Here is a 56097-nt window from a genome sequence, read left to right as displayed (position 1 = left end):
GACCTCTGATTTTTGACCTATGAACTCTTGAAATTAAAAGTAGGCACTAATGCGTGTTTTCAGTGATGGAGCCTCTTTTATAATCTTGAGCAGTTTCTTGCATTACAAAAGTTTGTATTACACTTTATATTATTGATATACAAGCTTTAATTTTAAGCTATTAGGAGCATTCAAAGTGAAGGCAGTTTCCATGGCAACGGCCCGCACACTTTCATCCCAGCACACTCTCATCCCGTACGCATTCGCCCTCTAAATAACAAGCTATTCTATGTTCAAAATGGGAAGAATGGGCCGGTCGGTCCAGTCGATTTTTTTTAAACCTTCAGCTTTTAAAAATCCTAACAAGTATTAAATACTGGTTCATCCATTAGGGAAATTGTCAATTTTTACTACTGGATACTTGTTAGATAATCAATTAAGACTAGTCTTTCAACAAAATTTAAATTAAAAAAAAACCATTTAGTTTCTAAATCTGTACAAATTTTTTTTAAAAATCCTCACTCGATTTTTTTTCTTTCTTCGATAAATGTTGGAGGTCAAGACAAAATGCGAAAAAATCCGGATAAAAGAACTTTTTCGACAGTGTCGGAGCCAAAACGCATAACGTAACAATTAGACCCTCTCCACTTTTTTCTTTCTTCGATAGGTATTAACATGATTAACCGTAAGTCAGGTCAACTCCATTTATGTAATTAGCATTTCAGGGACTTCGTGGGGATTCATTTAAATTCTGGACTTGGGTGGTTTTTTAATCATATACAAAGACAATAATGTTGGAATGAGATTGCGCTATCATAAAATACCAAAGCGCATTACAATAGACTTAACTACAATGAACAAAAATCCGGATTGAAGAACTTTTCTGAGAGTGTCGGAGTCAAAACGTATAACGTAACAAAACAATTAGACCCCCTTGAATTTTTTTCTTTCTTCGATAAATATTAACCGGAGGTGAGGTCAAGCGAAAAATTCCGGATAAAAGAACTTTTTCGACAGTGTAACTTCCAAAACGCATAACGTAACAAAAATTAGATCCACTCGATTTTTGTTCTTTCTTCGATAAATATTAACTGGAGGTCAGGCCATGTCCATATATGCGAAAAAATCCGGATAAAAGGGCTTTTCCAACAGTGTAACCTCTAAAACGCATAAAAAAATGTATACAGCCCAATACGTAACAAAAAATTAGAACCACTCGAATTTTTTTCTTTCTTCAATAAATATTAACCGGAGGTCAAGTCATGTCCATATGTGCGAAAAAATCCGGATAAAAGAGCTTTTCCGACAGTGTAACCTCCAAAACGCATAACGTAACAAAAATTAGACCCACTCGAATTTTATCTTTCTTCGATAAATATTAACTGGAGGTCAGGTCCTGTCCATATATGCGAAAAAATCCGGATAAAAGAGCTTTTCCGACAGTGTTACCTCAAAAACGCATAAAAATATATAGAGCCCAATATTAGAGTCCGGAATAATAAAAATATAGAGTCCGGAATATTTCCGGACACTTTGGTTGGGGATGTTCGAGGAGCTAGTTTGCACCGCAAAAAAAGCACTCATGGCGCAAAATCCCAGAGGGGTGTAAACTAAGCCATGTTTCTTTGTCCAACAGCACCGGGTGAAGTGAGCTTCAATTTGTACTAATGTCAAGACTTGGACGATTTATCACACAAAGTATGGGGATGTATTGCACATTGATAGATGCCGGTGCGCCTGTTATAGGCATGATTTGATTAACCTGGTGCGACGTGTGCTATTAAAGGGCATTGCTCGGACAACATCATATCATTGGCAACCTAATATTATGATGACAATGAAAATGACTTCTTTTTTGAGAAAATACGACGTTTAAAATTGATATTCCGCAAAAACCAACTGTAAGCGGTGAGTTCCTTCGAACGAGACAGATTTGACCTAGAAAAAGTGTGACGTCATGAAATGAAATGTGCCTGCTTTGAGAGAATGGACTGTAAACACTCTCAATGCGCAGACCCAGCAAACACAAAACGTTTTCGACATCATTCGCAAAAGGTTATAAAAGGTTGTCAGGAAACGTTTAAATGTCGGGTTATATAAAGGGTATATTAAGAGTATAAAACGTTTTCATAACCTTTAAAATTCTATTCTATTCATTCTATTCATTCTATCTTTATTCTGGTAAGCTCTTTCAATACATAAGTACTGATCTCCCAAGAGGTCCAGATCAGACAATAATTACAAAATAAAAATGCAAAGAATACTATAATACAAAAATGAGGATATAAAAATAATACAGCAATGAAATAGCCAAAAATGCGATTTACCTAGCGAGATACAAGAGCATTATTTTGCCCAACGACAAGTTTCAATGAGGTGAAAAACAACAGGACAAATTATGGCTATTGCATCTCTGTATGGTTATCAAAGATGCCAAGAATATGTACAGTTTTAAATAAATTAGTGCAAAATATTTTCTTAAATTAAACTGCATACATTATACAAGCATGAGAATAAGATTATAATAAGATGAATCAATTTACCATTATAATATCATATTAAACAGAATTACAAAATGCATCATTTTTTGATAATCTACTGCTCAGCAAACAAAAATGTTTTACAGAAAACGTTTAAATGCTGGGTTATATAAAGGGTATAAAAACGTTTTAATAACATTCCAAAAACATTCTTGAAAACTTGATACAAAACATTTTAAACAGAATGTTATTTTGAGGTTGAAAAAATATTTTACGAAAAATGTTTGCCCAAAATATTTTCAATAACGTTTTAAAAACGTTTTCATGACCTTTATATAACCCGACATTTAAATGGTTTTAAAAGGTTTTGAAAAACAAAACTTTTTAAGAACATTTCTGTGTTTTTGCTGGGTTCAAATATTTTAACATAATATTATTTAAGTATTGACACAATATTTGGCAAAAATTTTTGCAAAAATAGTTTACAATAACATTTTTTGAAAATATTTAAAAATATTGTTGTAGTGTGTTTTCATACAAAACGTTTTAAAACGTTATCATAACCTTTATATAACCCGACATTTTAATGTTATTAAAACGTTTTTACCTAAACCAAAAGCCAAAATATAACTTATTTAAAATGTTTTTAAAACGTTTTTGTGTTTGCTGGAGAATGTATACGGTACTGTTGTTGTTATCAGAAAAAAAAACCTGAATCAAGTATTACAAATTTAATGGTTTTTAAACATATGGATAAAATCAGGCCGCTTCTTTATTATATATAAGTAAATTGTGATATTACAAATATTTGGACTAAAAAATAATATTTTGAGCTTAGAATTTGAGCGTGATCAATATTGTATTTATTATGTAAATAAACAATTTCAATGGGCCGGGAGCTAACATTTTGTTGACCAATGAAGGTCGCGCATTTATACATGGACGAACATGAAAAGAGCTCAAGGCTCATGTGTTATGTACTACTCGTGAACATAGGGAAACGGCGGGTAATTCCGAACGTGGGGTAATCCCGAACGGTGCTGTTGTAGCTAACCTGAGAAAGGTGACGCTCTCACACTACTCTGCAGCAAAAGCTACAACAAAGTTACATTCACAGAATGCACATTAAGGGTCAAGAGGTTAGCGGCTCTTCTCACAAAATATTAAAAACGAAATTAGACACTTTTGACTTTTGATCATCGGTTTTCGGATGCGTAGGGAATATTGTAGTGATGAACATGAAGAGGGGTGGATTGTACAATTGATATGACAATATGAAAATATGACGTGTCCATATCGTGTTGATATTAATAGCTTATCAGTACAAGTAATAAAAAGTAATACACGAGTGGTGGGGTAATCCCGAACGGCTATAGAAAACTGGAGAAATCTTCATTTTCTTATTTTGAACAGATCAATCAGGTCATAGACCCAACATTTGCGTGTGAAACTGGTTACCAAAAGAACCTCTCAGGAAATAACCCATATACGACTTTGGTATCGGTGACTAAATTACCAACCACTACCGCCAATTCATCCGGACTATTAACCTACTTATGTGCGTCAACAATATATTACTATATTATTTGTCTAGCCCAAAGAAGTGTGTGTTATTTTACTTACTTATTTACTTACCGAGCAAACCCTAAAGGTTTTACAGAAAACGTTTAATTGTCGGGTTTAACAAAGGTTATATAAAGTTGCTGAGTGAGGGGGAGCGAGTTGGCGTAGCGGTAGTTCCCTCGCCTTGCACCACTGAGGTCCCAGGTTCAAGCCCCGGCCGTGCCCAAGATCTGTATGTGCACTTGTTTTATCCTGGTCCATGCTCGCTCTCGCAGGTTTTCTCAGGGATCTCCGGTTTCCTCCTGCTTTAAAAATCGGTGATTAGTTGTTTGGTTATCACCCAATGGAATTTGGAGAGCTGCAGAAAATGGGTGGATGTTACAATCTAAATGCGGATAGGTTTGCGTCAGGTTCGGCTGCAACCAGCCTAGTTGATGCGATCTGATTGTGATGATTCACCACGCTGCGAAATTTTAGCGCTTTAAATCCTCCGGAAAAATGCGCTATATAAATTCCGAAATTTATTTATTATAAATTTATTTTATTTATTTATAAAGGAAGAGTACAAAACATTCAAACACATTTTTTGAAACTTGCTGCCCCGGGCGCCACAACCCCATAGCTACGCCACTGTTTATAAACGCTAAAATAAACCATTGAAGTGGACTATACCAGTTGAAATCCACACACCTCATATGCCCTTTATCTCACACGCAGGGGGTGTGTATTTCAAATGGAGATACTCATTCAGGTAACCTTATTTGAAATTCACATTCTCTGTCTGGAATATGGATAATTAACGGCGTGTACGTCGTGTTTTTCCGTCAACGATACTTACAATCATCATAAACATAATAAGCTAAAATCTTTCCTCTGAGCTAAATACAAAGTCCGAACCATTTAACATTTTTGGGCGGCAGATTCGTTTCGTATTTATTTATCTTCAACCAAGATATAATTTAGTTGTTTTATAAATAAAGTGGTTTGAGGTAGTATAGCCACGAATCCTGTCAACGGATGAAGTAATACTGGATATTCAAGATATTGTTTCCGAACCCTTGAACCTATACACTGTTGAGGAAGCAATGCGGTATTGGGGTATTCCAGTTGAAATCCATACACCCCTGTGTCTATGGAGTCACCCATTCAGGAAACCCCATTTGAAATTCACACTCCCTGTGTAGAAGACTAAGGTTATGTCTTACATATGGGGTGTACGGATTTCAACTGGAATAACATATTACAAAGTGAAACCCAACAGGTATCACCTAAAAACCCAAGCTAGTTTTAATTGTAAAGCTTCATATATTATGCCCCGTGTCATTTTGCACATTTTGCGGAGAGATTTACTTTTAAACAACAAAGCAATATGAGAAGTTGTACTTGATGCGATATTTATGTTCGGCTGAGAAACTAAAAATGGTGGAGAAGAAATGTCACTAATAATATGTGACTTTACGGGCAGTGACGGATCTAGACTTGTCGGGGGGGCAATTTCCGAAAAAAATATAAAACGTTACATTTGAGAACATTTCGTAGGTCGCAATACAAAGTGGCGTATGATGATATTGGTCATTTTTTATAAACTTGGCACAACGGTTTTAATTATCAAGTTCGTCAAATACACCAAGTGAGAAAGCTGATACATAATAAATAATCGTACCCCACCCCCAGCGGGCCACAAAGGGCTACAGCACAAAACAACTGCAAGCACAAGCATCCACGTGATCCGATTGCGCAATCATTCGAGCATATATATACATACGAAAACGCTGGCTGGGCAGCGTAAACGCCACGGCTTGCTATTCCCGGTCTTGTCCTTGTGTTTCAACCTGGAAGCGAACAAAACAACTTTTTTCTTCATCTTCTTCTTTCTTTCCTTCTTTCTGGCAAGAAAGCAGAAAAGGCGTTAGGATTAATAACGTGATTAATTATACAATTTATGAGCTAGTTGAAGCATTTCATGAATGTGACGTCACACTAAGGATGTTGGTACTGGTATAGAGTACCGAAGTGTGACGTCATAAAATTTTTTTTTGTATTTCAGCATTTTCATGACCATATTTCAGTAGAACATGATGAAAAACATCCACAGTCCAAATTTGGTGGGAATCGGATCATGAGGGCCCGAGATATGGCCGCATGAATACCTAATTAGCCCCATTGAAATCAGTGTAAATTGGCCCGGTTCATAACTGTTTGGAACCAGGCCAATTTACACTGATCTCAATGAGGCTAATAAGGTATTCATGCGGCCATATCTCGGGCCCTCATGATCCGATTCCCACCAAATTTGGACTGTGGATGTTTTTCATCATGCTCCACCGACACATGGTATTCAAACCGCTGAAATGCAAAAAAGTTTTCTGTGACGTCATCACTTCGGTACTCTATTGATCTAACGCCTGTTATTTTTATCAGGAATAATAGATTATAGGATATGTTATAGATCATTAATTGATCTCGTACTCTGATATGTAATGTGTTGTTTGTACTGTTTACCCCGCATGACTGCTCATATCCATAAGTACCAGACCTGAGCCCTGTTTATCAGGGACAGTCTGTGTAGCTCAGTGGTAAGAGCGCTCGCCCGACAAGCGAGAGGTCTGGGGTTCGAGTCCCCGCACAGGCAGGTATGTCCGGAGTTTTTACTCTGGTATATCTGCCTATGCATGTAATGTTTCCATTTATAAATTCATGTTTAATTGTGCTAGTGTGCGATGCGTAATTCTTCTTTCTCCTATATTGATATATTAAGAATGCGGTTAAGCATCATTAATTTGATCTCGTGCGCTAGTTTGTAATGTTTGAATATTTCCATGTTCCAGTGTATGATGCGTAGGCCTCTTCCCTTGTTTGCATATTTATATTAGGCCGGCTGGTAAGCATCATTAATTGATCTCGTACACTGGTATGTAATGTGTTGTTTGTACTGTTTACCCCACATGACTGCTCATATCCATAAGTACCAGACTTGAGCCCTGTTTATCAGGGACAGTCTGTGTAGCTCAGTGGTAAGAGCGCTCGCCCGACAAGCGAGAGGTCTGGGGTTCGAGTCCCCGCACAGGCAGGTATGTCCGGAGTTTTTACTCTGGTATATCTGCCTATGCATGTAATGTTTCCATTTGTAAATTCATGTTTAATTGTGCTAGTGTGCGATGCGTAATTCTTCTTTCTCCTGTATATTGATATATTAAGAATATGGTTAAGCATCATTAATTTGATCTCGTGCGCTAGTTTGTAATGTTTGAATGTTTCCATGTTCCAGTGTATGATGCGTAGGCCTCTTCCCTTGTTTTCTATTGTGGTTAACGCTAGGATGTTACATGGAAATCATGACGACACTATCCTATACGTTGAGGAAGTACAGTACAACTCTGAGACCATATTAGGTATTGTGATCTCAGGTACAACTATTACCTCTCTCCGCGTTAGAGTCGACTGCGGACGACAAGTTCACAACTTTTTTTTTAATTCAAAAATTTCAGAATTGTTCATTTTCATGTCCAAAATATTTGGATTCAGCATGTAAATGCTTTAATATGAGTACAAACAAGCCTAGTATTTGTTTTGTGGTTCTTAAGAAAGCTCTTAATATTTTGAGTTTTCAGCTTTTTGATATTTCCACCTCGATTGACCATTATTATAGTATAACTATAATTTATATAATGGTCAATCGAGGTGGAAATATTTTTACATCTTACGATGTTAAAACTTCAGCTGAAAAGTGTAGAAAATTTTCAAATCCAGTTGTGGTTTACATACTTTGGCCCTATTTGAGAACATTTCGTAGGTCGCAATACAAAGTGGCGTATGATGATATTGGTCATTTTTTATAAACTTGGCTCAACGGTTTTAATTACCAAGTTCTTCAAATACACCAACTGAGAAAGCTGATATATACATAATAAATAATCGTACCCCCTTCCCCCAGCAGGCCACAAAGGGCTACAGCACAAAACAACTGCAAGCACAAGCATCCCAAGTGATCCGATTGCGCAATCATTCGAGCATATATATACATACGAAAACGCTGGCTGGGCAGCGTAAACACCATGGCTTGCTATTCCCGGTCTTGTCCTTGTGTTTCAACCTGGAAGCGAACAAAACAACTTTTTTCTTCATCTTCTTCTTTCTTTCCTTCTTTCTGGCAAGAAAGCAGAAAAGGCGTTAGGATTAATAACGTGATTAATTATACAATTTATGAGCTAGTTGAAGCATTTCATGAATGTGACGTCACACTAAGGATGTTGGTACTGGTATTGATCTAACGCCTGTTATTTTTATCAGGAATAATAGATTATATGATATGTTATATTTCTTTTATTTTCTATTGTGGTTAACGCTAGGATGTTACATGGAAATCATGACGACACTATCCTATACGTTGAGGAAGTACAGTACAACTCTGAGACCATATTAGGTATTGTGATCTCAGGTACAACTATTACCTCTCTCCGCGTTAGAGTCGTCTGAGACCATATTAGGTATTGTGATCTCAGGTACAACTATTACCTCTCTCCGCGTTAGAGTCGACTGCGACGACAAGTTCAAAACTTTTTTTTTTAATTCAAAAATTTCAGAATTGTTCATTTTCATGTCCAAAATATTTGGATTCAGCATGTAAATGCTTTAATATGAGTACAAACAAGCCTAGTATTTGTTTTGTGGTTCTTAAGAAAGCTCTTAATATTTTGAGTTTTCAGCTTTTTGATATTTCCACCTCGATTGACCATTATTATAGTATAACTATAATTTATATAATGGTCAATCGAGGTGGAAATATTTTTACATCTTACGATGTTAAAACTTCAGCTGAAAAGTGTAGAAAATGTTCAAATCCAGTTGTGGTTTACATACTTTGGCCCTATTTGAGAACATTTCGTAGGTCGCAATACAAAGTGGCGTATGATGATATTGGTCATTTTTAATAAACTTGGCTCAACGGTTTTAATTACCAAGTTCTTCAAATACACCAACTGAGAAAGCTGATATATACATAATAAATAATCGTACCCACTTCCCCCCCAGCATGCCACAAAGCTTCTGCTTCTGCTTCTGCTCTTATACTGGCTGGACTCGTTTAGAGTATGATGCCAGGCTTGTGCGGGGGGTGTGAGGATTACTGACTTAGTTGCTGCTTAAAAGTGTTCAATGATGTTGCGTTTACAACAGTGTTGTCAAGGGCATTCCACTCAACCACAGTTTTGGGGAAAAATGAGTATTTGTGGATGTCCAGGCTACCGCACAAAACAACTGCAAGCACAAGCATCCCACGTGATCCGATTGCGCAATCATTCGAGCTTATATATACATACGAAAACGCTGGCTGGGCAGCGTAAACACCATGGCTTGCTATTCCCGGTCTTGTCCTTGTGTTTCAAACATGGACCTTCTTTGTTTCCTTCTCCCTGGCAAAAAAGCAGGTGGCATTAGGATTAATAACTTATTATATAATGTATGCATGTCAAAGGGCATATCTAACTCCATTCGAAGAGAATAATTATTACATTCCAAGTTGACATTCGTTGCAATTTTTTTTATTCGTATTTCTCCTGAAAAAAGAGCAATTGTGTTGGTAAAATGCTGGCTCGTACGGCCCCCCCCCGTTCGAAGCGAAATTAATTTCCAATGCAGCGACAGTATGAAGAGGACACTATATGTTCCCGAGCAATACATAACACATGAGCCCTTGGAGAGCTCTTTTGATGTTCATTCATTCTCGACCTTCATCACGAGAAATTGGGAATGGACAACAAAAGGTTAGCTCTCGGGCTATTGAAATTGTTTACTTGCATAATAAATACAATATGTCACGCACAAATTCTAAGCTCGTACGGAACATTGATCTAAAATATTTTTTTTTATTTTTCAGTCCAAATATTTCTCATCAAGTTGATGTAGATATGAATTGTAATATCACAATTTACTTAGAAATAATAAAGAAGCGGCCTGATTTTATCCATATGTGTAAACAATATTAGAGTTGTTTTTCTGATAACAAAAAAGTATACGTTCTGTGCATTGAGAGTGTTGACAGTCTATTCTCTCGAAGCTGGCACACTTCATTTCATGACATCACAGCAGTTTGTAGGTCAAATCTGAAGGAACTCAACGCTTACAGTTTGTTTTTGCGGAATATCAATTTTAAACGACTTATTTTCTCAAAAAAGGAGTCATTTTCATTGTCCTTATAATATATATTAGCTTGCCAATGAGTACAACTACGGAACAAGACAAGGACGGGGCTCAATGAAATTTATAAACCATAGGTTAAATTTGTTTTAAGTGCTCAAAAGAGAAGAAAAAAAATATCAAACGTAAGTTGAAATTAGCTTTTGCTTAAAGGAAATCTGTACCATAAACTAATCAATGGCTATATAGTTGCAGTAATAATAAAAACGACAAACAGTAAAAGTCCCAAGCTTATATACGTCCAAATAAAGGAGAAATTCTTAATTCCTTACGACAATCAGCGATCAGTTTGTAATCCATGGTGGCGGCCATATTGATACCCGATGTATTTTATTACGCTGTAACGGTACCCCGATTTTGAAACCAGCGAAATCCGTGCCACGCGCCTCGTCCCTCGTGAACTTTGGTGACACGAAGCGAATACTACCAAAGTTCAGATTCAACATTCGTTCAAAAGAAAACGCGACAATTTTTACCCATAAAACTACAGAAGAACATAAAAAATTTATTTTAAGTTATATTTATGATCAACAATGTCTTTTGAGAACGAAAAGTAAAAACAGCACTAAAAACCAAAATTCGCTCGCCGCGGGTCTGTGTGAAAGGTTACACTTCCGCTTGTGGCAGAAAGGATTCGCAAGCAGCTATCATGGCGGCTTCCCACGGCCCTGCAAGGTGCTTTAAAAACATGAATGAGGTGTGTTACGAGTCGTACTTGACTCAAGGCCAAAATCACCTTTTACCCGAACTCACACGAATGCACAACACAAATACACTGTTCGTTTAAGCTAACAAAATCTAAGTCTTTAATTGAAAGCAAGTTTCGTTTGGTACAATATAATGACTACAAATGCACATATACATTAATCAAATATAATCACTCTTTATCTATTTTGTACTTAGCCAGCATTCTTCTTCTTGGTGATCATAAAGTTCTTGTAATGTTCTGGACGACTGATGTAATATATCCCTATTCACTTGTCCTGCGACAATCAGCGAAGTCCTTTGTACACTTGCATTGATAACTCCTTGCGTATAAAATCCTTACACGAAAATGGTGTTCTCCAAACACGTTTACAACTCCTTGCGCAATTCTCCTATACTAAACTCCTTGCGCCGTCCTCCTATGCTAAACTCCTTGCGCCGTTCTCCAATGCTAAACTCCTTGCGCCGTTCTCCTATGCTAAACTCCTTGCGCAGTTCTCCAAATTTAACTCCTTGCGCTGCTTTCTCCAAACTTGGTGCTATTTCCACCTTTCACACAATATCTTCAGGAAGCAGGACTGCGATGCAGTTGTCCCCACTTATTTTGACAGTTGCGTTGAATCAAAATACCAGACTTCAGCAAGTCGACAGAAGAATATATTTCCTTTCTTGGGAGAATAACGTTCTTTGACGTATTCTAGATCTTCTCCGACAACACTGGTAAATAGTAGTACTTTGACTACATAAAATATTTCTGGTTTGTAATTTCCTTTCTTTCAAGGAATTGGACTGTAAGCATAGCCCAGATCGACACTATCAACTGTGTCAATAATTGTGTTTACATTTTCTTATATATCAAGCTTGGGAAAAACCCCATTCTATTCTGGGCCATTTACTGCCTTCACATTATGCTCAATCTGGGGAATTCCAAAGTCTTAATTATAACATTAACCTTTCACATGACATCACTTCCTGAGGGAAATCCCATTACATCACTTCCTGAGGGGAATCCCATATATGATGTCATCTCTTTACAATCTGAAGGGGGTTTCCAAATATTCCAAATTAGATATGATTCAACTTGTTTTGCTCAATTTGAGAGGGAATTCCCTAAAATGTCATCACTCATGTAACTTTGTAAACAAAGATAAATCATCAAATTAAATTACTCAGGGCACATCACACCCTCCCCTTAAAAGAAGAAAGTTTGAATGTAATGAAAACTTTCTTAAATGTTTTCTTCTGTTACATCAACTTCAACATAATATTAACTTCGAGTGCTTAACTCAACATACACAGTGACTACTTGTCACACAAGTTCCTTCTTAAAGGAATTTTTGTTTGTCAATTTTTATGCAATTCTGGACAAGGCATCAGCCATTACATTGTCTTTTCCCTTAATATGTTTGATGTCCAGATTGTACTCTTGCAAGGTCAAACTCCACCTCACCAGTCTTTGGTTTTGTTCTTCATCCTGTTGATGAAGGTGAGGGATTGTGATCTGTGAAAACAAGCACAGGGTATACTGTGGTACCCAAATACACATCAAAATGTAGCAATGCTAATAGCAATGCTAGACACTCCTTCTCAATTGTGGAGTAATTTCTCTGGTGCTTGTTGAATTTCCTTGAAAAGTAACAAATGGGGTGATCTATTTGATCTTCACCCTCTTGCATCACAACACCTCCACAGCCTATGTCACTGGCATCAACAGTCAACTTGAACTGCTTCTGAAAATCAGGTGCAGTAAGTACTGGTGAACTCATGAGTATTGATTTGACTTTGTGAAAAGCATTTTCACACTGTTCTGACCAAATGAATTTTGCATCTTTCTTCAACAAATCAGTCAAAGGACTTGCTATCTCTGAAAAGTTTGGACAGAACTTTCTATAATAGCCAACCATTCCTAGAAATCTCATGAGTGCCTTCTTGTTTACAGGTGTGGGGTATTGCTCAATTGCTTCAACTTTGGCTTTGATAGGTTTCACCTGACCTTGACCTACAACATATCCCAAGTATGTGACTGTGGCATGGCAAAACTCACTTTTTACCAGATTGACTGTTAACTGTACTTCAGACAGCTTCTTAAACAATTGATGGAGTTGTTCCATGTGTTGTTCCCAAGTTTGACTGTAAACAATCAAATCATCTACATACGCTTCACATCCCTCTATGTCTGCCACAATTTGATTTACCATTCTCTGAAATGTTGCAGGTGCGTTTTTCAACCCGAATGGCATAACTTTGTATTGGTAAAGACCAAATGGTGTACAAAAGCAGAAATCTCTTTGGCACGGTCTGTGAGTGGAACCTGCCAGTACCCTTTCAAAAGATCAAATTTGCTAACAAATTTTGCATTCCCAATTTTGTCTATGCAATCATCAATTCTTGGAATTGGGTACGAGTCTGTCTTTGAATGAACATTTGCAGCTCTCATGTCTGCGACCAATCGGTATGAACCATCAGGCTTGGGAACAAGAATACATGGTGAACTCCATTCACTACTACTTGGTTCTATGATATCATTGTCTAGCATATAATTAATCTCATTTTTGAGATGTTCCATTTTCAATGGATTGACTCTGTAAGGATGCTGCTTGATTGGTTTTGTATCACCAACATCTACATCATGAAATGCAGCATTTGTTCTACTTGGCGTATCAGGAAATATATTGTCAAATTTGTGAATCAAATTTGCAATTTGACTTTGTTGATATTGAGAAAGATGACCTAACTTTGAGTCCAAATTAGTGAGCACATCAGAATTGTTCAATTTTACATTATACTCTTTGTGCTCCAGCTCTTTATCCTGGTCAAATGTGACATCAGAATTGTCATCTTTACTCTTGTCTACATTGGCGATTTTGTATACATCGGCATGTTTGTCTACATTATCAGTATGTTTTACTGTACACACAGGTTTTGGAATGCCACTGTCACTTCTTTCAACATACTCTTTGAGCATATTTATGTGGCATAACTGCCTGCTCTTGCGTCTACCAGGAGTCTTGATAATATAATCCACTTCACCCACTTTTGACTCTACCTCACATGGGCCATGATATCTGGCTTGTAATGGGTGTCCTGGAATTGGAAACAGTACTAGAACTTTGTCACCTGGTTTGAACACTCTCTCTTTGGCATGTTGATCATACCATTGTTTCATTTTGGCCTGACCCTGTTTCAAGTTTTCTTTGGCGATATCAGTTGCTCTGTTAAGCCTATGCTTAAAATTGGAGACATAATCCAATAAATTGATATCTGATTTCTCATTGAGCCACTTTTCTTTCAACAACTTTACGGGCCCGCGCACTGTGTGTCCAAACACTAACTCAAAAGGACTAAATCCTAAAGTTTCCTGAACAGCTTCCCTTGCAGCAAACAACAACAAGTGTACTCCCTCATCCCAGTCCCTCTGAAATTCCAAACAGTATGTCCTGATCATGTTTTTCAATGTTTGGTGGAACCTTTCTAGTGCACCTTGTGATTCTGGATGGTATGCACTTGAGGTATACTGTTCTATACCTAATTGATACATGACCTGCTGAAATACTCCAGAAGTAAAGTTTGATCCCTGGTCTGACTGTATGGACTTGGGGAGCCCCACAAATGTGAAGAACTTGGTTAAAGCTTTCACTATGGTCACTGCTTTAATATTTCTCAAGGGTATGGCTTCAGGAAAGCGTGTTGACGCGCACATAATTGTCAGAAGGTACTGATTACCTGACTTAGTCTTTGGTAAGGGGCCTACACAATCAATAATAACCCTACTAAATGGTTCATCAAAGGCTGGAATTGGCTTTAATGGAGCAGGAGGTATTTTCTGATTTGGCTTCCCTACTACTTGGCATATGTGACATGTTTTGCAATATTCAGAAACATCTTTTCTGAGAGTGGGCCACCAGAAATGTCTCAGAATTCTTTCATGAGTTTTCTTAACACCCAAATGCCCTGCCATGGGACTATCATGTGCTATGTTAATAACTTCAGTGTGGTAGACTTTTGGTACCACAATTTGGTGCACTACCTTCCACTCTTCGTCGGCAGGTGCATCAGGGGGCCGCCATTTTCTCATTAGCACATCATCTTGTTTGTAAAAACAGACAGAATTTTGTTCTGCTTCTTCTAGGGTCAATGCCCTTTGATTGATCTCTTTGAGTTCTGGGTCATTTTGTTGCTCCAGAATTAGCTTGTCATGACTTAATGGGTCTTTTATGGTTTCCCCAAGTTGTTCATGCTCAGAGGCTGTGTCATTTGTAGGGGTATTTTTATCCCCAGGAGAAGGAAGTTTATCTTCTTTCTCATTCAACTTTGACACAAATGTGTCTTCCAAATTGTAGCCTAAGTCATCAATTTGGTTGTCCTCAATTGTTTCTAATGAGGCCTTCTTACTCATTGCCCGTGTCACTGCACATGCAGGAAATATCTCCTTTTCCTCACTACTATCATCCTGTAAACAGGGCTTATCTGTGACTATTGGGTCAGGAAAAACCTTCCCCCCTGCCAAATCATTTCCTAGCAACATGGACACTCCCTTGACTGGCAATTCATGTCTAACTCCTATGGTTACAGGACCAGAAACCAAGTCAGATGTCAAGTTAATTTTGTGGAGAGGTACATTAAGTATTTCCATCCCAATACCCTGGATCAAAGCATTACCAGCTGAACTATCCTCATTAAAGGCAAAGTTCCTTCCAGAATCATAGACCGTGCACAACACGTATCTCGCACAATCTTAATGGGCTTTGGACTACCATTATCACCAAGTGATACTACTCCCTCTAACACAAATGGTTCAAATTCTTCACACACCTTGTCTGTTTCACCTCCCTTTTGTGGGAATTCTTGTTTTTTGATTTGACTGACTTGTTTCTTTGACTCAAGTGACACTGCACATCCTACAGTATTACTAGCAGTTTGCTGCTGTTTTTGTGCATCTTGTTTGGCTTTTAAGCTCCGACACATGGTCACTGTATGTCCTGGTTTCTTACAGAAATTGCAAACTAATTGGGATTTAAATTCAGTCCCACCTGTTGGTCTGGTACCTGAACTCCATGGGGTCCCTCTACCACCAGCACTATGCTGTGAATTAGACCAGGATCTGTGATTAGACTGAGATCTCCTTCTTGTGTACCACCCTGATTTGCTCTAGGTTGGTTATGGCTGAACCTGTTTGAATAACTTCTGTTATGACTACTCGCATTCAATTTGTGAGTTAAGCCATAGTCGTCTGCCATTGTCGCCGCGTCACTTAGCGTCTTAATTTTGCTAGCGCTTTCATCCAAGTGGGTTTTAATGTCAGCGTGGACACATTTTTGAACTCTTCTATAAGAACCAATTGCTTAAGTTGGCCGAAATCATCTTTGACTTCTTTTGAACCAAGCCACCTGTCAAACATGTGTTCTTTTACTCTAGCAAATTCTACATGGGTTTGATCTGCTTGCTTTCTTGAATCTCTGAACTTTTGTCTGTATGCTTCAGGCACCAGTTCATAGGCCTTAAGGACTGCCTGTTTGACTTCTTCATAATTGTTACACTTCTCTATTGGTAGAGCTGAGTAAGTTTCCCTGGCCTTCCCCACAAAACTACTTTGTAACAGTAGCTTTGTAGCTACCTTTTCAAAATGTTGGAAATACTCGTCAACATCTTTTTCTTTGAATTTAGGCACCAGCTTTACATACTTTGTAACATCAAACCCTGACTTTGAGGAGAAACTTGATGAGTATTTGTCACCTAGCTTTGCCAACTTCTCTTGTTCAAACTTGTACTTTTCTTCAATTTCTTTTTGTTTCAAATTTTCTTCCATTTCCAACTTTTGTTTTTCAAGTTCCAATTTTGCTACCTTTTCCTTTTCTTCTGTTTCTAATTTGTGGTGCTCAAGCGCCATCTTTTCTTGGCGTGCTTTTTCTTCCATTTCTAATTTCTTGTTTTCCATGTCTAATCTTTCTTGTTTTTCTTTCTTTATTTTGCATATCTAGCTTTTGCATGTCCAACTGCAATTGCATTTTCATTTTTCCATTTCCACCTGAACTTCTAGTTCTTTCAACTTAACTGCATCCCCGATTTCAGTTTTGACCTCTTTTCTCTTGTCCAAAACGGATTCCTCAAAATACTCTTCATCAACCAAAACTTCAATCAAGGCATTTTTGATTATTTGTTTTCTGTTGGCTTGCTTTACATCCAATTCATAGTATTTTGCAAATGCTAATAAATCAGGTTTCTTCAACTTATCAAACTTCTCCCAATCTATAGTTTCAAGAAACTCTTCTGCTTTGAACTCTTCCATACTGTACTTTCACTTTCAAGACTCAGTATATTAATGTCAACTTTTTTACAGTGTATTTCCCGGACGACGAGCCCCCAATTTTGTTACGAGTCGTACTTGACTCAAGGCCAAAATCACCTTTTACCCGAACTCACACGAATGCACAACACAAATACACTGTTCGTTTAAGCTAACAAAATCTAAGTCTTTAATTGAAAGCAAGTTTCGTTTGGTACAATATAATGACTACAAATGCACATTATATACATTAATCAAATATAATCACTCTTTATCTATTTTGTACTTAGCCAGCATTCTTCTTCTTGGTGATCATAAAGTTCTTGTAATGTTCTGGACGACTGATGTAATATATCCCTATTCACTTGTCCTGCGACAATCAGCGAAGTCCTTTGTACACTTGCATTGATAACTCCTTGCGTATAAAATCCTTACACGAAAATGGTGTTCTCCAAACACGTTTACAACTCCTTGCGCAATTCTCCTATACTAAACTCCTTGCGCCGTCCTCCTATGCTAAACTCCTTGCGCCGTTCTCCTATGCTAAACTCCTTGCGCCGTTCTCCTATGCTAAACTCCTTGCGCAGTTCTCCAAATTTAACTCCTTGTGCTGCTTTCTCCAAACTTGGTGCTATTTCCACCTTTCACACAATATCTTCAGGAAGCAGGACTGCGATGCAGTTGTTCCCACTTATTTTGACAGTTGCGTTGAATCAAAATACCAGACTTCAGCAAGTCGACAGAAGAATATATTTCCTTTCTTGGGAGAATAACGTTCTTTGACGTATTCTAGATCTTCTCCGACAACACTGGTAAATAGTAGTACTTTGACTACATAAAATATTTCTGGTTTGTAATTTCCTTTCTTTCAAGGAATTGGACTGTAAGCATAGCCCAGATCAACACTATCAACTGTGTCAATAATTGTGTTTACATTTTCTTATATATCAAGCTTGGGAAAAACCCCATTCTATTCTGGGCCATTTACTGCCTTCACATTATGCTCAATCTGGGGAATTCCAAAGTCTTAATTATAACATTAACCTTTCACATGACATCACTTCCTGAGTGGAAATCCCATTACATCACTTCCTGAGGGGAATCCCATATATGATGTCATCTCTTTACAATCTGAAGGGGGTTTCCAAATATTCCAAATTAGATATGATTCAACTTGTTTTGCTCAATTTGAGAGGGGAATTCCCCTAAAATGTCATCACTCATGTAACTTTGTAAACAAAGATAAATCATCAAATTAAATTACTCAGGGCACATCACAGGTGGTATACAGTAGAGAACATCCCAATTTACACAACTTGGAATTTTTATTAAGCATTTTGCATGTTCGGGCCAATAACTTTAATAAAAATTATTTTAAAACAAATCCGACCGAGCTAACCTACCCCTTGGAGGGGATCCATCACTAGAGGAGGGTTTGGATGAGAAAACGGACATTTTGTTGAGAAACGGCCAAAATGGAAAGAATTTAAATTTTCTCATTCTTTTTGGCTGTTGCTGCAGGGGCGGCAAAATTTACATTTTCTACATAGCCCCCGGAGTTGGAGCGGTCAGGATACGCTACTGGGAATGGTACCAACTTTGTTAGAGAAAAAAGTTCGCGACAACATTGGAGAAGATTGGAGAAGAAAAAAAAAACCCAATTTTGCATTTATTCTGCACGTACGCCACTATGTGTTGCGACCGACGAAGTTATCAATACATAAACATAACCTTCATCCTGTCATTTTTAAATGCAGTTCTTGTTAGCATTTTGTCATAGCATGGCATGATTTCAACGTAATTTCCTGTTGGAAAAGGGAAACATTTCTATACACTATATATAAAACGTTTCGCATTGAAAAGCTCATAATACACGTAGTAGGCACACATCAAACATGTTTGATCAGGATAATGAGGAAGGGTTTCAGAACTCTGAGCCCATGGAGCACAAGGAAAAAGGTGAGTTGGATTCTGAGTTGGACTCTAAGTATTATTCTTGAAAATTAGAAGAGGGTAATGTTTAGGCAATAGAGCCGACTCAGCCCCCAGTACAAACTACTTCGGTCTGCACCGTGAGAACAGAAAAAAACAGATTGCAAAGTGACAGTCGGTATAGCAAGTATCACAATCGATCCTGAATTTCGAGTGGATCTCGACGCAAGCGATGCTAGATTTCATGTGGATCTCGAGGGTTTTTAAGAAAAGCAATTCAAGACCAATGAAATATGTATCCGCCAGCAACCCGAAAATTGAAAACGAGAGTATAGTATTAGTAGTATAGCTTATGCAAGAAGAGGACATTCTTATTTACCTATTTTTGTTTGTCATTAAAGGTCCAACAGTGGAGCCAGGAATACCCCAGCAGAGACGTCAACACGAGACGCGTAATGCAGAGCATCAGACAGGTAAAGTGTTTTAAGTAATACAGTACTAAATCAATGATAGGGAGCTTCTGATTGGCAGAAAGTAAGGAACTTACTTCTTGCTCCACAGCCCCATTTCTTCCATCTATATATTATGGACATGTGTCGTATGGTTGTCCATAAAAAATAGTGCGGTTACAAAACTATATTACAATTGTCTAATTACGTGTGAACTTAAGTGTGCTCATTTTATAGCCTGATTATCTACTTAACAAATCTGTTTCCGATATAGGAATGAACATTAATTGATTAATAGTGAAAAATTCAAAAATGTTAATAAAGATAAATGTGAAGGATAAGCGGCATTGAGCGCAGATGGTGATGCATGTACAAATTAAATAAATAAACTGCGCACAAAAGGTATCCGAACACTTAAAACAAAAGCCATATCTTAAAGATACTAAATCTAAATTACAAAATAAAGTAGTCGATTGACACGATAGATGGCGAATTTGTTATGCGTATACCTTTATGTCGGCATGATTTATAGGTTAATGAACAAGGTCGAGGAATTAGACAAAATAATGCACTTGCGCTGATGTTGATGCGTCTAATGCACTCCCCCCTTCGGGGCTCGTGCATTAGACGCATCAACATCAGCGCGCGTGCCATATTTTGTCTAATTTCTCTCCCAACAAGTAATACGCGTTTATTAACCTATTTCATGCACGAGAAGAAAGAAAAATGTGTGATTTTTTTCTGTTTTTATAACGAATTATCACTAAACATGTTGGAAAATAGAAAAAAATATAAATGCATAACCCGCCCAAAAAATGAATCAATCCTACGCGACGCGAACGCGCGTGAAACACTGCGCGTAGTACGCGGAGTGCACAATATACACAATCAATGCATCGTATTTTTCTAACGCTTGCTCTGATTGGTTCTCGCTATCAAAGAGTGTATGAAGCGATTTTATTCCACTAAGCTATACCCATTTGAATTACTGACAAATGGTCGAGTTTCAAAAGTGTTAAATTTAGATCTACAAAAAAAAATTGACAACGTAAAGTAAGCAACAAGTTTAAAAAGCCTCCACCTCGGCTCACTTTTTGAAACTTGCTACTGATTCAAACTTTATCATATTATCAACTTATAACATTTCCAGAAGTGTTATGTATCTTTAATGTGCAGATGCTATATTAGTTTGTAAGCTTTTTGGAACAACCAGAAAGTTTATGATTATCTTTGTAGCATTGTAAGACAATATTTCGTAATATTAATTTCATGATTAATGATTGAATTAAACGAATAACAAGTAGGCATTTAATGGCAGTGATGCTATTGTTAAAACGTTATATCTTGTTGGAAACGCTGTATTTTGTTGAAATAAATTAAAAACACCGATTTGTTGTTGATGTTCAAAATGGGACCAAGTTTCAAAAAAAAGTGAGCCGAGGGGGAGCTTTTTAAACTTGCTGCTTACTTTACGTTGTCAACGTTTTTAGGTAGATTTCCTTTCTTTTCATGAGATGGACTATGGTCAAGCATGGTAGTCAAAGTAAATGTGAATGAAAATCAAACATGTTTCTTTGATAAAAAAAAAATATCACAATTAATAGCAATGGATGTTTTAAATTTTGTTATCCTTGATTTAAGGGATCTGGAATGAGTGTTTTGATCGTTTCGACAGTATTTTTTGTGGGACATGAGAGCACATCAGACATATCGAATTGCATTTTGAATACGAAGAATGTCTTTCTGATATCAAATAATTTTCATTTTTTAAAATTCACGATATAATACAAATTTTATGACAAATTATTAAAATTTGATATTTTTCACATTTTATATACATTATATATATATAAATAACCGTCCTCGAAGTAAATTTTGACCTTTCCTATTGAAGATATGGATTAGAAGTCCATCGCTCTAACCGCTGCGCCACGGGCCACTGCGATAAATCAGCGGGAGGAAATGGAGTACTTAAAACATTTGATTGCTGATGTAGAAAACTTGATAATTATTGTGCAAAAAGAAACTGTAAAGAAGAGTTTCACTTGAATAAGTGGAGCCCTATCATACATTTGATTTGAATATTGAATTCGTCACTGGGTGGACGTGGTGGCATGATACAGCTTTAATGGTCATTGAAGGGACATAGTGAGGTATCGACTTTTATATTTTTTACCTGATGCGTCACTGTTCAGCGACTAGATCGCCTTTACGTCACTGCGTCTATTCGGCGATGAGTTATACCAGCCAAGTTGTAGTGTTATTTCATTAATTGATTTTTAAATTTCGGTAATGTATTTATATTCGTAATGTATTTGTAATATCATTTCCCATGTTTTAATGTGCCATTTTGTTGCAAGAGTAAAATAAAAGCCCTGTTTGGGGCATGAGAAACAAAAAAAAAAGTACCAGGTAATCTGTAGGAAAAGAAGTTTTTTGAAGGTATTTGGTTATGTACCGGATATCCCCTTAATAACCTTTTGATCCCAAATATGTGTTTACCCCACAGGTCCCGGCTATAGCCAAGGTCAACGTCCAAATCTAATTACTCTACCATATAATATGTAGGAGAAGAAACATTTTTGGTAAAAATCGCATGTTTAGCCGAAATTACTCTTGCGTGACGTTTGACCAAAAATAGTTAATGTCAAATGTAAAGGCTGGGGCAGTGGATCGGTCAAATCGGTCAAATGATAAAGGAGCTAGAGTAAATTTCGACAAATTGACAGATGAAAGAAGAAGAACGAAGAAAGAAGAAGAAAGAAGAAACCGCTGAAATACAAGAGTCAAGCCATAGTTCAGCTTGAATAAAGAAAGAAATGAGCTGCAATGTTGGAAGCTAGGATTGGATGTCGTCGACCGCAGAAAAACACCAAAAAGTACCACACTTCCTATCACCATGGTGACTGGAACTATCTCTTCAATGATAACCATCTAAACAGGTCGTGCTGTTAATATATCAGATATTTAACATTGCCTATCACACAAAGGCTTCACAAGTTCAATATTATTTTCATTTCATCTGAAAGGATATATGTGCTCTGGTATATGTCTTGAGTTCAAGGCTACATATTGTATGGATTTTTAACAATGTAAAATCACTACAAACTTATCTATAAGTAGCTGGAGGCCTCTCCACGTATTACCGATACGTGCATACTTCCATGTTCACAGTGTATGGGGGTGTAGCATGTTGGTGCTCGCAATCGATACGGATAATTACCCCTAAAGAAGACACTGGAAAATGTGATTTTCTCATTTCTACTTTAGGGGTATACATGGAAATGCCGTATCTTCTTAAGGGGGTGCCTATAGTCCAGTCCAACCACTCACACGCTTTTTTCCAGCCACATGTGACAAATAAGACATAGGAAAGAAAAAACTAGAGCTACTGTGGCTCACGAGCCACAAATATCAGGCGGTGACCTCTGATGACGTTTACAGGCTCATACTCCCCTCAATTACATTTGACCTGACTTTTGACCTCGGATGACCTTTACGGTTTCATACTCCCAGGGAACATTTCCTGCAAGTTACAGCTTGATCGGAGCAACTTTAATTTTGACCTGACCTTTGATCTCAGCTGACCTTTACGGTTTCATACTCCCCAAGTGTCAGGGATCATTTTCCCCCGAGTTACAGCTAAATTGGATTCTTAAGTTACAGCTCAATCGGAACAACTTTACATTTGACCTGACCTTTGACATCATATGAACTTTACGGTTTCATACTCCCCAAGTGTCAGGAATCATTTTCTGCACGTTACAACACGATAAGAGCAACTTTAAATTTGCCCTGACCTTAGACCTCGGATGGCCTTTACGGTTTCATACCCTGAAGTGTTAGGGATCATTTTTCCTGAGTTGCAGCTCAATCGGAGCAATTTAAAATTTGACCTGACCTTTGACATCATATGACCTGTACGGTTTCATACTCCCCAAGTGTCAGGAATCATTTTCTGGAAGTTACAGCCCGATTAGAGCAGCTTAAATTTGACCTGACCTTTGACATCAGATGACCTTTGCGGTTTTAACCTCATGAAGTGTCAGGGATTGTGTTTGCCGGAGTTACAGGCCAAGCTGAGCAAGTTTAAAATTTCCCTGAGTTACAGCCTGGCCGGAGCAACTTTTAATTTGACCTGACATTTGACCTTGGATGACCTTTGCGGTTTCATACTCACCAAGTGGCAGGGATTATTTTTTCTGAGTTACAGCCCTATCGGAGCAACTTTAAATTTGATTTGACCTTTGACCTCAGAAGACCTTTGCAGTTTCATACTCTCCAAGTGCCGGTGATTGTTTTCCCTCGAGTTATAGCCCCATCAAAGCAATTTTAACATTCGACCTTTGACCTTGGATGACCTCGAATGAATGTTTCATGCTCCCCATATATCAAGGGTTATTTGTACTAAGTTTTAGCCCAATCGGACATATTTTAACATTTTACCCCCCCACAAGTATTCACCATTATTGCACCATCAGTAGAAACCACATTTTTACACAAAATTTACCACATAGCCTTAGTGTGTACGTATTGATTTTCGTAAATGCATCATGGGAAATCATGATTTCTGTTATCTAAATACTAGTAAAGTAAGCACAACATTATTATTCTCCCACATAGCTAGTGGACAAAACCTAACAATTTTAAAACATACACAGTACAGCTATTGTCTATGCTTATCTCTTGTTATGTCTATGCTTATCTCTTGTTATCAAAATAGCAGACTAGATGTCTCCCTGCACAAGGTATCTGCCGAATTGCAGCCTCTAATGATAGCTGCTTCATTACATTTCACACAAATATTTTCACAAGATGACCCCTATTAAGCCTTACATGAACTTTGACCCCAAGCTATTTACACCTTATAAGCTTAGGCCATCGGTTCTACTTTCCAAGTTTGGTGGTCATACTATGTATATTCAAAGGAGGAGTTGCATTTTAAGTTTCTCACAAAATTAACCCCCACATGAACGTTGACCTTTGTCTGTGTGTAACGTATTTTAAGCTTGGGTCAGTGCTTCTTGTGGCTAAGTTTGGTCGTAATCAGTGCAAGCGTCTGGCACTAGTAGCATTTTCCGGTTAAACTAAAGAAAACAGAAGGAAAAAAAAGAAAGAAAGATTTTGGAGGTTCACAGTATATCAGACGAAGATTCCGCCTGATACAAGAATAATTAAGAATTAAAAGATTCGCCTACTCAACAATATATCAGATTGGCATTTCATGCCACCTGATATAAATATAGCCAGCAGTACATGGAGTATGATGCTCCAGATTATAGTCCTAATTTAGCACATTGGTAGATGCCATTGATAGCAGTGCCTGACTTAGTGTGTGGGGGTGGGCGTGTGTGTGTATGGGGGATAATCGATAGTTGATAACCGATAATCAATTATCAATCAGTTATCAATATTCAATTAGATTCCTAGACCTAACACGCAAATGATGATCACAGACTTTAATGTTCACAATTGTTTGAGGGGATACCTAACACTTTTTGAGGGGGGGGGGTGAAGCAAACGCTCAGGACCATTTCTTTATGTGTATGGGGGAGTGAGGGTGAGGGTGGTTTATCAATATCCAATGTTTAAAAACTTATAACGTCAAAACTGGATTTCTTGCAGTAATTTGAAAATATGATTTTCTCCAAAAGCTCTAAAAAAGCAACGTTTTTGAGCATTTCTATGCACATCATATCTCATGCAACCTAAAGGAACAAAATTTGTTTCCGTTTTGGATCTCAAGCAAAAAAAAGGACCCGAAAATAAATTTTCATTAATATAATTATTAAGAATTTCTTTCCAAAAGGCATTAAGTCCAAAGGCTGCTTTGTGATTTTTTTTATTTTTAAGATATTCCTAAGAGTAGCAGTAAGCAGCAACCTTGCCAATTTAATAACATTGGAGTAGTAACATAGTTATAATAATTTGTTGGTTATCTTAAAAAAAATAATTACAAATCTCTTTAACCTCCCACGTGCAAAGACGAAAACAATAAATATAAAAGAAAATATTTTTTGTTCCAAAAGGCATTTATTCAAATGGCAGTCATTTTTAAACCTCCATTAGAGAATTTTAGGGGACAAAATGATACTTTAAACACGCTCAACGTCCCCGGCAAAGGCCGTTAGCAAGAATGGGATTCCGTATTTATAAGAATACGCTAAAATCGGTCTAAGACACAATATTTTTCTGGTTTGAATTGTCATGAATATCATAGATAAATGGTTTGCATTGCTGCGTTTGTTTGGTTGCATAGGTAATATTAAAAAAATAGGTCATGGTAAAAAGGGATCAATGGGTGTTGACCTCCGTTGCCCTTTTGCCCTGCCCATCCCTCGCACTAGTTACTTGTATCATTTGGATCTCAAAGACAAGACAAATGTCTTGTCTTTGTACATTTAATGAGACATTGCAAATAATCTAGCAAGATCAGTCGCATACTTCGTTGCAAAACGCAATTTTGGGATTATGGGTCATTTAACTTGATTGATTGAGTGAATGATTAAACCTGTTAATCTTGCACAGATTAGATAATTGGTTATTAAAAATGAAATATTTATTATTAAGTAGTAGATAAAGGGTGAGAAACAGACCATCAGAAATAATGGGCGTGTTGTTCATGACTGGCTCAATGTTAGTTGGTTTGAGGTTGAGACCCTCAAACCAACTAACATGAACAACACGCCCATTATTTCTGGTAATGGTCTGTTTTGAACCGTTCATCTTACCTATACGGCGAGAAAAATTAAATTGTTTGCATCAAAATATTCAAATGATTAATGAATAATGCGAAAAGTTGACAACGTTTGGTCTACAATCTGTTTTAACACCATCATCATCATCAGTCGGCTGCGGAGCTTTCTCCAACTAATGCGATCTTGGGCAAGCGAAACAATTTTGTTTGGCTGCAGCATTTCTTCAGTATCTCCCAGGCGGTGCTGGACATACTGTAAGTACAGTGTGCGCGGCCGTCCCGGTTTCCTCTTCCCATGTGGTGGAATATAAAGCGCATATTCTTTCACAGGCTCGCCATCTTCAAGACGCAGTATATGGCCGAGAAATTTGAGTTGATGAATCTTGACTCTGGCAACCAGTGGAGTGGTGTTGGTCAGGTTGTAGATAGTTTCATTTGGAATCCGATCCACACGCTTGATGTTTAACATGACTCTGTAGCAAGATGTTGCAAATGCATTGATCTTGTTTTCCATGTCCTTGGTAATTACCCATGACTCGCACCCGTACAGAAAGACAGTAACACACGTTGTCTGAAACAGCTTGATTTTTGTTCGATTGGCAGGGATGGGCTTCTCCAAAGGCGTTCCAGTTTTCAGAAAGCTGCCCAGGCTAGTGCTTTTCTTCTTTTTAGGTCTCCAACACTAGAGCCCATCTTGGAACCCAAATACTTGAAGTCTGTGACGTGGTTGATGGTACTACCATAGACTTCAAGTGCTGGTTGGCCGTTACAGTTTGCAGTCATATATTATGTCTTAGGTGCGCTGATGACAAGGCCTAGATCTGCTGCTGCAGTTGCAGTCCTAGTTAGCTGTGACTGGGCCCGGCTATGGAAGATTCCAGCAGGGCAATATCATCAGCAAAATCCAGGTCATTCAGCATCTTGGCAGGATACCTGCTTGACCGACGTGGGTAGGTAACAATTCCAGCGTCAATTCCAGAAGTTGATTTCATCAGAAGGTAAAAAGGAAGGTTTTTATTTCAAACTCTAATGGTGACCCGCAGGTCAAATTGCTATAATTGTACATTAAACACACCTAAACAGACACAATGCAATTTGCAGGCAGCAGCTTAATCAGCGCCAATATTGCAACATTGAAACTAACAATTATACAAACATCCAATCCAACCCAACCCCATACCCCAGTAGGCAATGAGGATAAAGTGCCTTGCCCAAGGACACAACACGTTAGCACGAGCGGGGCTCGAACTCGCAACCTATGGATTATGAGTCGGGCGCCTTATCCACTCGGCCGCACGTGCTCCCACACGTCTATATACCAGGATAATGAACAGGAATGGTGCCAACACATCACCCTGAAGCACTCCAGTTGTTACTTGGAAAGGCTTTGAGATACTACTATCTACCATAACGGCACTATTGGAGTCTTTGTAGAGCACATGGATTGCATTGACCACAACCTTTGGTATTCCATAATGCCTCAGCTCTGAAAACATGACGGACCTGTTGATGGAGTCGAAGACTTTTTTTGAAGTCCACAAAAGTGACTGTTAAGGGAAGTTGGTACTCCTTGAAGCCTTCCATGATCCTCCTCAAAATGTGTATTTGCTGAGCACAGCTGCGACCCCATGAAATTTGTATCTCCATGAAATTTGTATCTCCATTAACACCATGAAATTTGTATCGTAGAAAATGTGAGTAACCAGATATTTGAAACACTTTGTAACGTTGTGTCCAATGGTGCTCCCCATTATGGGTAGGTCACAGTAAGGCTTTGCACCCCTAGCCTCTTGACTTGTAATGAGTACCGCAAGTTAATTGCGAAGCTCCCCTGGTCGGGTAGTATCCCGGGGGTTCTTGCCTAGTAGCTAATTAGCCTGGACCGTTGAGCGTTTTTGGGTTGGGCAAGGATAAAGACAGATTCCCTTCTTGAAACTCATGGCAAGTTTATATACATGTACTGAGTATACATTCAACGAAACGGTTACAATTCATTTATGAGTATTACCTCGTTATGCTAATTAAATTTTAATTTGCATAAATTTAACTATGTTTATTAATTGAGCACCAGTGGTGTTATATAAAATATTACTGGTAATGTTATACGGACTGCAGTAGCCCTCTATAATATTCTCTTGCCATGTACCGTAACATTTGCATTTAAATCGAGCTGTAAATGCATTTGTTTCTTAAGTCTACCTGAGGCTAGTAACTAACTCAGATTATACATGAATGCTGTGATTCTTTCCATAGTGTTTCTAGAATGTCCATGGTATTCCTCTTGTTTAGCTTGCAGCCCGAGACCGTTATCTTGAGCTATTTTGTTGATAATGGTCTCTGGGCAGCTAGCCACCTCCATTACTCTAGGTAATGGTTGGAGCAGCGAACCTTAAACAAAAGAAATACAATGGATAATCTGTGAATAGAAAAGGGCTAGTGTTATGGTCACTAAAATGACCCAGGCCAAAATCACCTGCTTCGGGTTCACGCAACACCAAACACACAAACACACTGTTTCTTACATAGAACAACTTATGATTATTTATTAATTAGTGCAGTATGGCTATCAATTAAATCCTTATACAATATTACAACAATTATCAAAATTAATACAAAGAATATCTTTAGCTATAATTACTTAACCAAGCCTGGAGATCTTGATTGGCTGACTTTCTGATGATATTCCGTTGATGGTCTCAGTTCTTGATCCAAGATCCGGCAATGTCCGCGATCCTTTCTATCCAAGGTAAATCTCAGTCCAAAGTCCTGATGACTATATCTTCGCTATCCTAGCTGCTATGCTAGTGTTCTCCAAATGGTCTTCTATGTTGACCGTAAACTCCTCTCTCGGAGATCTCTTGAGCAAGCTTTCTGCTCCACTTGACAAGACTATGTCAGACCAGCAATATACCACAGTTCGATGATGGAGATATTTCAGTCTGCCGCTTCTTTGAGTCGACAGCACAATCAAGCACTATTGGTTTCTACTACCGCCTTTGGCGTATTTAATTCTCTCCAGCACAAGAACCGCGAACCGAAGTTTGAAGACTTCAATTATGGTAACTTTGTACCAATACTGGCTAACATAAATTTCACAGAGTTATCTCTTACACCTCAGTCTCCTCTCTCTCCTTCCTGCCAATCATTCAATCCTCAGGCTTTTTATACTATTTCTTATGATTCTAGATTAATCTAATTACATCACTTCCCAAAATAGTGCATGAAATCACCACAAGCCAATCAGACTCATTACTCTGTACACAGTTCTAAAAATAGCACATTACCTCAACACAAACCAATCACAATCCTTTACCTGTGTACAGTGCTGCACTGTGATTTCTTGGCATCGTGCCAGCAGCACTTGCTGCTGTGGTAATCATGTTCTATTTGATTCCATTATGATCCAGAACTTTCTCCATAATACTAAATATGCATTTTTTGATCACTTTTAATCACTTAACCTTCTAGAATATTCCATGTATAAACAAATGGAGATAAATCTCACAACAAGTGAAAATTAATGTTTGATGACAAAATACAAAACTGTTAATGAATCTTATCATAATTTGGGGGGATGTAACACTAGACGTATATAATATGATATAGATATAATGTTGGGCGTTTATTATCGGGCGTATTGAGACTATTCAATGAGAGTTTACGTCAATAGATATATTTCTATTATTCCCGTATGTAGAATGCTATGAACTGGTTCCTATTCCTGAAGAGACCAAGGGTGATCATGAAAACCTCATCGCTCCACAGCTAACCACAGAGAATGATGACCAAGTTATAGACAAAGCATCAATGTGTCCAAGACACAGATGTATTATAGTTTTCATCGTTTCTATAGTTTTAGGGGCAGTAGCAATTGGCATTGGTATTGGCATTTGCATTGGCATTGGCATTGGGACAGGAATTGTTTCAAAATCAGGTTAGTACAGTACATCTACAAGTCATTTTCTTCAATATTATTAACATACTTTGACTTTTTAACTTATAACTGCCGAGGACAGGGTATCCCATTGTACATTGTCAGATAATCCATCTCCACATTGGTGTGCCCTTTGGCTAGTATTCGGCCTATTGGAGATCCATGATCTCGTCCTTTCATTTTTTTGGCGGATGTCCTGAATGCCTACCGTACTAATGTCTCGAGAATAAGTCTGGTATGGTAGTCTGTATACCCAATGACTCTCTTCAGCCGGCTCTTGGAAACTTATTTGATTAAAATTTGATTTAAAAAAAAAGCGCAGTGATTTATAGTGCGCTACGCACAGGCACAACGCCTAGACGTTGATCCACAAGCCTTAGCACACTTTACTGGTTTTCGCTGACCATTACGGCCCCACATCATTCCATAAACCATTTAACAACGCAGGTACTTTGCAGCTCCAAGAGCGCACACCCTAGAGCATACTAGGCACCGCCAGGGTTCGAACTCGCAACTTCTCGCACCATAGTCGAACGCCTTATCAATTGAGCTAACTTGACTGCTTATTTATAGTGCACCTAGACGTTGATCCACAAGCCTCAGCACACTTTACAGTTTGTCGTTGACCACTACGGCCCCACATCATTCCATAAACCATTTGCAGCTCCAAGAGCGCACACCCTAGACAATTCACAAATAACCTTCGCAACCAGGATCTGTTCCCCGAGTTTCGTACGGGTTACAACGAGACAATTAGCAGTAAATTCATTGTCTAGGGGAATTTTAAGCTGACTCAACCTCTCGCACCATAGTCGAACGCCTTATCGATTGAGCTAACTTGATAGGGCGTGTTGTGTTAAGAAGCTATGGATGGCGGATAAGTTATAGCATTTCCACGAGTATGCTGTTGGTTATCACAGTACCGATGCAGCCGGTCGCTGTGTGAGAGGCTGAGCTTCCATCAGATGTGACTCTGACTGTCCTGTTGTAGTACGAGACACAAACTAACTTATTCTCAATTAAACTCTCTACATGCCTAAATTGCATTATATGTTTAAGTGAATAATTTTTTTTAAACCAATTCCATGTGTGTTATTGTTTATTCAGACATAAAAGATCCTGTTTTGGCGTCCTGTCCTGCAAACCAAACATCCAATACAGATCCAGGTCAACCAACCGCAATAATTGTATGGCAAGGGCCTATTGCTACAGATAACTCCTGCCTTAACCCTACGGTTATGTGTGATCCAGCATCGGGAACTGACTTTGTTATTGGGATAACAAAAGTAACGTACACAGCTCTGGATGGATTCGGAAATGCCGATACTTGTTCATTTTATATTGATGTCAAGGGTAAGAGTTCTGTTCTTCTTATAACATCAAATTGACTGACATTATATCATTATGTGAATATATGCTATTGTTGTGTCGGCAGAAACCAAAAAAAGAAAAACCAAATTTAAACTCTTTCAATTTACCCTATTCCATTTGTGTTAATGTTTATTATCAGACAATGAAGACCCTGTTTTGGAGTCCTGCCTTGCAAACCAAACAACCAACACAGATCCAGGTCAACCAACCGCAATGGTTTTATGGCAAGGGCCTATTGCTACAGATAACTCCGGCCTTAACCCTACTGTTACGTGCGATCCTGCATCGGGAACTGACTTTGCTATTGGGATAACAAATGTGACGTGCACAGCTTTGGATGGATTCGGGAATGTCAATAATTGCTCATTTTACGTTGATGTCAAGGGTAAGAGTTCTGTTTTCCTTATATCATTAATGTGACTGACAATATATCATTATATGAATACGCTATTGTTGTGTCGGCAGTAAACACAACAAACATAGCCGTATTTAAGCACTTTCAATTTACCCTATTCCATTTGTGTTAATGTTTATTATCAGACAATGAAGACCCTGTTTTGGAGTCTTGCCCTGCAAACCAAACAACCAATACAGATCCAGGTCAACCAACCACAATGGTTTTATGGCAAGGGCCTATTGCTACAGATAACGCCGGCCTTAACCCTACGGTTATGTGTGATCCAGCATCGGGAACTGACTTTGTTATTGGGATAACAAAAGTAACGTGCACAGCTCTGGATGGATTCGGAAATGCCAATAATTGTTCATTTAATATTAATGTCAAGGGTAAGAGTTCTGTTTTTCTTATATCATCAAATTGACTGAAATTATATCATTATGTGAATATATGCTATTGTTGTGTCGGCAGAAACCAAACAAAGAAAAACCAAATTTAAACACTTTCAATTTACCCTATTCCATTTGTGTTAATGTTTATTATCAGACAATGAAGGCCCTGTTTTGGCGTCCTGCCCTGCAAACCAAATAACCAACACAGATCCAGGTCAACCAACCGCAATGATTGTATGGCAAGGGCCTATTGCTACAGATAACTCCGGCCTTAAGCCTACTGTTATATGCGATCCTTCATCGGGAACGGACTTTGTTATAGGGATAACAAATGTAACGTGCACAGCTTTGGATGGATTCGGGAATGTCAATGATTGCTCATTTTACGTTGATGTCATGGGTAAGTGTTCTGTTTTTCTTTTGATTTATTTTTCTTCAAACATGTTCAAGTTTCATATTTGTATTACAAGTATCAATTTCATATCATTTTGCCAGTTTCATATAATTATTAACTGTATCATTGTTGTTATAATTATCATCTAGTATGTAGGTCTAATAATTGTTCTTAATTTTCATATTTTCATATGTAAAGGTCTGTATACACTATTTTGCAAATACCTTCCGCACTGCCAGATTTCGCGCAGTTTATGGCGTAAACAGGATTGGCTAATTGAATCACGTCAACATCACACCAGCACCTCTTTCGCCCATCAATCTGCTTAGCATCGCGTGGCATAGTCGTGACTAGTTCATTATTACGCGATCAGTTGGCCACTGCGAAAATGTCTTTGCAAAATAGTCTAGGCCTTTGATTTTCACGTGCATGAATGTGCACGTATAGACTGGTTCTATTTTGGAAAAATCGTGTTACTAGCGACAAGTTTGCGTAAAAGTTGGCAAGTAGCTTATTTTTGCTAATTTGGGTATGCTGAAATCGAATCTCTTGTCTGCCAAGCAATATTTTGAGCCCGTGACCCATAAAAAGACCCCCAAAAGACCCCATAGGATCGTATAGGGCCAAAAAGTAATTTTATTCCAATAACACTTTCAAACATGTCAAATTATGCGCCTTACCCCACGGATCCCAGAAATGTACATTTGTGTACGTGTACGACCTATCGTTAAGAAGTTATGGGGCAAAAAAGGTCACAGGTCAATTTGCTTGTTGTGTATGAGTCAAAAGTCAAAGTTGCTCCGATTTTCGTAATGGATTCAATGGAATGTGTATTTATTTATCATCTTTCTTCTAATCTTGACATCGTAGATAGTAAAAACTATTCTTTTCTTGAATCCCTTAAACTTGAGGAACAGTTTGCGCCCATTTTTACGAAAATCGGAGGAACTTTAACTTTTCACCCCTGAATAACATGCAAAATGACCTTGGACCTGTTGAGTCTCATAACTTGGTAACTATAATGTCCTACGTGCAAATATGTTACATATTTGTGATCCTTAGACCTAGACAAATAATTTGACATGTTTTTCAGTGAATTTGGAGCATTTTAAATTTTCCCTCATGTATGATCATGTTGGAAGTTTGGGGTTTTTGTTAGGGTCACGGGGTTCCAATATAGCTTAGCAGACGAAACTTTTGAATTCAGCATACCCGAATTAACCAAAATAATTTGTTTGCCAGCTTTTACGCGAACTTGCCGCTTGATCCTTAAATCCATATTATAACATTTCTTTAAAAATAGATTAGTATTCATTTTCAATAAAATATTAGCATTTACTGTCAGATATGTCCCTTTTAATTTTGAGCCGAACAAGTGAGGTAAAGCAAAGAAAATCGGAATTTACAACTAGCGCCAATGCATGTTACACCGGCGGTTGTAATATGGTACGACCCTCTGGCGTGTGTGTGTCCCGCACGCCGTGTACGTTGTACTGTGTTGACATCGCATACGCGTTCGACTAATATTTCTATCGTATTAATAAAACGCCGGTTCCGGCGGTTTATTCAAAATCTCCGATTTTGACAAAACTACAGCACTTAAAGTCTTGATTTTTGCAGAAAATCTTTGTTTATTAAAGTACATTACAATCGTGTAAAAACCTGAATTTAAAATTTTCTTGAGGGCGTTCTCCTCAGCAAATGTTATAATATGGCTTTAAATAAGCACATATTTCCCAAATAGAACCAGTCTATATATACAAATGTTGTCTTTTCGAAGATGCATCCATTACGCTACATAACCCGCATTGTAATACTGTGGCAATTGTTTAATGACACATTATTTTTGATATGCCTGCTGGTTATAAAAGATGTATAATTATTTTATGCAACTGTGTATTTTTTGTAAATCTCGCAATTATAAATCTTGTAATTTCTACAAGGTTTTTACTCCTTATTATTAATGTATTAAGGGGCACGCATGGTCACTGTTAGTGGACACTTTTCCAAATTTGATTATCCAGGCCATTTGTTGAGGATCTATCATAACAACTTAACTTAAATTTCAAAATCGATGAAAACTGCATAATTACGAGGGGATATCAAAAACTTTTTGATACCCCCTCGTATTTATGTTTTAAAGACACAAAATTAGTAACAGTTACGATAAAGCATTACGACAATTACTGATGTTTTTATTTATAACATCAAATTGAATTGAATTCTGTCACCTGGTGTGCATTTATTTCCCTTGGATTTGTTTTGTTTTTGTTTTTTTCTGGCCAAAGAAAGACACACGCTCATTCTTTCCCTAATTGCCTTGATATAGTTACGACAGAAGTGTAGGTTAACTTATAGGCCTTGATCAATAATAATTCATCCCACCAACCATGTAAATTTCAATCATCATTGGATTTCATCTTGACTCTTTCAACAGACAATGAAGATCCTGTGTTTGAGTCATGCCTCCCAGATCAAATAGATTATGGCCAACCAACCGCCATAGTTATATGGCAAGACCCGGTTGCTACCGATAATTCCGGCAGCAGCCCTACAGTAATCTGCGATCCGCAGTCGGGAACGAGCTTACCTATTGGACAAGCCCTTGTATCGTGTACGGCTTTTGATGGATATGGAAATAACGACAGTTGCTCATTTAACGTTTTTATTCATGGTAAGATTAAATTTTCTTGTATCAGATTTGAGCGAGTAAAGATTTTCCTCAATCTCAGGGAAACGTCAATTAAAATAACATTTGCCATGCGCGTGCACAAATCAAGCTTCGCAGGGTTGAGAGGATCGCCATCTTCCGTGGCAAACCGTGACAATCCGTGACATCGGAGGATGGCCACACAGTGTTTGGATTTGTTAGAAGATTCCTACAAACTGCGTTGCCATCCTCCACCGTCGGGGGATTCCACGTAATGTGAGCCGATCCTCCAAACCAAATCGGGTTATTCCTTCAAATCCTTAGAGGTGGATTCCAACACACAGCATGGCGATTCGCCACATCGGCAATCCTTCTCCGTATGGGATTCGCAAGCACTGCTTGACAATCCTCCAACAGTGCAGTTCGTCCACGTCATTTCCACATACTTGTTTGACAGCAGAAAGCAGAAGACGTCCCGACTTTTATTAAAGGAGTGTTTGTGATCCAAGCATCCTCTTTTTATGACATTTTTCAGTACATATCCATGAAAAAAGCCTATTCCCAAAATTTCAGTTGATTCCGATTTTGCGTTTGCGAGTAATGCATGATTATGTGTATTTCACTGCTCCATAGACAATGCGTTGTAATTTCGTTCTGGTGCACCAGAACGAAATTCAAATTTCACGATATCTTTGCAAAACGAATTAATCTGCAAGAAATATTTTGTACGTAAACATTATGTAGCCAGAGGTTTCCAGTGATATAAAAATCTCAACTTTTTTTGAGAAAAGTGGGGGGATGAGGCTGTGGATCACGAAATGCCCCTTTAAAATACCCGTTAAAAGTATGAATATTTCCAATTTTTCCATGAAGAGACGCTTAAGATCGATATTAAATTTGTAATAGAATGCTTAAACTCGAGTTGAAAATAATAATCATAGTGATGGTTTAATGGTTGATATGCGACATTAGCAGGGTTTGTGTATTGTATACCCGGATTGTATAATATTAGGTTTAAAAAAAATTTAAATAATAAGAAAAAACTGCTAGAATGGAGTGTTTGTAATTAAAAATCTGTCGAATGCACTACCGATGTAGACCATATGTAGTTTGGCTCTCGTCAGTTGCTACCATTTAAAACAAATTATATTTACATGGTCGGTGTTCCAGAAACCTCAATGTCTTAATTTGTTTAACATTTCGTTTCAGACATACGGGATTGCTTTGATTTGGTGTCTAATGGCGATTACCCATCTGGCATCTACACAATAACTCCAAGTGATGGTTTGTCATTTCAAGTATATTGTGATATGAGTACAGAAAACGCAGGGTGGACTGTATTCCAGCGCCGATTAGACGGAACTGTAAACTTCTATCGCAACTGGACTGACTATGAGAATGGCTTTGGTAATGTGGGTGGTGAGTACTGGGCAGGTCTCAGGCTCCTACCTCTGCTGACATCAGGGAATCCCTCAATCTTACGTGTAGAGCTAGAAGCATTTGACGGTGACAAAGCTTACGCTGAATATCCGTCATTTAGTGTGGGTGACTCGTCATCTAATTATGTCCTTACCATTGGGTCATACAGTGGCAACGCTGGTGATTCATTGCGTCATCATAACAACAAGGCATTCTCTACGTATGATAGGGACCAGGATAGAAGAAGTGGTAACTGTGCTCAAGAGAGACAAGGTGCCTGGTGGTATGGCAACTGTGCATATTCCAACCTGAACGGCCAATACCTTGGTCCTACAGGAACCAATAATTTTGCAGGAATGACATGGTACCACTGGAAATCACGTTATGAACCCCTTAAGACCTCTGAAATGAAGGTCAGGCGGGTTCAATAGATAAAACCAATCCACTCATCTCTAAAATGACATTTAATATCACAATAGACACTTTTTTATATTTCCATATTTCGTATTATCTTTCACATTTCTGGCTTCATAATTATCGTACAGTTAAATTATACAGAAATCGGCAACTAACATTTCGCATAAACAAAGTGACTGTTGTAACGGTGATTTAAATATTTATGCAGATTTAGATATACCAATGATATACCCCAGGCACCATGGTCGCTGTTAAATTGTAACAATTTAAAAATTGACTACTCAGTGCCAGAAGTGGGTAAGTGCAATACCTGCCATATGTAGCTCCCATGTGTAGATGAGTACAATATATTGTGTGTAAATTGTCAAATGTTCACAGGACAGCTATTGCACTTACCCACTACTGGTACCGAGCATGCAGTTGAAATATGAAAATTAAAATGAAAGTAAAATGTATAATACTGCATAATTATGTAAATATGTTTGTGTTTATAGTGTGGATGGGGTTGGTGGGTATGTGGTTGATTGGTTCCGCTGTGTGGTGAAATTAATATGAGTGCGGCATAATCAATCTATTCACAGACTTTTGAATATTATCTACATTTTTAGAACTATTGTTTTGAATAACTTTATCCTGCCTCCGAGAGGCAGTATGTTTTCTAATTGACACCCAAAAAGCCGCACTATTGCGCGGCATATAGGCCGATTGTCCTATATCCGTGACAAATATTCGTGGCGGTAGCATTGTGCCCAATTCTCTGCGCCATACATAAATTCGCCTATCGCCATTTCCCTAAAATAAAATTTCAAAAAGGTAACCACGCTTCCTTAGCATGTGCAATAAATTAGCATTAAAATTAATCTTAATCAATAGGGATTCTAGAAACATGTAGCAAGTTGCGCCATTCATGAATTATGCATTAGAATATTCTCATAGCGCAAAAGCTCTGTCATCAGCCGTTATACGATGTTGTTGCACAAAAAATCACGGGATTTCGGCAGCTGCCGAATCACGCAGGTTTTCGGCAGGTTTACCATAATGTCTGACGTAGGCCTACAGTGTTGTAGGCCTATTGGAATTTATTATTTATTATTATTTTCTTGATATTTGTTAAACTTCCAACAGAAATGGAATAGGGCATTTTTTCAACCAGTTTTTGGTTAAAATTTCTCGAGTTGATGGCATCTACACAATAACTCCAAGTGATGGTTTGTCATTTCAAGTGTATTGTGATATGAGTACAGATAACGCAGGGTGGACTGTATTCCAGCGGCGATTTGACGGATCGGTAAACTTCTATCGCGGCTGGAATGAATATGAGAATGGTTTTGGTGATGTGGGTGGTGAGTACTGGGCAGGTCTCAGGCTCCTTCATCTACTGACATCAGGAAATCCCTCAATCTTACGTGTAGAGCTAGAAGCGTTTGATGGTGACAAAGCGTACGCTGAGTATCAGTCATTTAGTGTGGGTGACTCGTCATCTAATTATGTCCTAACCATTGGGTCATACAGTGGCAATGCTGGTGATTCATTGGATTATAGTAATATCAGGGCATTCACTACGTATGATAGGGACCATGATAGCTCTGGTGGTAACTGTGCTGAATCCGCTCAAGGTGCCTGGTGGTATGGCAGCTGTGCATATTCCAACCTGAACGGCCAATACCTTGGTCCTACAGGAACCAATGATGATTCAGGAATGACATGGTGGCACTGGAAATCAAGTTGGCAATCCCTTAAGACCTCTGTAATGAAGGTCAGGCGGGTTCAATAAATAAAACCAATCAATTCATTTCTAAAATAAGATTTAAGATCATAATGGACACTTTCCATATTTGGTATTATCTTTTCCATTTCAGGATTCATAATTTATCCTACAGTTATAATTATACAGAAATCAGCAACTAACATTGAGCATAAACAAAGTCACTGTTGTAATGGTGACTTAAATATTTGTGCACATTTAGATATACCAATTATATACCCCAGGCACCATGTTCGCTGTTAAATTGTACCAATGTTTAAATTGACTACTCAGTGCCAGAAGTGGGTAAGTGCAATACCTGCCATATGTAGTTCCCATGTGTTAATATAAGTACAATATATTATGTGTAAATTGTCAAATTTTCACAGGACAGCTATTGCACTTACCCATTTCTGGCACCGAGAATGCAGTCGAAATATGAAAATTAAAATGAAAGTAAAATGTACAATTCTGCATAATTATGTAAATATATTTGTGTTTATAGTGTGGATGGGGTTGGTGGGTATGTGATTGATTGGTTCCGCTGTGTGGTAAAATTAATATGGGTGGGGTGTAAGCAATCTATTCACAGACTTTGGAATATTATCTACATTTTTAAAACAATTGTTTTGAAATAACTTTATTTTGTATTGTGTCCATTTCTGGATTCATTATTTATTTAGCAATTATAGTTACACACCAACAACCAACATTGACCACAAATGTAGTGAGTTTCTTAAGTATATATGACAATAGTATACTTAGCTAATGTCGAGTTTTATTGGTAAAACTTTGCTGAATGTTTTTTGAATATTTTAATATTATTGTAATGTAACTTACATAGTAATTCCCGAGCCTTGTATATTTTCAGTTCGAAGCATGTGCAGTTTATACTTGGGTGTGTATTAGTAATTGTTGCTTTAAGAAATATTAATGATTGCAGTTAACTCGTTTCTTTTATGTTTTAGAATAGGATATTCTATCTGAAATACAAACACCCATATGGAAGACACGACCTTAATCTCCCACACAGGGGGTGTAGATTTCAAACGGAAACTCCAATTCAGGTTATCCTATTTAAAATTCACACTCCTCAAAGATTAGAGCCATGTCTTCTGTAGGGGGTGTAGGGTTGGAAAAGCCTGATGTAAAATATGTAATGTTGTATATAACATGATGTTAAACTTATCTATTTAGTCAAATAATCATACAGTCGGAAATAATCAAACATTTTCAATATCAATTTGGACCAGATGTTTTTGATTGGCATTATTTGTCAGAACTCAGATTTCAATGAAATACTGGTCTACAAGAATTCAAAGTAAGTAAGATGTCAGATAAGGAAAAAAGGAAATCAAAGGAAATCTTGAAGTTCAATTTATATCCAAATGTGATGAAGCTGGTGCCTCAAACGAGACAGCAGTGATATCAAGAGTGATTGCCTTCACGGCCTGTATGATGCCTTATTCGTATGTCTTAAGATTGTATGTAGGAATGTACGTAGGTGTGAATTGGTGTATGCATTTGTAAACTTGTATTTTATCAGAGTCATAAATTTGTTTAAGTTTAAATAAGGGACGCACCGTTAGATATCAAGGGGGTGGGTGGGTAGGTTTTTGGAAAAACAATTGTCTCGCAATCTGCACAAAATTATGCTCCACCATTTGCTTCACTTTGGGAAAAAAGAAAAGAAAAGAAAAACAAAAAACAAAACAGGGGTGCCAAGTGTTCTATATCTCATCATATTTAGTATTTCAGCTTTGAATTTGGTAAATATTTGTGCGCATGCATTTGTTGAAATATTAGCCCCCTCCCTTGATATCTAATGGTACGTCCTTAACTCTGCGTTAAAAGCCGAATATGCTAAACGTGATACTATCAATGACCTATTACTTCCATGTCTACCTGAAATATTTATAATAGAAAATATTAAATGCATACCATTAATGTTCTAATAGCTCCAGCGAATGCTAACGTTGTGCTGCAAGTAATGGGCCAACTGTTGGCAATTTATAATTATTAACTTTTATGTGACGATTTTGCAACATAATTGTTGAATTGGGAATTCAAACTTTTATTAGATACTTCAAGTCTCCGACAAAAGCTAGCATAGCTAATGACAACAATAGGACGTGATACTTGGGGAGCCAAATCCCATATTTTGCTAGCAAGTGACATGTTGAGTTTAAAAAAGTTGGCCTATTTAGGTGTTTTCTATGGGCCATGGGCAATAACTTCTGGGTGGCCAAATAAATCAATCCTCTACAGGGGGTCCCAGCATCAAAGGTTACTTGGGGTCAAATTTCAATTGCTCAAATCTTGTTTTAAACCCCAACAAAGTATTCCTCCTGTCATAAGGATTCAGAAAAATTATAGTTTAACCTACCTGTGACGTATGGTTCTTGAGTTATAAGCAAAAAGGTCAAAGGTCCAATTTTGACCTTCACATGGGTCAACATCGTAAAATGCTCCAATTTAAACCATTATTATGTTTTGATGGATCCAAGTTGTGATAATATTGGATCCAAAACATAATAATGATAAAATTGGAAGCTTTACGCCCAATATTTATTGGTCTCGCTATGAGTTGTAAAATATTGGACTCGACTACGTCTCGTCCAATATTTTAAAACTCATAGCTCGACCAATAAATATGGGCTCAACCGATCCAATTTTATATCAAACATGTCTCAAATTGTTCCCCTTTAAAACCATTTCAAAATAAAGAACTGTTTGCCATCTTAAATGTTTCGTTACCTAGACAACGGGGTGAGAAGTCAATCCCCTGATGAACTCTGTTGACCCTGACCTATTTTGCTACGTAACCTATGTAACAAAATATCCTAGATGGGGCAAAATTCTTTAAATTTAAATGGTTTTGCAAGAGGATCAATTTGAGATATTTTTGGTTAAAATCGAAGCATTTTTACGATGTTGACCCCGGTTGAGGTCAGAATTTGACCTTTGACCTTTGTGCTTATACCTCAAGAACCGTACGTCACAGCTAGTTCAAACTATACTTTTTCTGAATCCTTATAACTAGACGAATACTTTGGTGGGGTTTAAAACAAGATTGGAGCAATTTTGAAATTTGACCCCATGTAACCTTTGACCCCTTTGTAGAGGATTGATTTAGTTGGCCACCCAGAAGTCATAGCAAAACACCTATATAAACACCCATAGAAAACACCTATATAGGCCAACCATTTATAACACGCCACGTCGCTTCAAATGGCTTGGCTCCCTAGGTATGAGCAGGCTTTACGTCAAAAAATTTCAAATATTAAAAATTATGTAATAAATCGAGGTTGTTACTTTATTTATATTCAGTATCAATAGCATGTTTGTTCCATGTTTATTTATGGAATTAAAGACTTTGCTACAAACATTTTTTGATCTTGTTATTATTGATATTTGTGCTCAACGGTTTTGGAGTTAACAATGTCTGGAAAATGTGCACATTCCTGTTCCTTTCTGCTGCCCGGTTAGAGTTAATTCGTTGATAATGTTCACGTGATCAACAATAAGCACTATTATGTGAGGAAGTGCAGAAAGTACTATTTACGTCTTTTTGTGTCCCCAAAAAGGGACCACCGTACACACATATCAATTCATGACCCCGCCCCCTTTTAGACGGTGTCACCTTTTATGTTTTTTTAAATTAATTATAACCTTTTACAAATTATTCCTTGTATACCAGTACTCGGGACCCTGCCGGGGCGGGGGGGGGGGGTGTCACTCAACTTTGGAAGTGACGGTATGTGCCTGTCAATAGGCCCCCCTCTTTTGAAGTCGACTATACCCGATGACCCGCTTTTTCAAAAGTCATACCCGATGCCCCCATTTTTTAATGTGCGGCTACCTAATGACCCCCTTATTTTGTTGCGGCTACCCAATGACCCAATTTTTTCAAGAATGATATCATCACAATAAGTCGAAAACTTTCAAATTCTCTTATTTCAGCAAAGTTGTATTGGAAATTTGGAAAAATTGGAACTAGCTCTATTTTTTTTTTTAATTTTCCACCCGATGACCCCTTTTTGAAATCTTATACCCAGTGACCCCCTTGTTTCAAAATCTTATACCCAATGACCCCCTTTTTCATTTTGTTTGTACTCAATGACCCCCATTTTTTAAAACAAAGTTTTGTACCGATAGGCCCCTACTTCCCGACGCCGGTAGGCACATACCCGTAACTTCTAAAGTTGAGAGCCCCCACCCCTAGTCTGTGATACAGCCCGTGTACCTATATTAATAGGGAGAGAAACTATTGGGAACCACACACTCTCGGGACTCGAAAGACTGACTGACTGACTCGGCTCGTACTAGCCGCTTCGCCGCCCCCCCCTCCTCCCCCCCCCCCTTGATCGCGAGTCCGACACTATCGCGAGTCAGTCTTTGACAAAGACTACCACCCCGGGCTCAGGACACATAGCCCAAATCCCGGGGGGCACTCGACACAAATGACCATACGGGTATGCTCCCCCGGAAAGAACCCCCCTTTTTGGGTTTCGCAGCTCCGAAAGACCCCCTATATTTGACCAAAATAGAGCTCCGAAAGACCCTTGATTTTGATCATTTCAGCTCTAAAAGACCCAAAAAAAGGGTCATTTCTCATATTTCTGGGTTTTTTTTCAGGCGATTTTCAGCCAAAAAGCCAAGAAATCCCCTTGATTTTGACTGTTCGCAGCTCCAAAAGCTTTTTGTTTTATTATGGCTATCATACATATCGCATACCCCTACCGACCCCAGCATCCCCCTTTCAAAGAGCTTTGATTTGTTTACCACATCGCAATAATCACACATAACACCAGGTATTTCAGTTTTCGTTTCATATTTTTTTCATCATCATCATTTCATCAATATTATGATAAGTACCAACATTCTTAGTCTTGTTACCTCGTTCTTATCATGCCAAACGAGAGACGGCACATCTCTATAAAATACACTGCCATTTTTTTCACATTTTTATCTTTTGAAACTTTACAGAGTTATACTATCATCATATGAACAGTTCTGATGCTACATTTCATACTATAATTACGTACATGTAGGACTATTGTGCACATTATACTATCATCATATGAACAGTTCTCCCAAAAGTTATTGATAGATGGCTATAAATTTGTTCTGCATATTTTGATACCTCATTCAGTACGATGCGACTTTATTCCCCGGTCTTTAATCCATCAAGTTATACATATTTGAATCGGAAAAGAGAACATTTCAAAAGTGACAAATTTGGATATTTCTTCCTTCAGGACGATTCCAGTCGTCATTTGTAACGGGCTTATTACAGCATGACACAGGGGCCTCTAGGAAAATTGCCAAAAAAACCCCAAACCATGTGCCCCCAATCATGGTCGGTGCCCCCCCCCCTCCCATGTGATGACCCACGCTACGCCATTGGCATGACAGGTTAATATTCACTTGCTGTACTCACAATTTGTGTGTTTTGGAGAGAAAATTCTATGTAAATCTTTGTTACTTTTGAAATGCTTTTTTTTTCATTCAAATTGGTATAAGTTAAATAAAGTCATATCATGCAGAATGAGGTATCGCAATTTAGCAGCACAAAAGTATCCATCTATTGATTAATTTATTTGGTAATATGTTTAGGTTGGGATTCCGAAAGGTGGTTTAAACCTAGGTTTAGCTAAACCTAGGTTTAAACCCAGGTTTAAACCAAAGTTGCGTTTCCCGTAGCTGGTTTAAGTTAAACCTGGGTCCAAAGCTGAGTACTAAAGTCGCAAAAGCCGGGTCTAACTTAACCTATTTAGCCTTCCAAATAAATTGGAACATCATACCCATGCACAAAGTTCCGTGTAAATGCATAATAGTATACACCACAGTTAGTACTATGCGGCTACGAAACCAGGTCTAAGTTTAAACCTAGGTTTAAACCCAGGTCTAACTAGTCCGAGCTTTGAATCAGAAAATAACTTAAACCTAGGTTTAGGCTTAAGCCGGGACTAGTTAGACCTAGGTTTAAGTTAGCACCGGTTTAAATTAAACCACCTTTCGGAATTCCAACCTGTGTCTAAAAGATGTTGCTTGTGTTTTAGGTGTACGGATACTTTTTGTGTGCAGTATATTAAAAACCCATTCAGTGATTTGCTCATCCGGACGATCGTAAAAATCATCAAAATTCAGATTTTGGTACCTTTACAATTGTCATAGATGTGCTAACATAGCCTGCAAGTGGTTCAACCGAAAGCTGTGTATTTAAGACAAAATAAGACATTTTACATGAATCTGTAATTATACTGACAGTATCTAAATTAGCTACATGTATTTGAATGGGGCTTCAACTTTGTCAGTACTGCTGTTTTCTTCGCTTTTTGCCAAATTTGTCATTTCAAAAATACCAAATGACAATTTGAATGACTTATCCTTCACTTTTAAGCAATTTATAAACAATTTTAATTTTTTTACACTTGCCCTGGGATCACTGAATGGGTCTTTAACTCGGCATGATTTCATGCCTTTTTAATATATTTATCTCCATATCAAAATATGACTACGATTATGTAAAGTAGTTACCTTTAAAAATTAAAAGAGTGTAGAAATTAGCCTACTCAAGGTACTAACAGTCTCAGTCTTCACCGACCGACCCAAAATTGGCCAAAATCGGAGTCAGACCTTTTATTTATTTTTTTAAAAGTTTTTAGTTCGTAATTTCACCAAGAGCGGGTAACGACAGTGGAATAACCCTGTTACACGTAGATAATGTCCCCCCTGTGTTGCCATTTTAAATAAAGACATCGGTATGTAATAAGCCCAATCGGCATTGGAAGTTTGCAGTGCATTGTGGGACAATTTTTGCAGTTTTGGGACACTTTGTCCTTTGACCTTTTGGGAAAAATTGGGGTTTTAAAGCACAAAATATAATTTAAAACGTGTAACTAGAATAAAAACAAACCCAAAAATTTGGTTATTGTATAAATTAATTATTTTATTATTTATAATGATAACATTATTACAATAATAAATTAATTATTAATGATTACAGCAATTTTCCCGATATGTCAGAGGTCAAAGTGTCCCAAAAAAAACCCCGGAAGTTACAATGGCGATTGGGCTTATTGTCATATCTGTGATTCTTCAGTATGCGGTGATCACAACGAAAAGGCATACAAGGTGTATCAAAATGATTGGTACCCATCAACATTTAGTGAGACAAGACTGCCACATCAAAATGCAGCATATCATCTACCTAATTTGTAGATTTATGTAATAAAAGTTCATAAAACTATAAATAGTACCGGTAGTCATTTTCAAGAGGATCTAATGTTGTACTTGGTAGAAGCAGGCATATCGTTAGACAACAAAACGGATGGGTACCGATTATTGTGATACACCCTGTATTTACAAATTTACAACAAACAATACACTTGCGGTGATATTGATAACAACGAAAAACCTTACTAGATTCAAATGATATTTACAGATTTAAAACAAACAAATACATATGAACAGCTTGTTTCCAAACCATGTCCACAACCACATGTTCCTCATTTACTTGTGTGATATAATCACAATTACTTTGACAAGTTTGACATTAGCAACAATGAGTTGTACCATCAACAAGCCATTATTTACCACAACAATATGCAGAGTATTGTTCTCATTTGGGAACCAAATGCCTCACACAGTATTGTTACTGTGCATCCATCCACTGTTTGCTTTGTAATGGTGCATCCAACTGAAATTACTATACCTATAGCATTACAACCCATTGCAATATCGCACAGCTAAATCAGAAACATGTGTTTGTGGACTCTTCATATTGAAAACTAATTACAATGAATAGACTACGAAGTTATAAACATCATAATATGATACGAATGTCCTATGTTACAGAAAACATGATGGTATTATCCCAAATTGATTACTTTACTTCACAAGTTGTAATGCCACTGTATAGTAGCACTTAGCAGTTCAATAATTCACACAAATTTCAAAACCAGTTTGGAGCACTTTTGGTTTGTATTAAACGCAGGGTGGTCCGATTTCACCACATGCTATTTCCATCCAGGTTGAATCACATCCCAACTCCCGCCTTTCAAACCGACAATAAAAGCCAAACAATGTGGATTTGATTTTGAAGGCATCATGTTGTATTGATAGGTGAATGCATAAATTCACTTGGACATGATTTTGACTTTACATGATTTTGACTCCACAGAAAACATATTTCAGCCCTAATATTTCACAAAATCAATTTGGGCTCCCCACTGATATGAACATCTTTATTTCGCTGGAGAGAAAGTGGGTATGATGTAGGGATGAGTTTCTTGGGTGGACAATACTTTCTTTCCCATACTAACATTCTCATACACACCCACCCCCCCACCCCCACACACACACACCCACCCACCCATTCAGTCATTTTGAACAGTATATACTGTCAATATCTCCACATAATATAGGCCTATTATACCTTATGTAATATATGCCATTGCTTATACTGTATAACAGATTGCTATACTTAGTCATCTCAGTATGCTCAGGACAGAGAAATAATCCTTTTGGATACTAAAGCTGTCAAGAAGAATTGCTTAAAACCTAAATGGACGTAATCAAACCTGGACTGAACACTAGCTGCCATCTGATATAACTGACCGTCACATGGGTCATATATAGCCATTGCTTATATAACAGATTGCTATACTTAGTCATCTCAGTATGCTCAGGACAGAGAAATAATCCTTTTGGATACTAAAGCTGTCAAGAAGAATTGCTTAAAACTTAAATGGACATGTAGCGCAATTCAATGTATTTCGGGACGTACACCTCAAGGAATGAGACATACTTGTCACCTGCCATCTCACATTACCCAATTGTTTTCTTCACCACATCTTTCACCAGACTGATCTCTTCTCTTCCTAGCTCAACATCACACCAGTATTCCTCATTGGTGTCTTCCCACTTTCCTGCTTCACGTAATGCCTTTATACATACCTGTAGTAATGGACATTGATTGGTGGTATCACCGGACAACTTTCCTAGCGTCAGCCAATGAAGGGTCTTTTCACGTGAGCAAGGCATTTGAATATTTCTTGAACGCCATCATGTCCAATGGGATTTTGATTGAAAGTAATAGATACCAGATTAGGGAGATATTTGAATGACTGTGAGATGGATTGAGCACCATCTGATCCAATGTTATTCTTGGACACGTCAAGAGTATTGAGTTGTGGTATATATTGGAGTGATACTGACAGTGCTAGAACACCTTCGGAACCAATGTTATTATTGGATATGTGAAGCTGTCTGAGCTGTGGTATATATTGGAGTGATGCTGATAGTGTCTGAGCACCATCTGAACCAATGTTATTATTGTCCAAGAAAAGGCAATTGAGCTTTGGTATGTATTGGATTGATGTTAAGAGTGCTTGAGCACCATCTGATCCAATTTTATTATTGGACACGTCAAGCTCTTTCAGCAATGGCATGTATTGGAGTGATGATGACAGTGCTTGAGCACCATCAGATCCAATTTTATTATTGGACACGTCAAGCTCTTTCAGCAATGGCATGTATTGGAGTGATGATGACAGTGCTTGAGCACCATCAGATCCAATGTTATTATTGGACACATCAAGCTCTTTCAGCAATGGCATGTATTGGAGTGATGATGACAGTGCTTGAGCACCATCAGATCCAATTTTATTATTGGACACATCAAGCCGACTCAGCTGTGGTGTATATAACAGTGATGCTAACAGTGCTTGAGCACCATCTGATCCAAAGTTGCTATTGGACAAATTAAGATATGTTAGCTTTGGCATATCCTGGAATGAGACCGACTTAATATTATTATCAGACAAATCCAGATGTTCAAGTTTTGGCATATGTTGAAGTGATACTGACATTGCCGGGGCGATACCGAACAAACCACCACATGACCGTATCCCAATGTTTTTCAATATCAGCTTAGTCAGTTTGCAATGACTGATTTCCTGTGCAATAGCCTGGAATGAATTTGCAATCACATTGCCTGACAAATCAAGTTGGCGTAAGTTAGGCATGTGCGCAAAGGCAGGACCTAACACATGGAAATGCTTCTCATTTAGCATACAGTTACGTAAGTTCAAATAATCTAACATACCTAAGTACGTCATTGCTTCAGCTAGTTGGTAGGAAGAATCCCCTATGTTATTAAAACTCAAATCCAAGTGATTCAAAGGCAAATTTGGAAATACGTAATGGTCTCTAGTGGGTTGTTTGTGACTTGAAATGCCTTGTTGAAGCTTCCTTCCAGCATTCCTTATTGCTTCAAACAAGACTGGAAACCCCCTTTGTATATCATCGCGACCTAACATATCATGATCCATGGCCAATTGTTCTAGCACATTAACATATCGGCACATAATTGGTATACCTTCATTTACATGGAGACCATGATACAGTTTAAGGCCAAGTTTAGTGACTGATCCTGACCTTACTGTAATTTCTTGCAATACTTGCTCAAGAATATCCAGATGTGTTACTTCATCTTTAGGTGGAGGAGGTATACTCAATGTGGTTAGATTTGGTTGACTCTCAAGAAATGATTTGATTGCAAATACAGTCCATTCACAAACATCAAGATCCAAGACTTGGATTGACTTGCTTGTCATTTTACTTTGAAACTGATCCAGTAACCAGGTTATATCTACATCACTTAACCCGGGTATATCTACACCCTCATATTTTTCATATTTGAATGTCAGATAATTTAAATGAGGCGCTCTTGCTACAAATACAAGTGGAGGTGAATTAACATCAGCCATCACCGCCTCGGTAACCATATATACTGTAGCCTTTCTACACTTATCTATGTAATAGTTCAAAACACTATTATACTCATTGGAAATATTCATGCCTGCACACGCATAATACATGTTTGAGAGCAATGGCTTCATCAATGAGTGCAGTGTCTCATTAAACCCAAACTGAGATTCGGCTTCAAACAGTAAAATCAAGGGTAATCTCCATGGGTCGTATTTTTCGAGATATCCAATACCAAACACTTTATTACTTGCTTCAAGACTCTGCTTCAATTCACATGACATGTTAATTAGATGTGACAAAACAAATTTGGCTGCATTTTCATTCACTCCACAACTAAATTTCAACACATACTCTGTATCCTTCGGATTCATCTCGGATAAATATGAGCTAAACAAACTTTGGTCTGTCTCAATCAAACTTGTCAAGTACACAGCGCACAAAACTCTTGGAATGTTTTATGAATGAATGACACATTGGTTACTCTATCAAACCCACTAACTGTGCAATCTCTCGTAATAAATCCTAGACAACAACCTTGTTCAACATTAGTTGGAGAATCAAATTCAAATTCTTGGAAAGTCAGTTTAGAATCCAGATCTACCAAACCCTTTAAAGCAGTTTTACCCAATATGATTAAAAGCTGGTCAAAGGCAATATGATGCTTGAATTGTGAAAATGACATTTTTGATGATTCCCTAGCCATCCAATGCCTAACAAGATATTCTGTGACTTTTTGATATAAACTTGAAATTGTATCGGGAAGGGTCTGATTTTGTTTCCAAATAACACACATCATTGCCAACATGAGAGGGAAATGGGACAGGGTTGTGGTTGTATCACTTTTCGTCAGTTCTTTCAAAAGGCATTTGTTCTGTTTATCGGCATACTCCTGATCGGTTGCTCTGACAAAAGCACTGACAAACGTTACAATGCTCTTATCAGAAAACCCTTCAAGTAACACGTGTATGTAACCCTCATAGCATGTATTGAAATCATCAACTTTATTTGGCCTCGTTGTAACTATGGTTTGACACCCACAAAGCAGGTATTCACTAAGAATCATATCATTTGAGCCTAACTCATCATATCCATCAAAAACAAACAGACACTTGTCAGCATTTGAGGAAATGTAGCTACGCACTGTGGGTCCGGATATGCTGGGTAAGAGTTGCTTAGTAATGGCATCAAACAGATCTTGATTTACTTGAACTTTTCGCATGTCAAGAGCAAACACAAGATCAAAATTGTCCAGGTCGTTTACAGATATTGGCTGGGATGATGTAGAGGAATGGTAGCAAGCGCCTTCATCGGATATAGCCCACTGATAAGCAAGTCTTGAGGTCAGAGTTGTCTTACCAGTGCCGGCTAACCCAGACACTAACACATGATTTAAGGAAATACCGTGTGTACTCTTAAGCTTCAACAAATCAGTATCGTTTCAAGTTTTATATGTTTAACTTCCATGGGTGTTTTTTGCTCTTTCATAAGTTTTAACTCGACAAAAAACTCATCTGATGGGAACTGCTTCGGAAACCCAGGAATGAACCCAATTCCACCTCTCCTCGTCTTATAGATAGCTTTTAGTTGCTTCTGCCAGGTGGTGATGTCAGGAAGCTCATCTGTGGGTGAGAAAATGTACCTCTATTCAAATCATCGATCATTTACATTTTAGATCTTGAAACATATAATTGTGTATTTGCGGAATGTTCTCTGCACAGATTTCGGGTCATGTTTCGTAATGTTTAATAAGTGAATTTCGTAATGTTCATAAGAATTTCATCTACTGGCCCAAACAAAAGTGTAACATTAAACAAACATCAAAAGCTAGCAAAATATATTGAAATGTGTAACTCTCTGTCAACGCGACGAACAGCATGAAACAATATATTAAATACATGAAGCAGATTACATGGCAAAAGGACACAGGAAAAGAAATATCTAAAAAATACTAATTTTAAATAACAAGCAATACAGTTAACCCTTTCAAAATAGGTTAGTTCTACAGGTATTTCTATAGGGGCAATTAACCTCTTTTGTCCATTTAATGTCTCAAAAAGATATTACCCTTTTGTCATGCGGGGCAATAATGTTCTCCATTTGTAAAGAATATATAATGTCAGATTTGTTACCTAATTCCACTCTATGAAACTGATTACCAAGGTGTACACTTGCCGCATCTCCTGCTTCACGACTCCCTGAAAATAGAAAGAAGACAAAAAAAAGCAAGGTAGTCTTGTTTATTGTTGTTTACACAATGTCATGCAGGTGTAAATAAGGCCATCTTAATTTGATTGTTTGTCTCAAAGCCCTGCCCATCAGTAAAATCGCCCCTTTTTGCGCATTATTCCAGCTGGATTGAGTGAATTTCATTTTTTCCACTGTTTTTTTCTTCCAAAATCCACCACACACATGTCACTTCTGCATGACATTGACAGACGTAAAAATACCATTATTCGTAAATCTGAATACAATTTTCATCTTGAACACAGTGAAACTATACGTGCTTATTCCCTTGCGAATTTTTGTCAAATAGCCTCTCCCACATTTTGATCATATTACTTAACAATGGGTAACCTTCAGCTCATAGCTAGCTGGTGTTATTTTCTTCAGAATGTGGGTTGGTTGGGGGGGGGGTCATGAATGGAAAGTCATTAAATACTTACACAAATAATAGGGGTGTCATAATTTTTTACACCAAAATAGGGGGGTTAAACAATTTTTAAGGGCTTGTGACCATTTTTGGTTGCACTAAGTGCACATCCATTACACTTTCCATCAAAATATTTGCACAATCTTTACACTTGCAATCAAATTTTTTGCATGCTTTGCGCACCTTCTATCCATCAAGCGCACACATTTCTTGACATTTTTTAATTTGTTTCGAGTAAGTGTCATAAAAATTTTCAGCCCTCGATTTAAGGGGGTCATAAAAAAGACCTTTCCTTCCAAAGAAAATGACAGCCACAGCTTATGCATCAACATTTGGAGAGTCAGCATCTTAATGGGAGGAAAGTGCCAAATCCGATGCCTGTTAAAGATTATTTTCTGTTTAATTAATTCCAATAATTACATAATTCCCATATCCTTTGTTATGATTTTAAGATTACCTTGAGGAAGACTGCCCCACTTCTTTTCAAGTATCTCCTTTGCCTCAACCAAGCAACAATCATGTAGTGATTGTATGAGTGCCTTCTGTGTAGCTTTCCTACCAGATGACTGTCGCCAGAACCGTAAGACGTGAATGGCCCGCAGTTTGACATCTCTGGAGTCTGCCATACGTTCAGCATTTTCAACGTCTGATGCCTCAATACCAAGTTTTATGAAGAGATTCTTAAAATGAGCATGACAAAGTTTAGCCTCATTTGCCACATCCCATAAATCTTTGTCAGATACAAGGTCTAATCCTGATAATAAAAACAACATAGAATTTGTATAATCACATGAGTCATAAATCTAAGACAATAACTTATTTGACAACGCAGGTTCTTGCCCAGGGAGGTTGGTGATTTAAAAATAAAACATAATCAGCTTATTTTGATATAACATTCCAGACACTCCCCAGTTGGCCCCTATAGCCAGAATTGTAACACCTCACTGCTCACTGGCCCGGGGTTTTAATATTTGTACACTACCTATGTTTTACTGCCTAGTAGTACCACTGTGTCTAGAGAGGTTCAAAATCCATGTACAACTCCAGACATAACAAGTCACATGGGAGACCAGTTGTACCACACTTTTTAGTATATGGTCATTTTCACGGTAAAGGGTGTAACTTTTGATTTTTTAGGGTCAAAATTTCAAACCACTTAAATATGTTTCTGTTTACTGTAATCATGCATAGAAGCAACTTAAATTCCAGTAAAATAGTGTTTCAAGGCTTAAACCTTTTGATTTCTGATAAAAAATTTGACATTTCCATAACATTTTGGTTAAAATCTAAGAAAAAATGTATTTTACATAAGCTCAGAAAATTATGACATGAAAGCTGGAATACATGTGAAATCCCATTCCAAAGTAAGTCAACAGATATAAGTTAAATTTTATACCATGTTTTGCTATGTTTGTAATTGCAATTTTGAAATTTTTTAACATCAAGGGTCATTTGCAATGGAAATTTCCCAACCTTAAACATATTTTTTAAGTTTTAATTGGGTTCCTAAAATAATTTAAATGTCTAACTTCATGTACAAATACTACTTGATGAAAGGAACCTCCCAGCCAAGTTTCACAGAAATTGGAGTTATTTTTTAGAATTGGCAATTCAAGCGATTTGTGTTTCGGAGGCTTCAGTTAACAACACAGGTGATCATAAAAGTAAAATATTTGGCTAACTACTACAAGTTGACATGAAAAAATAGGTAAAAAATATCACAATTACCAATTTTCATGCTTTGCTTCTAAGTATTGAATTTCAGTTGTGACAAAAATTAAATTATCACAGCAAGTCATTTTTTTGTTTCGTAGGCTTCATGTTAACAATGGTTAAACAATGCAGAAGTAGTTTTTTTGAAAACAACACTGTTGGGATCATCTAAGCTGTTATTTTCTTGTGTGTATTGAATCAATGATTCTATGCGGCAGATATTGTAGATTTATAACATGGTAATTTTTTCACCCATTTGTTAAGTATGGTGTTATTTGCATGTGAAGCCTCGAAACGGGCTTTCTTGGATATCAGTATATTTTTCAAGCATTAACCATAATATCAATTTTTTTTAATTTATGACATTCTGCACATATCATGCAACAATTACAATGCAGATATCAATATGGAACATATCAATTTAGATATGCATAGTGATAGTTAAGCTTACTGTTGTTTTGGAGGCTTCATTTGTTTGGAGGCTTCAATTGTTAACGGAAAGTTTGTATTGGGTCCCATTTTCAAACGGTGATATATATCTCCATGATTTAAAAACAAGTGACTTGAGGATCTACTTTGCTACATTTTGATAAATAGATTGGATGAGCTCTTTTATTTATATTTGCCCAAGCTTGCTGAACAGTTTGTTTCGGAGGCTTCAAAAAAGTTAACGGAAAATCGGCTCTTTGAAGTCAAGATTTTATAAAAATTTTAAAAGCTTGCAAATCAACTAATTTTTTGTTACCCATTTCAAGTTAAGATATCAACTGTTATGAATCAAGAAGAAGTGAAGAAATAACCAAGAATTATGAACCAAAGCTATACCCACAAAGTTTGTTAACAATTGTTAACGGAAAATAAAGCCTCAAACGACAAATATCAAGTCCGGTTCTCAAAAATACAGGGCTGTTCACAATTAAATCTAATGTGGCAGTGTTTACTGAACATATGACCGTACTTTCTGGATAAGAAAAATTATCCATGAACTAACTGAAGAAAACACAGGGTTTTACAAAAAATGTTACTGTTTTTTACAGTTTTTCAAAATGGCAATATTAGGTACATTTAAGCCTGCTAAAACTGAACGCAGTAACTCCCGAAGATGATTATGCTACCCAAGGTAGCTGCTAACTAGATGACTTATGTGGCCAAAAATCATGGAATTCTGTGGCTTTATTAGAAATCTACGGATCAAAATGTTAAAAATCCAAAGTTACACCCTTTACCGTGAAAATGACCATATGCGATGCGATCAAGCAAAATTAGTCGGAACTCGGAAATATTAAATTTTCACTTTCTTATAGGATAGTAAAAAACATTTACAAAGCTGCATTTTGAAGAAAACTCCTTTGAAATTGAACAACCAGCTCCAAAGACACGAGCAATAAAGAGTTCCCAAAACAAGAGGAAACAAAAGGAAATATTGCCTTTGTTTGGCTATATCTCAAAATCAATATTTCCGAGTTCCGACTGATTTTGCTTGATCGCATTATAAACAACAAGTAGAATTATGTAACTGATGACAGGAAGTAGTATTTCTGTGGCCAAAGGGTAAAGGAGGGTAAAATGTTTGCGGGTCTAATATCTCCCCATTAGCACCCCAGGCTTAGCACATGCCAAATTTTAACAAACCCAATGTGTTAACTTTGAATTGTCTCTATGATGCGAGCGTAGCGGGCAGGATATTATGCATATTTGAATATTTTCGTATCTGTGTTTCTACATCTTTTTACAGCGTTATAATGAAAACATGCCATATTATGTGTACCAATTGCTTTCCCCCTTTGGACTGGTCAGAAATTGCTTCCCTTCCCCTATGGCTTGCCAAAGATTTCTTGCCCACAGTGTTGCCAAAACTTTTCAGCGTCAAGGCGCGGCGCATTGACTCGTCAGGCCGCGGTAAACGATTCTCAAGTAGCCCAATTTTGTAAACTTCAAAAAAGCGCCCAATACC

At 37.6% G+C, this 56097-nt stretch overlaps 3 protein-coding genes and 2 non-coding genes across 5 annotated transcripts; 4 read left to right on the top strand and 1 right to left on the bottom strand.

The window, feature by feature from the left end:
• Positions 1-6581: 6581 nt before the first annotated feature.
• On the top strand, positions 6582-6654 carry Trnav-gac (transfer RNA valine (anticodon GAC)). The gene has a single exon. It is a non-coding gene; the product is annotated as a tRNA-Val (tRNA).
• Positions 6655-7019: 365 nt separating this feature from the next.
• Positions 7020-7092, top strand: Trnav-gac (transfer RNA valine (anticodon GAC)). Its single transcript has one exon. It is a non-coding gene; the product is annotated as a tRNA-Val (tRNA).
• An 11965-nt stretch (positions 7093-19057) lies between these two features.
• Positions 19058-38015, top strand: LOC140162316 (uncharacterized). The gene is made up of 9 exons (XM_072185550.1): positions 19058-19164; positions 19539-19610; positions 29981-30217; positions 31325-31570; positions 31728-31973; positions 32129-32374; positions 32532-32777; positions 35209-35445; positions 36631-38015. Exons 1-9 carry the CDS (start codon positions 19101-19103, stop codon positions 37269-37271), a joined length of 2235 nt encoding a protein of 744 aa, XP_072041651.1. The 5' UTR covers positions 19058-19100; the 3' UTR covers positions 37272-38015.
• Positions 38016-38491: 476 nt separating this feature from the next.
• LOC140161965 (fibrinogen-like protein 1) lies at positions 38492-39031 on the top strand. Its single transcript, XM_072185259.1, has one exon. It carries the CDS (start codon positions 38492-38494, stop codon positions 39029-39031), a length of 540 nt encoding a protein of 179 aa, XP_072041360.1.
• Positions 39032-47577: 8546 nt separating this feature from the next.
• On the bottom strand, positions 47578-52954 carry LOC140163022 (uncharacterized). The gene is given in 4 exon segments (XM_072186362.1): positions 47578-50212; positions 50215-51399; positions 51910-51975; positions 52888-52954. Coding segments are annotated over 2 exon segments (2982 nt in total). The 5' UTR covers positions 51000-51399; positions 51910-51975; positions 52888-52954; the 3' UTR covers positions 47578-48015.
• Between the last annotated feature and the right edge of the window lie 3143 nt (positions 52955-56097).

Source organism: Amphiura filiformis, chromosome 10 (genome assembly GCF_039555335.1).
Source record: "Amphiura filiformis chromosome 10, Afil_fr2py, whole genome shotgun sequence".
NCBI lineage: Eukaryota > Metazoa > Echinodermata > Ophiuroidea > Amphilepidida > Amphiuridae > Amphiura > Amphiura filiformis.
Note: the sequence above shows the minus strand (reverse complement) of the source record. Positions and strands in the feature narration are given on the sequence as shown.

Excerpts from the sequence above, each read along its gene's own strand:
- LOC140162316 (XM_072185550.1), top strand. The coding sequence starts at position 19,101 with ATGTTTGATCAGGATAATGAGGAAGGGTTTCAGAACTCTGAGCCCATG. Across the intron at positions 31,571-31,727 it reads ATTTTATATTGATGTCAAGG|ACAATGAAGACCCTGTTTTG; the intron begins GTAAGAGTTCTG and ends GTTTATTATCAG. Across the intron at positions 32,778-35,208 it reads ATTTTACGTTGATGTCATGG|ACAATGAAGATCCTGTGTTT; the intron begins GTAAGTGTTCTG and ends CTCTTTCAACAG.
- LOC140161965 (XM_072185259.1), top strand. The coding sequence starts at position 38,492 with ATGAGTACAGATAACGCAGGGTGGACTGTATTCCAGCGGCGATTTGAC.